Source organism: Pristiophorus japonicus, chromosome 13 (assembly GCF_044704955.1).
Source record: "Pristiophorus japonicus isolate sPriJap1 chromosome 13, sPriJap1.hap1, whole genome shotgun sequence".
In the NCBI taxonomy this organism is placed as follows: Eukaryota; Metazoa; Chordata; class Chondrichthyes; family Pristiophoridae; genus Pristiophorus; species Pristiophorus japonicus.
In genome coordinates, this window is record NC_091989.1 from 99,171,649 (window position 1) to 99,243,737 (window position 72,089).

The 72,089-nt window shown below is 46.4% G+C and overlaps 1 protein-coding gene across 1 annotated transcript; it reads left to right on the top strand.

The window, feature by feature from the left end:
- Positions 1 to 10,997: 10,997 nt before the first annotated feature.
- LOC139278052 (adhesion G-protein coupled receptor G2-like) lies at positions 10,998 to 24,205 on the top strand. The gene is made up of 7 exons (XM_070896717.1): positions 10,998 to 11,036; positions 11,122 to 11,228; positions 13,941 to 14,065; positions 14,361 to 14,629; positions 19,380 to 19,479; positions 23,224 to 23,480; positions 24,083 to 24,205. Exons 4-7 carry the CDS (start codon positions 14,533 to 14,535, stop codon positions 24,181 to 24,183), a joined length of 555 nt encoding a protein of 184 aa, XP_070752818.1. The 5' UTR covers positions 10,998 to 11,036; positions 11,122 to 11,228; positions 13,941 to 14,065; positions 14,361 to 14,532; the 3' UTR covers positions 24,184 to 24,205.
- Positions 24,206 to 72,089: the final 47,884 nt, after the last annotated feature.

Below are 72,089 nucleotides of genomic sequence, written 5' to 3' on the forward strand. Positions count from 1 at the left end.
ATAGTGGGGTTACATTTTCCACCCTCCAATCTGCAGGAACTGTTCCATAATCTATAGAATTTTGGAAGACGCCAAACAATGCTTCCACTATTTCCATGGCTACCTCTTTAGTCCTCTGGGATGCAGTTTATCAGGCCCTGGGGATTTATGGGCTTTCAGTCCCATTAGTTTCTCCAGCACTATTTTACTTACTAGTAATCATTTCCTTTAATTCCTCTTGCTCACTAGACCCTTGGTTCCCTAGCATTTCTGGAACATTATTTGTGTCCTCTTCTGTGAAGTCAGAACTGAATAATTTATTTAATTGTTCTGCCATTTCCTTGTTCCCATTATAAATTCTCCCATTTCTGATTGTAAAGGACCTACGTTTGTCTTCACTAATCTTTTTCTTTTTACATACTTGTAGAATCTTTTGCAGTCGGTTTTTATGTTCCTTCCAAGTTTACTCTCGTGCTCTATTTTTCCTATTTTAATCAATCAGTTGGTCCTTTTTTGATGAATTCTATACTGCTCCCAATCCTCAGACTTACTACTTTTTCTGGCAATTTTGTATCTTTGGATCTAATACTATCCTTAATTTCTTTTGTGAGCCATGTTTGGGCTACTTGCATCAGAAAGGAATGTATAACTGGTGCAATTCATACAGTCGTTCCTTAAATGTTAGCCATTGCCTATCAACCTTCATACTTTTTAATTAATCTTGCCAATCTATCATAGCCAGTTCATTCCTCATACCTTCCTAATTTCCTTTGTTTAGATTTAGGACCCCAGTTTCGGCTTGGACTACTTCACTTTTCATCTTAATAAAGAATTCAATCATGTTTTGGTCATTCTTCCCTAAAGGACCCCGCAGAACAAGACTGTTAAATTAACCCCTTCTCATTGCACAGTACCCAATCGAGGATAGCCTGTTCCCTAGCAGGCTCCTCAATGTACTAGTCTAAAAAAAACATCTCATACACACTCCACAAATTCATCTTCCACAGTATTATTACTAATTCGGTTTGGCCAGTATTTATACAGAATAAAGTCACCTATGATTACTGCAGTATCCTTGTTACATGCATCTCAAATTTCCTGTTTGATGCCATCCCCTACATTATCACGACTGTTTGGAGGCCTATAGACAAGTTCCACCAATATTTTCTGCCCCTTGGTGCTCCTTAGCTCCACCCAGACTGATTCTACATCTTGATTTTCTGAGCGAATATCCTTTCACACTATTGCTCAGATTTAATCCTTTACTAACAACGCTGTTAATTTGTCAATCTTATTACGGATGCTTTGTGCATTCAGAAACAGTGCTTTTAGATTTGACTTTTTAACATTATTTTGTACTATAGCCAGCCCTATTTGCCTTATCACTATTTTTTCTTACATCGACGCTATTTGTTAGTGCACTCTTTTATGTTTGTAAGCTCTGTCCCTTCCTGACATAATCTGGTTATCCTTACCACAATCACTTTCCTGCATTGCTTCCTTTTCTTTTCTCTTTAGCATTCTAGATTTCTCTCGACTGGGACTCTTCTCCCACCATTCCCCTCCCCCCCCACCGCGCCCCCCCCCCCCCCGCTTATTTATTTTAAAACCCTGTCTACCAACCCTGTCTGCCTCCCTAGTTATTCAATTCGCTCGAACTCTGGTCCCACCATAATTCAGGTGTAGTCCGTCCCCACGGAACTGCTCTCTCTTTCCCAAGTATTGGTGCCAGTGCCCCATGAATCGAAACCCACTTCTCCCACACCAACCTCTGAGCCATGCATTCATCTCCCTGATTCTATTGACCCTATGCCAATTTGCTCGTGGCTCAGGTAATAATGCAGAGATTATTACCTTTGTGGTTCTGCCTTTCAGTTTCATCCCTAGCTGCTCAAACTCTCTCAGCAGAATCGCTTTCTTAGTCCTACCTATGTTATTGGTACCTATGTGTACCACGACAACTGGATCCTCCCCCTCCCATTCCAAGTTCTTCTCCAGCCCGGAGATGTCCTTTACCCTGGCACCGGGTAGGCAACACAGCCTTCGGGACCCACGCTCTCGGCTGCAGAGCACCCTATCTATCCCCCTAAATATACTGTCCCCTACTACAACCACCTTCCTCTTTACTCCCCCCACTTGAATAGTTTAATGTACCATGGTGTCTTGGTCAGTCTGCAACACTTGTCCACAAGGGTTGCAAGAACCTCAAATCTATTGGACAAGTGCAGGGACTGAGGCTCCTGCAATACTACCTCCTGGATCCCCGTACCTGCCTCACTCGCAGTGACACCCTCCTGTCCCTAACCATGTGTCAATTCGAAAGTATTTAATCCAGAGGGTATGGGTGCTTCCTGGAGCAAAAGGTCCAGGTAACTTTCTCCCTCCCTGATGTCTCGCAATGTCTGTAGCTCAGACTCCAGCTCCTTAACTTGGAGCCAAAGTTCATCGAGCCAAAGACACTTACCGCAGATGTAGTCGTCCTGGACCAAAATGTCCAGAAGCTCCCACATCTTGCAGCAGCAACACATCTCCTATTTTCCCATTTTTTTATTTAATTCATTAGTTTAGTGTTAATCAAAGTATTTACCTTATATAGTTCATTAAATTATTCAAACAAATAAAGGTTAGTTTTTAGAATTTAGTTTTATGCTTTATGTTAATTTAAAAGAAAAACTTAGCCCACAGTCACCACCAATCACTTATCTGCCTTTCCTGTCATGTCACACTGCAGAGTTCTCCCCACCCGAAGCCATGCAATTTCCTGGGAGAGGCAAAAAAACAGATAAAAACCCAGGCCAATTGTGGAAAAATCTGGGAAAATTCTGCTCCGACCCAACCAGGCGCTGGAAGCTAGTCCAGGGGACCACACTGGCCGTGTTAGATTTCTCTCCGACCCAACCAGGCGATAGAAACTTGTCCGGGGACCACACTGGCCGTGTTAGATTTCTCTCCGACCCAACCAGGCGATAGAAACTTGTCCGGGGACCACACTGGCCGTGTTAGAAACATAGAAACATAGAAACATAGAAAATAGGTGCAGGAGTAGGCCATTCGGCCCTTCTAGCCTGCACCGCCATTCAATGAGTTCATGGCTGAACATTCAACTTCAGTACCCCATTCCTGCTTTCTCGCCATACCCCTTGATCCCCCTAGCAGTAAGGACCTCATCTAACTCCTTTTTGAATATATTTAGTGAATTGGCCTCAACAACTTTCTGTGGTAGAGAATTCCACAGGTTCACCACTCTCTGGGTGAAGAAGTTCCTCCGCATCTCGGTCCTAAATGGCTTACCCCTTATCCTTAGACTGTGACCCCTGGTTCTGGACTTCCCCAACATTGGGAACATTCTTCCTGCATCTAACCTGTCTAACCCCGTCAGAATTTTATATGTTTCTATGAGGTCCCCTCTCATTCTTCTGAACTCCAGTGAATACAAGCCCAGTTGATCCAGTCTTTCTTGATAGGTCAGTCCCGCCATCCCGGGAATCAGTCTGGTGAACCTTCGCTGCACTCCCTCAATAGCAAGAATGTCCTTCCTCAGGTTAGGAGACCAAAACTGTACACAATACTCCAGGTGTGGCCTCACCAATGCCCTGTACAACTGTAGCAACACCTCCCTGCCCCTGTACTCAAATCCCCTTGCTATGAAGGCCAACATGCCATTTGCTTTCTTAACCGCCTGCTGCACCTGCATGCCAACCTTCAATGACTGATGTACCATGACACCCAGGTCTCTTTGCACCTCCCCTTTTCCTAATCTGTCACCATTCAGATAATAGTCTGTCTCTCTGTTTTTACCACCAAAGTGGATAACCTCACATTTATCCACATTATACTTCATCTGCCATGCATTTGCCCACTCACCTAACCTATCCAAGTCGCTCTGCAGCCTCACAGCATCCTCCTCGCAGCTCACACTGCCACCCAACTTAGTGTCATCCGCAAATTTGGAGATACTACATTTAATCCCCTCATCTAAATCATTAATGTACAGTGTAAACAGCTGGGGCCCCAGCACAGAACCTTGCGGTACCCCACTAGTCACTGCCTGCCATTCTGAAAAGTACCCATTTACTCCTACTCTTTGCTTCCTGTCTGACAACCAGTTCTCAATCCATGTCAGTACACTACCCCCAATCCCATGTGCTCTAACTTTGCACATCAATCTCTTGTGTGGGACCTTGTCGAACGCCTTCTGAAAGTCCAAATATACCACATCAACTGGTTCTCCCTTATCCACTCTACTGGAAACATCCTCAAAAAATTCCAGAAGATTTGTCAAGCATGATTTCCCTTTCACAAATCCATGCTGACTTGGACCTATCATGTCACCTCTTTCCAAATGCACTGCTATGAAATCCTTAATAATTGATTCCATCATTTTACCCACTACCGATGTCAGGCTAACCGGTCTATAATTCCCTGTTTTCTCTCTCCCTCCTTTTTTAAAAAGTGGGGTTACATTGGCTACCCTCCACTCCATAGGAACTGATCCAGAGTCAATGGAATGTTGGAAAATGACTGTCAACGCATCCACTATTTCCAAGGCCACCTCCTTAAGTACTCTGGGATGCAGTCCATCAGGCCCTGGGGATTTATCGGCCTTCAATCCCATCAATTTCCCCAACACAATTTCCCGGCTAATAAGGATTTCCCTCAGTTCCTCCTCCTTACTAGACCCCCCGACCCCTTTTATAACCGGAAGGTTGTTCGTGTCCTCCTTCGTGAATACCGAACCAAAGTACTTGTTCAATTGGTCCGCCATTTCTTTGTTCCCCGTTATGACTTCCCCTGATTCTGACTGCAGGGGACCTACATTTGTCTTTACTAACCTTTTTCTCTTTACATATCTATAGAAACTTTTGCAATCCGTCTTAATGTTCCCTGCAAGCTTCTTCTGCCCTAATCAAACCCTTTGTCCTCCTCTGCTGAGTTCTAAATTTCTCCCAGTCCCCAGGTTCGCTGCTATTTCTGGCCAATTTGTATGCCACTTCCTTGGCTTTAATACTATCCCTGATTTCCCTTGATAGCCACGGTTGAGCCACCTTCCCTTTTTTATTTCTATGCCAGACAGGAATGTACAATTGTTGTAGTTCATCCATGCGGTCTCTAAATGTCTGCCATTGCCCATCCACAGTCAACCCCTTAAGTATCATTCGCCAATCCATCTCAGCCAATTCACGCCTCATACCTTCAAAGTTAGCCTTCTTTAAGTTCTGGACCATGGTCTCTGAATTAACTGTTTCATTCTCCATCCTAATGCAGAATTCCACCATATTATGGTCACTCTTCCCCAAGGGGCCTCGCACAACGAGATTGCTAATTAATCCTTTCTCATTACATAACACCCAGTCTAAGATGGCCTCCCCCCTAGTTGGTTCCTCGACATATTGGTCTAAAAAACCATCCCTTATGCACTCCAGAAAATCCTCCTCCACCGTATTGCTTCCAGTTTGGTTAACCCAATCTATGTGCATATTAAAGTCACCCATTATAACTGCTGCACCTTTATTGCACGCACCCCTAATTTCCTGTTTGATGCCCTCCCCAACATCACTACTACTGTTTGGAGGTCTGTACACAACTCCCACTAACGTTTTTTGCCCTTTGGTGTTCTGCAGCTCTACCCATATAGATTCCACATCATCCAAGCTAATGTCCTTCCTGACTATTGCCTTAATCTCCTCCTTAACCAGCAATGCTACCCCACCTCCTTTTCCTTTTATTCTATCCTTCCTGATGTTGCAGGTCTGCTGCAGCTTTCATCCCCACTTCGGGCCTTGGTCTGCTCCACCACCGCTCTGCGGGAAAAGTTAGGAAAAACAAGACAAAGCAACACCTCCCACCCCACTTCACCAAACTCTCCCACTTACCAAACTCTCAGGTTTCCCACTCTGAGCTGCTGCACTCCATTTACATGCCGGGAGAAGATATTTGGGTTCCCGTTTACGTTACTGCTATTCTATTCTCATATTCTCTCTTTGCCAGTCTTATTTTCCTCTTCACTTCCCCTCTCAACTTATTGTATTTGGCCTTTCTCTCGCTCAAAGAATTCACCTGACATGCATCACACACCCGCTTTATCTTGTTTCCTCATTTTTCCGAACTACCTCATCATCCAACAATAGCAAATTGCATTTATACAGCACCTTTAATGCAGAAAAATATCCCACAGCAGCCAAAAATTCTCCCGGATATCATTGAAGACATCCATTCGTTCTTCATGCTCCTGCAGACAGGTGTGCTCCGTATGCGAACCACAAGAGCATTTCATCAATATTTATCCTGTATGTGATGATCAGTGCTGGCCATTGCCAGAGTGCACTGGAATGAGTCTTGGTGTGAGGACCCCAAAAATGTTTTGCATTATACCTGCAGAGAAAAAGGGGGTTAAATTGGATATCCACCAAAAACAGGCATTGGGATCGCGATTAACCAGTGCCCTTTGATTGCAATAAAGGCAGGACGCCAACTTTGTGCTGCCCGCTCATTTTCATGATTTCTGCGTGCAGCCAGCACTCCCCGCTCTGTTCATTGGCTGCACGTATCAGCATTGGGTCCAATAACATTAGTGCCCAGCACTTAAAGCTAGTCTGCACCTCTGAAATGGGAGGTGCATTGTGGCTAGTGGTGGTGCTGAGATCATTCTGACTATTGTGCAATAGAAGAATCAACAATGGCTGAACATGGGAGAGATCATGCACCAAGGTTATCAGACGCTGCACTGGAAATCTTGGTGGAAGAGGTGGAAAGAAGGAAAGATGTCCTGTATCCTCAGAGGGGCCAGAGGCCCTCCAGAATGCTTAGAAGACAGTGAAAAGAGATTGCGGCCAAAGATTGTAGGCCAAGAATTTGGATGCAGTGCAGTAATAAGTTTAAAGATCTCACACGAGTTGTCAAGGTCGGTGAGTGCATCTTCAAATGCCATATCCTACAAACTGCAGCCTTAGCCTCATCCACTGCTCAATTCACCACACCCCCATCACTCACCTACCAACAGTCTCTATCAATCAGAATTCATACCTAACATTCATATGCTCTATCTCACCCTCACACACTCAGCACTTTACCTCACACCCACTTCTTACAGCTCGCACACACTGGCAGCTATTCAACCATGACAGGCACATCACCCAAACATATTGCGTGACACTCACTGACACACTTCACTCTTTTTTGCAGGAGAAGGTGATGCACAACAGGAGGCAACAGGAATTAATGGGAGGGGGAGAGATGCGCTAAATGTTTTAACCCCCTGGAGGAGATGGTGCTCGGCGGTATGGAAGCACCATTGCTGTGCCTGTGACCTCCGGCTGGGCTGAAGCAATTGAAGATGAGGCTATCCACATATCTGAACCTCCTTCTCTCCTCCCACTTCTCTCTCATCCCTCAATTGCTTCTCAACAACAAACTGCAGATGGTGTAAATATGTTTTTCACTTTCTCCTCTCCCCTTACCACAACCCAACCATTGCCCCTTTTTCATTTCAGACACTCAAGAACTGGAACCTGCCCAGACAGTGAGAAAGAGCAAGAAGAAAGTGAAGATGAAGGGACTTCGTCATTTGATTTCACAGTTGCAGCCACCAGCTCAGATACTGACACTGCGTGTAATTTAAAGGATAGGATAGAGGGGGGATCAGCACATAAGTGAGTTAATGGGTACAAGTGCACTGGATACAGAGCTGGGGGAAAGGATAGTGCAGGTGCCAGCTCTCCAGAGGGCGAGTTTGCACACGCATTCTGCTGCAGAGGACTCAGATGAAGGGATTGGGAAGATGCTGGATTCAGATGAAGGGATTGAGACTACCCGCACAAGCTATTCAAAATTCCGTGCATGCGTGGTTTCTCTATTTAAAAGCTGGGTTACCGGCTGCACGGGACCTCGAGCTTTGCTGGCCATCTCCATCGACACACTGGTGGACCCAACTATGATGCAGCGTCTGATGGTGGATGTCTCACCTTCCATTGCAGCACAAGTAGCATCCACCCAACATCTGAGCGCTGCAGTGGAAGCTTAGACTGCTGTCATGCAATCTCAGCTTCCTGCCATGGAAGCTCAGACTGCTGCCATTATGCCTCTGGATACGTGTACAAAGGGGCTTCCAGGGCATCACACCATTCCAGCAATCTATTTCTGAACAAAAAACTAGGATTGCTGAGACACTGCCACGGGGGAGTGACAGTGGCTCCATGGAGCATGAACCTACTGTCCTCTTTCAGGATGACATAATTCATACTCCCACCCCTGCCACTCCGCCAGTCCCCTTGCTTTTGTCTGTCAGCCAGCCAGCCAGACTGGTGCCGCCCATGCCGAGATGATGCTGTCTGCTGCCAGGCCTTCTAGGCCCAGAGCTGCTCGAGGTCGCCCTCCAAGGCCAGCCAAAGCCTCCCCACTGAAAGTCAGCAGCCTCCCACCAGCCATGCTGCAACCACTGGGGAAGAACATCGTAGGAGCACTTGGCCAGGCAAAGGCACACGGGTGATTAGCTTTCCATGCACTATGGCATGATTTAATTTATAAATTTGGATTGGAATATGTATTTTGTGTTGGCTTTTACTTTTGCATTGTGGCCAACACAATGATGTGAGGGTCAGTGGCAGAGGAAAGGTAAGGAGTGTGGGACTGTTGGTGAATGTAGAATTGAGTTGCGGTTACTGGTATCGCTCATAAATTATTTGTTCACATAGAGCCCGGGCAGAAAGGGACAGTCTAGGTTGCAGCCTCCTTTCCTCTTCCATCTTCTGCTCCTCCACCTCCCCATCCTCCTCCTGCTCCTGCCCCTCAGCTTCTCGCCTGATAAGCTGTTCCCCCACGATGTCAAGTTTGAGCACCATGCAGTATACCACGACAAATCTTGAGACCCGCTCATCTGAGTACTGCAGGGCTCCTCCAGAACAGTCCAAGCAGCGGAAGCATTGTGTGAGGATGCCAATGGTCAGCTCTTTAAGATTCCTTGTGGCAGCATGACTCTCATTGTAGGCCTGCTGTACACATGTGTGTGGGTTCCAGGCCGGAATCGTGAGCCATGTCATGAGGGAATAACGCTTGTTGCCCAATGGTCAAGCTTTGATTTGCAGTTGTGGTTGAAGTCGAGCTGGCAAAGAGCACTGCTGCAGAATGAATGAATCATGACTGCTGCCAGGATAACGGGCATTCACCTGCACAACGCGCTGCCAGTGGTCGCACACCAGCTGCACGTTGAGGGAGTGAAATCCCTTTTTGTTCAGGTAAATGTCTGAGTTCACATGAGGCAGACAAAGCAATGTGCATGCAGTAAATGGCACCGTTCGCCATGGGGAAGCCTGCAATCCGTGCAGACCCTTGTGTTCACTCCACCTGTTTGTCTCTGGTAAGAGGGATTGAGATGAAGTTGTCTCTCTTTGCACAGAGCGTCTCAGTGATTTCCCTGAAAATTGCAAGATGTGCTTACATCTCCAGCACTAGCCTGGAAGGAGCCAGGCGCATAAAAGTTCAGAGCCACAACCATCTTCACAGCCACTGACAATACGGTCCTTGCCCTGCTCTGAGGTTGGAGTTGGGGCTGCAGCAGTTGGCAGATTTGAGCTGTAACCTCTTTAGTGACACACAGAGGTCTCAAACATTGATTGTCGCTGAAGTTCATGTCAGAGACTTGCTCCCGAAACACCCTCTGTGGATATGGCCTCCTACTGAGTGTCCTTCTCCCTCTCCTCGTCCTCCCTCTTCCAGCAGCTTGTCCTGCTCTCTGTGGCCTTTGCTCTTTCTCCCAGGCATGCTCAATTCCAAGAGGAGGTCTACCAGTGCACCTAGGTCTGAAAGCAAGTGGTTTGTGCATAAGCCTTTAAGTCACCCAAAAAGTAATTTAGCACTAGCCAGAGCACTTCCTGTAGACTATTGAAAATTTTAACAAGCATGGAAAAGCATCCAAATGTGGAGAATTGCAGCAACAGCCAGAAGAAATAATCCAGCAACTAATCTGTAAATAATTTATGATCCTTTTAAGTAGCACTGGTGGGGGTTCTTCATGCCCTTTAACATGTTCAGCTGTACAAAGTTAAAAGACAGGGTAGGCTGGAGTGTAGAGTTCCAAAATGGCAGCGCTGGTGTCAAGTCAGCATTACCGCTGATTGAAGTCATGATCTGCCTGCTCTGCATGCTGCCGGCAGTCGTTAGATGTGTGCACTCAAACCCTTTTATGAAGACAGCGTCTGCCGCACTTCCCATTGGAATTATTCATGCGCGTTGCGAATACCGTTTTCATAATTTAAGGTGCCTCGTAGTGCCCAAAAATACAGGGGCGACAGAGGTTAATTTCACCCCCAAAAAGAGGAAATGTGTATGGCAGATATCATCAGGACAACTCATTGAACAGAGCCTTTGCCAAATAGTTATCATGAACCTGCTGTATGCAATGTTGTGAGTCGGTACTTGTATCAGTAAATAATATGGAGTGTAAAGGAAGGCGTAGTGTTGTACCCACACTGAGCTGTGCCTATGCCTCCTGTTTATTCATCTCCTGCCTCCTCCTCTCAGTCCAAGCCTTAAATTTTTAGGCATGCTCCTCAAACGGGATCAGAGGATTCAACATTACTGCCCTGCCTCCCCTCCATTTTCAGACATCTGCTTCCCAATCTGTGCTGCTTTGTCCAACAAAAGCCCACGTATACTTTGAATACATGACAATAGCTGCCTGGAGTCTGCCTACTCCCATGCTTGAGGGTGTGGTCTGTAGGTTGGGCTTTCTTGGCTGCTCCCCATTCCGTTTCTTGTTTTCTTCTTCAAAATAAATTCTGTTACCATCTATATTGATTCATTTGCAGGATAAAAATCAGAGCAATATTTTAAATAATGTAATTGGGATTCGAGCGAGGAATAGAAGCATTGATAATCTGACAGACCCTGTGACAATTGTGTTTAACAAAACATCATCGGTAAGAACCTGTTTTTTACTGTCCGTTATTCAATCTGTTAAAATAAACTATTTATGTTAAGGGCAGTAAAGAATTATTGTTACTCTTCTTCATTATAGGAAAAGTTCATTCCAAAATGTGTCTTCTGGGAATTCGAACAAAATGGTAATATAGGGAGTCATTTTTATCAAATGTTTCTATCATGTTGAAACCAAGGAGCAGCTTCTCAGTGAGTAACTTTCCATTGCAGAGAACACAAGTATCGGGCACTGGAATGATTCTGGGTGTACAACAGAAAATACCGAAAATGAAACCATCTGCAGATGCAACCACCTGACCTTCTTTGCTGTCTTGCTGGTCGGTACAATGCAGTGCAATGTTATGTGTCTTTCATCCCATTCCAGCTGGGCTATGAGCAGCAAAAGTACCAGTAATAATCCTTCATTATACGTAAACAAACAGAAAGGGATAGGAAAGACAGTTGGTACATTAAGCCGGTGCCATCCCAATAAAGAACAAGCTGCTCACCGCATTAAACCCATTCTCCCTCCCTCTTCCCCAGAGCCACGCAATCTCCTTGGGAGGCAAAAATAAAGAGAAAAGCTCCAAGCGGGAATTTAGGAAAAAGAACTTCGGGAAATTTCTCTGTGACCCCCACAGGCAAAAAGCAAGTTCCAGGAGAACATGATAACTGGTGACACAACCCCTGTTAATCCGCTCACCTTGCACAACTGGAGATGTCTTCCACTCACATAAATTCACCCAGCTCCCTTTGGAATGCTGGCAACGAATCTCACACTCACGCTGCCGACTTATTCCAGAGGGTGATACTCTCTGAAAAGAATAACTTCCAAGTATCTAACCTAACTCTCTGCTTTGTAACTTCAAGCGATGTCCATCTCTTCCCCCCACACCCCCACTCCCATCTTCCCCACCTATCCACATCAACAGGATCTAAACCCTTCATTATTGTAAACATATTGGCCGTGAATTTCCTTGGATCTGCTCCTGCTCCTCCATCATAACTTTTCCAGAAATGGCGTTTACGTTGCACCTCTTCAAATTTACAGCACTGGAGTGGGAGCAACTCTGAGGAAATTCCCAGCCCTCAATCATATCCTCTCAAAGTCTACACTTTTCCAAAGTAAAAAGTCCCAGCTTGCTAATCTGGTCCTGATATCTAAGGGTCGACAAGCTCAGTAGCAAAATAGTAGCTGTCCTCTGGACCTTTTCCCGGACTTGGTATCCTCCACTATTTGAGGCTACCAAACCTAACACCAAATGTGGCAAGATCAAGGCCTTGTCTAATGTATGGACATTGCAATGTATGCACCTGTGAGTATGCTCACAGGTTTGCAGAGCTGTTGCATTGTGAGTGACTTAGCCAGTCACGTGATGTTCACAATACTCAATAATACCCAGTCAGTTGGCTCTGGGTCAACAACGATGAGGTATGAAGTTGTGAGCCTGGTGGATGAACTGGTAATGTTTAGCATGATTGTTAAACATTTGTTTATAAACCAAGTACTTCTTCATCGCAATGTGTTGCAATGTGAAAGCAAAGAACCCATGAAGCAAATACATTGCAGACAGTACTTCTGGTTTTATATTTAGCTGTTCTAACCATAAGTTCTGAAAACCTATTTGCTTTTGCAACAGGCTTGCCATATTATTCATGGACCTTCATTCCCATTTATCCTTGTATCTGGTTCACTAATGTTCTTTAGGAAGGAAATTTTCTTTTGTTATTCAAAATAAATTCTGGTACACTCTGTGTTGGGGCCGAAATTCAGCCTCCCAAAAATGGAAGGCTTACTGTCGGAAACGGCGGCCACGCAGCGGAGTCGAATGGCCGCCGCTTTGGGGTCGAATGGCCGCCGCTCGTGAAATTCTCCGAGGTGGTTTTTCTGGCGGTCCCCACTTCTGCCCCACTGCTGCCGACCCCTCCTAAGTGCATCATCAAAGCGCGCCCCGCCGATCTTCCGCACCTCCATTGAAATTCAGGGCAAAAACCTCCTGCCCGCCGAGCGTTGCCCCGACAGCTTTTTCTGTCAGTGCACTGTGTTGGAAGTATGTGCGACATGGCTGAGCGGCGGTTATTCAAGGGGAGGGCGCACTGCCCCGGTCACTGTTTTATTTTTTTTTCGGCCGACTGCTAGGTCAGCCCGACAATTATGTCCCCAGGTTCGACTGGGCTGCCAGCAGGCTGGAAGGCATACGCTCTTGGATGTCAGGCTGCTGGCCCAGCCGAAACCCTCCCTGGTGGCCCAGTGGACCTAACTAAAATAATCGCAGAGCTTGCAGCGGCTCTCCCCTTTAAGTGAAGGGGAGGGACGTGCTGACACACACACGCGTCATGACATCATCAGCCCCAGGCTGATGACTGACAACGGCGGAGACTCCGCCCCTCCTCCACTTCCGCCCCTCTAGAGTGCTCACCGCCGCACTACCGCCCCCAGTATGTCCGACTTCCGGTCCATTCCAAAAAAATGACAAAGAGAAGAATTTCGGGCAGGAGGCCACCTCATCCACCGCGGCGATGAAAACACATCAGAAGCGGTAAGTGCGCCCCGTTTCGGGCGGACCTGAATTTCTCTCTCATTGTCTCTTCTCTGCCGTCTGAAGTGCCTCAGTGAGGCTCTCAGTTGTGCAGGACAATGAAGGGTGAGCAATAAATGCTGGCCTTGCAAGGACGGTCACATCCCCAGAATGATGTTTTTAAAAAGAGCTGTACAACAGAATAGCAGACCGTTTTTCCCACAATTCTCCAGGTGATCAGTGTCTGATCTTAGCCCTGCTGCCCTGGGGATTGTGTGGAAGTCAAACAGCTCCTCACAGGAGGGAGAGTCGCCCAGAGTGTGCACCTCATTATGGCCAGCTTTAGATAAGCTTTGGATGAGGCCTTGGACAAGGTATCCATGTGCCCTCTTGAAAGGGGGGATGTGGATATCACAAGGGCTCCCAAGGAAAAGGTTACTGTAAAAATATATTGAAAGCAGAGCATTTCATTTATTTAAAAGATAAAAATACCCAGTCCTCATAATAATGCTTAGCCTTTTCTTTATAAAGCAAATCGATGGGAGCCAACCCTTGGATGAGAAGATATTGAAATCACTAACATATATTACACAGATTGGTTGCGGTATTTCTGCCATTTTCACAGCAATTACTGTCATCCTCCACTTTATTCTCAGGTATGTATCCAGCATCAATGCTATAATCTCCAGTAAAAGCCACTTTAAATGAAGTAGCTCTGCAATCTAAATACACAATGAATTACCTCTTGAGGATAGAGCCCATATGCACTTCACAGCAGCAGGTTTATTAAACTAAGTTTACTTCCATTTGTAGATATATTAATTGCGAGAGTGCTGTAGCCAGGAACTAAATTGATTCCCTTTTGATGTTGGAAATCAGTTTGTTATGCTATCAGTTTCCTTCTTTGCTCCTAAATGCTGTTTCATTATTGAGACCTTTTTTTTAACCCAGAAAAAGACAAAAGGAATGTTCCATCCAGATCCACGTGAATCTCAGTGCTGCCTTGTTTCTTCTCAATGTGAACTTCTTCACCAACTCATGGCTCACTTCCCTTAACATTGACAGTCTCTGTAAAGCCATTGCTGTGTTTCTGCATTACTCGCTCCTTTGCAGCTTTACATGGATGGGAATTGAAGCATTCCACCTGTACATCATGCTGGTCAAAGTCTTCAACACTTACATAAGGTGCTACATGCTGAAGCTCTGTCTTGTTGGATGGGGTGAGTGTAACGTACTTTGTTGCTACATTAGTTGTATGTACATGGTCTGAATCCTTATTGTATAATACAGCCACATCTATTGTTTCATTACTACAAGAGAAAGAACATAGTTTAAAACAGTTGTTCTAAGGGTTCGGACTGTCTCCAGTCAAAGTTATGGCAGGCAAACCACTGCAGCATTTCAGGGCCAGCATGTTTAATAATCAAACTCGGTTACAAAGAGGGAATCACATTTGGTAAATGCATTCTCCATACCAATCCAGAGCAGGTGAATGAGAATGGAAGTTATTTTTGATGGTCCAAATTTAGTTCCAGGTGGTCAAAGTTCCCTGAAATTCAACCCTGAACTGGCAATCTAATCAGAGCGGCTATAAGGGTGATTGGTTTTCAGAACAGGAACATCACAGTGGCCCGCTTCTAAGGATAGAGTTTATAGCATAATTGATGAAATGTCTTTCCTGATAAATTAAATAAATCTGGAATAAAAAGCTAGTGTCAGTAATGGTGACCATGAAACTATCGGATTGACATAAAACACCCATCTGGTTCACGAATATCCTTCATGGAAGGAAATCTGCCGTCCTTACCTGGTCTGGCCGATATTTGACTCCAGACCCACAGCAATGTGGTTGACACTTAACTACCCTCTGAAATGGCCTTGCAAACCACTCAGTTGTAAAAAACTGCAACAAGAAACAATAATAAGAATAGGAAATAAGGGAATAGTAGCATAGTGGTAATGTTGCTGGACTAGAAATCCAGAGGCCTGGACTAATAATCCCAAGACAAGAGTTCAAATCCCACCACAGCAGCTGTGGGAATTTAAATTCTGTTAATTAAATACATCTGCAATTTTAAAAAAACGAGTATCAGTAACAATTGTCGTAAAAACTCATCTGGTTCACTAATGTCCTGCAGGGCAGGAAATCTGCCGCCCTTACCCGGTCTGGCCTATATGTGACTCCAGACCCACAGCAATGAACTTGCCTCTTAACTACCCTGGAGGCCCACCACCACCTTCTCAAGAGCAATTAGGAATGGGCAATAAATTCCACCCTTGCTGATGATGGACAGAATAAATAAAAAAATAAAACCGGACGGACCATCCGGCATTGAACTCGGCACCGGCTTCACACGACAATGGCCCACCCAGCCCCGTCGGCCCTGCAAAGTCCTCCTCACTTACATCTGGGGACGTGTGCCAAAATTGGGAGAGCTGTCCCACAGACTAGTCAAGCAACAGTTGACAGTCATACTCACAAAATCATACCTTTCAACCAACATCTCAGACTCCTCCATCACCATCCCTGGGGATGTCCTATCCTACGGGCAGGACAGACCCACCAGAGGTATCGGCATCATGGTAAACAGTCAGGAGGGAGTGGCCCTGGGAGCCCTCAACATTGACTTCAGACCCGATAAAGTCTCATGGCTTCAGGTCAAGCATGGGCAAGATTACCACCTACCGCCCTCCCTCAGCTAATGAATCAGTACTCCTCCATGTTGAACACCACTTGGAAGAAGCACTGAGGGGAGCAAGGGCACAGAATGTACTCTAGGTGGGGGACTTCAATGTCCAGCACTAAGAGTGGTTCCATAGCACCATTACTGACCGAGCTGGCCAAGTCCTGAAGGATATAGCTACCAGACTGGGCCAGCAGCAGGTGGTGAGGGAACCAACACAAGGGAAAAACCTACTTGACCTCGTCCTTACAAATGTACCTGTCACAGATGAATCTGTCCATGACAGCATTGGTAACAGTGATCATTGCTCAGTCTTTGTGGAGACGAAGTCCCTGCTTCACACTAAAGACACCCTCCATCGTGTTGTGTGGCACTACCACCGTGCTGAATGGGATAGATTCAGAACAGATCTAGCAGTTCAAAACTGGGCACCTACGAGGCACTGTGGGCCATCAGCAGCAGCAGAATTTTATTCCACCACAATCTGTAACCTCATGGCCCAGCATATCCCTCACTCTATCATTACCATCAAGCCAGGGGACCAATGAGGAGAGTAGAGGAGCCAGGAGCATCAGGCTTACCTAAAAAAAATGAGGCCCGACATGCATGTTAAGCATTGAAAGCTGCATGCTATAAACAGAGCTAAGCAGTCCCACAATCAACGAATCAGATCAAAACTCTGCAGTCCTGCCATATTCAGTCGTGAATGGCGGTGGGTAATTAAACAACTAACAGGAGGACACGGCTCCATGAATATCCCCATCCTCAATGATTGTGGAGCGCGGCAGGCAAGTGCAAAAGACAAGGTTGAACTGTTTACAACTATCTTTAATCAGAAGCGCAAAGTGAATGATCCATATTGGCCTCCTCCTGAGGTCTCCACCATTACAGAAGCCAGTCTTCAGCCAATTCGATTCACTCCACCTGACATCAGGAAGTGGCTGAGTGCATTGGATACAGCAAAGGCTATGGGTCCCGACAACATCCCGGCTGTCACGCTGAAGACTTGTGCTCCAGAACTAGCCGCGCATCTAGCCAAGCTGTTTCAGTACAGCTACAACACTGGCATTTATCCGACAATGTGGAAAACTGCCTAGATATATCCTGTCCACAGAAAGCAGGGCAAATCCAATCTGGCCAATTACCACCCATCAGTCTACTCTCAATCATCAGCAAAGTGATGGAAGGTGTCGTCACCAGTGCTATCAAGCAACACTAACTCACCAATAACCAGCTCATCGATGCCCAGTTTGGGTTCCGCCAGGACCACTCGGATATTCATGGAGCCGTGTCCTCCTGTTAGTTGTTTAATTACCCACCGCCATTCACGACTGAATGTGGCAGGACTGCTGAGTTTTGAGCTGATTCGTTGATTGTGGGACTGCTTAGCTCTGTTTATAGCATGCAGCTTTCAATGCTTAGCATGCATGTCGGGCCTCATTTTTTTTAGGTAAGCCTGATGCTCCTGGCTCCTCTACTCTCCTCATTGGTCCCCTGGCTTGATGGTAATGATAGAGTGAGGGATATGCTGGGCCATGAGGTTACAGATTGTGGTGGAATAAAATTCTGCTGCTGCTGATGGCCCACTACAGCCTTGGTCCAAGCATGGACAAAAGAGCTGAATTCTAGAAGTGAGGTGAGAGTGACTGCCCTTGACATCAAGGCAGTATTGATCGAGTGTGGCACCAAGGAGTCCTAATACAATTGTAGTCAGTGGGATTCAGGGGGAAAACTAGCCACTGGCTGGAGTCAAACCTAGCACAAAGGAAGATAGTTGTGGTTGTTGGAGGTCAATCATCCCAGCCCCAGGACATCGCTGCAGGAATTCCTCAGGCCAGTGACCTTGGCCCAACCATCTTCAGCTGCTTCAGCAATGACCTTCTCTCCATCATAAGGTCAGAAGTGTGGATGTTCGCTGATGATTGCACAGTGTTCAATTTCATTCTGAACTCCTCAGAAAATGAAGCAGTCCATGCCCGCATGCAGCAAGACCTGGATGACATTCAGGCTTGGGCTGCTCAGTGACAAATAGCATTCATGCCACACAAGTACCAGGCAATGACCATCTCCAACAAGCGAGAGACTAACCACCTCCCCTTGATATTCAACGGCATTACCATCGCCGAATCCCCCACCATCAACATCCTGTGGGTTAGAAAATGAACTGGACCAGCCATATAAATACTGTGGCTGCAAGATCAGGTCAGAGGCTGGGTATTCTGCGCTGAGTGTCTCACCTCCTGACACCCCAAAACCTTTCCACCATCTACAAGACACAAATCAGGAGTTACTCTCCACTTGCCGACATGAGTGCGATTGCAACAACTCTCAAGAAGCTCAACACCTTCCAGGACAAAGCTGCCCACTTGATTGGCAGCCCATCCACCACCTTCATCATTCACTCCCTCCACCACTGGCGCACAGTGGCTGCAGTGTGTACCATCTACAAGATGTACTACAGCAACTCGCCATGGCTTCTTCGATATTACCTCCCAAACCCATGTCCACTATCACCTAGAAGGACAAGGGCAGCAGGTGCATGGGAGCACCATCACCTGCAAGTTCCCCTCCAAGTCACACACCATCCTGACTTTGAAATATATCACCATTCATTTATCATCACTGGGTCAAAGTCCTGGAATCCCCTCCCTAACAGCACTGTGGGAGTACCTTCACCACAAGGGTTGCAGCGGTTCAAAAAGGGGGCTCACCATCACCTTCTCAAGGACAATTAGTGATGGGCAATAAACGCTGGCCTTGTCAGCGATGTCCACATCCCAGGAATGAATAAATAAAATAAACAAATTGATTGAAAGCTGGTTGTTCGGCCTCGACATTTTTGAACAAAAGAAAACATTTTCTTTGTTTCTTTCTTCACAGATGCTGCCTGACCTGCTGACTATATCCAGCACTTTTTATTTTCATTTCAGAGTTCCAGCATCCGCAGTATTTTGCTTTTGAATGTTTCCTTCAGGCAGCTGCCTTCTGTTGTGGCAAGGCCCCGAGGCCTGCGCCAGCGAGTTTCTGTCCGCCAGTCTATCGCAACTCCCCAGTGAAGGCCGGGCAGCCCACCTCTGCATGTGTTCCTAGTACCCAGAAGGCAGAAAGAAAGGTCAGGGGTCATGGGTCAGCTCTATGGCAGATGGAAGTCCTGCCCGTCAGAATGTGGCCCCCAATCAGAAAATTGATGCCTTTGTCTTATAATCAGTTACCTCTCTGCTTAACTGACAGTCTAGCATATTTAAATATAATAACTCTTTGCAACCATGATTCTATGTATTCCCAGCTACTCCAGCTGCTGTACTTATAATAATCATTGGAGTAAGCACAGACAATTATGGCCGGTATTCGATTCTTGTCAACAACAATTACAGCTCTACTGCCATGTAAGTTTAATATTTTGGTTGTGATGGTAATTATTTGATTCTATATTATCAAAGCTAATCTAAAATATAACCGGGGTAAATTTCCGTGAGGCATCCCCCACTGTTGCTGTAACTTCAGCAGAAACACCAACTATGCGCGTGGATGAGAACGATATTACTGGACCTCTCCTCTGTTGTCCAGCTCCATGGAACCGCCCTTGTTTGACCATAGCCAGAGCATCTCTAGCGACGACTTCTCTGACCATCCCAGTATTGCCTCTGGATCCACTCTTGGACCATTCTTCCTGAGCTACATGCTGCCTGATGCTTGGTGACATTATCCTCAGGCATGAAGTCAGCTGATGATACCGAGCTCGACCTTTCCACCACCTCTCTCAAACCTCCCCTCTTTCTTTGCTATCAGACTGCTTTCCAGCATCCATTTCTGGAAGTGCTTTAACTTCTTCCTGCTAAACATTGGGAAGAGTGAAGTGTCATTCCCCCTGCCTCCCCCCCACCCCCACAAACTCTACCCTCACCACCGATTCTATCCCCCTCCCTGGCCATTGTCTCAGGCTGAACCAAACTGTTTGAAATTTTGACATCCTGTATGACCCCGAGTTCAGCTTCTGACCACATATCCTCTCCATCACAAATACTGCCTACTTGCACCTCCGTAATATTAATCCTCTTCATTCCTATCCCAGCCTATCTGCTGCTGAAACTCTCACACATCTTTGTTAACTCCAGCCTTGATTATTCCAATACTCTTCTCGGCAGCCTCCAATTCTCCACCCTCTGTGTACTTCAGCTTATCCAAAACTCGACAACCCAGAGCTTCTCCTGCACCGTTCTAATCACCCATTGTCCTTCTCCACATTGACCTGCATTGGCTCCTGTTCTTCCTAATCCTCAGATTTAAAATTCTCATTCTTGAATCTAAACCCCCCCATGGCCTTTCCCCTCCCTATATTGCTGTAACCTCCTCCATTCCTACTCCCCTGAACTGTCTGTTCCTCTCAGTCTGACCTCCTGTGCATTCCTCGCTTCCTTTCTTTGCGACAGCATTGGTGGCTTTCCACTCTCTGGAATTTCCTCCTTAAGCCCCTCCCTCTCTCCAACTCACTTTCCTTCCTCAATAGTCTGTTTAAAATCCACCTCTATGACCAAACTTACTAGAACTATGTGAGAGTTAGTGATCCGACTTAAATATTTAAATCATCATCATAGGTGGTCCCTCAAATGAGTGTGACTTGCTACCATGAGAGTTCACAGATGTTTCAATGAAGGACCCGATGTTCCAGTCCTGAACTCCAGTTGAGGGGGTGGAAGATGCCTGTGCGTGAATTTTTTAACGTGTGGTGACCGTTGCCCATCAACCACCACACGGGCTTGACAGAGCTAAGTAATTATCCAATGGCAAGGATTAACCAGGACGACTGGAGACCTGCTCTGCTGCACGGACCTAGTGCACACACACATCGCAGTGTGGACGGTCCATGCTGCCCCTGGGCCCTCGGCTCTTCTGGGCCCCGTACCCTCATTCGCCGCACCACCGCCACACTGTTACAGGGCCCGGCACTCCAGCTCTATTTATGGCCCCAACCTGCGGTGGTGTTCTCACACAGGTCGGGGCGGCCCATGATGTAAATACGACATTTAAAACAGCTTACTTTCAATTTAAGAGTTTTACAATGCCTTCCTCAGAAACATCTCCTTCATCTGCACTTCCCAATTATGTCGTTACAGAAATTGAATTTATTTCAAAAACTGAATTTAAAAAAAAACATTTCCTATTTAGTATATGTAAACAACTAACCTTAATATGTTTCCTGTTACAGATATCTCTTTGCTTACAATTTATTTTATTTAATCCCTCCACCCTGAGTTTTAACAGTATTTTATTTTGGAACAATTAGTATTAAAAAGGCATTTATGCTTGTAGTTCCTCTTCAAATATTGCAATCCATTAAGAACTCCCAGGACTATTTAACAGAAAGAACCAAGAAAAAGTTGCATTCATATGGCAGCTTTCACCACCTCAGGACATCCCGAAGTGCTTTACAACCAATTGTCCTTTTTAAACAAATATATATATTCACTGTTGTAATGTTAGAAATACGGCAGCCAGTTTGCGCACAGCAAGCTATCACAGACAGCAATGTAACATTGATCAGATAATTTGTTATAGTGATGTTGGTTGAGGGATAAATATTGGCCAGAACACCAGGGAAAACGCTCCTGCTCTTCTTTGAATGGTACCATGGAATCTTTTACGTCCATCTGAGAGGGCAGTTGGGGCAGCAGTTTAACATCTCATCCAAAAAACGGCACCTCTCTCAGTGCAGCACTCCTTCAGTACTGTAATGAAGTGCCAGTCTAGATTTTGTGTTCAAGTCTCTGGAGTAGGACTTGAACCCATAATCTTCTGACTCAGAGGCGAGAGTGCATTTAAGTTAAGAGTATCCAGCCAGATTTATTGTGAAAATGTAGCACCCAAAAAAAATAACTTACCCAACAGTAGTAGTTTTGTTCCTTGAACCACTTGTCACCATGCTCCTGGAGATTTGTATCAATCACAAGCCGGATGTTCTATCACATCTTTCTTCTTCTTCATCCGTGCCCATACAACTTAGCAGAGACCATTTGTAACAAGCCCTGGTCTCATTGGGACTCACTGATGGAGGATTTAAGAAGTCCAAGAAGGCTGCTGCCTCCTTTGGTCTCTTGACCTCAATCCGCACCTGTGATATTCCTTACTTTTACTGCTATTTGCTTCTCCATTGGTTCCGTTTAACCTTGCTCTTTCATATGCGTACACTAGATGATCCTGTCCTAATTTCTGTTTCTCTGCTCTAAAAGTCCAAGGAGTAGATTTTGACTTTGTCGATAATGTAAAACGGGTGATTGCAAGTCGGCAGCCTATTTTACATTTCTCCTGATTTTTATTTCCTTTGAATTCAGTGAAAGTAACTGTCAGTAGTGTTAACTGTTTGAACTTCCCAAATTGTATAGCATTAATTTTGTGGGCTTTTCCAAAGATCAGCATGGTTTAAAACATTATTTGGAAGGTCCCTTTTTATACCAACAGCTCGGCACTCCAGCAAAGTGCCAGGCTGACCAATCTCAGCACCGACCCCACGTACAAAGCACAAACATTCAAAGCATCACGTTCATAGCTCGGCAAAATCGGCTGAATTTTTAAAAATGGGCCACACCTCGCCTTTAACTATCGCCCCACGAGCGGCCTGCCGCGCTGTACACGCCTCCTGAAGCTGTCGCTGTCATCACCCGGCGCAGCTTCATGGGACAATACTCAATTTAGGGTCTGGGGCGATAATGGGGTGCTGCCCACGCTGATGACGTTGTCAATGCCAGCACAGCGGAGCGGGGCACGATGGAATATCGCGGAATTTAGCGGAAGTCGTTAGTGCTGCCGCGCCCAGATGAAAAGTCAGTTGCGCCCTATTAGCGCCCCGGGGGCCGCTAACGAGAGGTGCAAATCAATCGAATTTCTAGGCCGATGACTTTGTTAAAAGAATGCACATAGAAATTTTACATGCGCACTTTTCCTACCTCCGTTAAAATAGCAGACAAAGGAATATGATTAGTGCTCAAAAGTAATTTACCCCATAGAGAGGATTGATCAATTTAAATGGCGCTTCTCACTTTTGATAAAAATCACACTTTTGCATCTTTCTGCATAAATTCTTCTGGTGGTATTTTCATGGATATTAGTTAAGCCTTTTTCATGTTCTTTCACAGGTGCTGGATAACGAACAAGACTGTGCATTATGTTACAAATGTTGGATATTTCCTACTTACATTCCTGGGTAACACAATCATGCTGATAATTCTGAGTGTAAAGGTGATCAGATTGAAAGGAGATAATAAAAAGAGTATATTCACCATCCTGGGCCTGACCTGTCTGCTGGGCACAACATACGGCATAGCTTTGTTTTCACATGGACCTATGACTATACCTGCAATGTACACATTCTGCATCCTCAACCCTCTGCAAGGTTAGTCAGAATAGAATTATACGTATTGACCAGACATAAAAACTTACACTTTCAGTAGTCAATTGATTTTGATAAACTCTTACTTGCAGGCAAATTAATAGCCTCTGTTATAATTTGAGCAGAACACAATTAATTGAGTTGTTGGTGGAATAACATGCTAGTACTGTTCCACACAGTAAAAATTTTTGTCGATGATTCCTTGCATGGCAAGTTCCCCAACTCTGTCCTGCTAGGCATTGAGTTGAAGTCTTGTGATTCTCCACACGGAGTGAGGAAAATTGGCAAAACCTGGGTCACTCTGACATATCTCGTGTTGGGCAATTAGAGAGTGACACTGGTAAACACGAGAGAGCAAATCATCCGGACAGCCTTCATGGTATGGAGAATAATAAATCCTAAAAGTTTGGAAACACTAAGATTACTATTAACAAAAATCCATCAATGGAACAATTTTCCTTGCTGTAAAGCACAAAATTAATCTTGACCATCTCTATTATTTATAAAGCTTTGCAATTATTAATGACTAGACATATTTACAAAAACTAATATAGTTTATATAAACACTGAAACAAGCTACTTGAATCGTTTCTTTTTGTTTGCAGGGTTTTTTATATTCGTGTGGTACTATATGTTAACACGACCATCCTTGGCCAGCGAGACATCAAAAACAAGCAAAAGTACAACTACTAATGAATATAACTGAAATGTTTGCCCATTTAATTCTGAAGCCCAATGGTAAACTTTAATCTTCAGTTCACTTGTGCAGAGCTTCGCACACCAGAAGCACATACAGGGAATTCAGGGAGTGCCCCACACCACTTTTTATCATGGACAGAAAATGATGTGGGGTGTGTGGGGTGAATTCCTGATGTGTGCACCTAGCACGTGAAGCTCTGCACTGGGAGTGCTAAAGACAGAAAGTCGCCCATTCCAAATACACAAATTTGCCAGCAAATGATTCCATACTATGTTAAATATATTTAAGCTGTGACTGTTGCAGCAGCTGTCAGGCACTGTGCAAGATTGCGAGAACATTATACTGATAGGGTTATATGAAAATGCGGGGGAAGACTTGTGTGGAGCATAAACACTGACTGGCCTGTTTCTGTGCTGCAGACTCGATGCAAGATTGCAGCCTGTACTATATTTCTGGTAAATCCAGAACCAACCTGGTAGAGTTTTTTTTAGATTTTTATAAATACTTAGAATGCAAAATAGCATACATACATAAATAGAATATGCTTTAATCTCCTTTAATATACAAAATATACTTGACTTCCAACTCTGGGCTTCATATGTGATTGAATCACTCATTGAGATAATTTTGTATACATACATCTTGCTTTAATTGAAGTTGTATTTAATGTCCAATCCTGTTTCTGTCTCTCCTCTCTGTAACTGGGGACAATGCTCAGACACAGCAACAGCTGTTGCCATTACACAGCAAATCATGCTATAACCATGGTGATATTTTTACCCTGAAGTTTTAATGGGGTTTATATAATTGATGAAATGAGATGTCATTGCTAGATCTGTAGTCACTGACTAACTGATTTTATGTGATAGAATCACTGTGGTAAAATGATAGTTATATTATTTGACAATGTTTAGGAATTCTGTTGATTAATACTTTTCTTGTGTTGTAATTTTATTTTATTTTTATCTCCATATTTTTATTTGTGTTAAGGAAAGCTATGAAGCATAGTTAGTTTAATGAAAGATGAGAGACCAGATGTGTATGTCGTTGAACATGGTCACCCTTCAATCACCAATCTAACGTCTATTGACATATCAAAACAGATTCCATCTGAGACATTTGGGATTTCAAATTCTGTAAAGCAGTGCTACATTTTTGCTCCGAGCAGTTTATTTTTTGCTGCCATGTTTGATGAGACCAGAAGCAGTCTCTTCTGCAGATCCAGCCAGAAATTCAACCTGAACTAGTTGCATGCAATATCTGCAATTTGCTCTTGAAGGTGTGGAGCATTTTTAATTGATTCTCAGCAAGAATTCAGCACCAGTGAAGAGCTACAACCTTGCCATTAGCTGTAGGAAAGTTAAGGCCATGAATCAGCCACCACTAGGAAACCTTGTACTCCACCCATAGACCTCATCAACAGTATAAAGCTGACTGCCATGGTTCAGTTACCTTCATAATGTGCTCTGTAATGATGACCCCATTGATCAGAAAGTGCAAGTGCATATCAAAAAAGGTGAGCTCATCTACATAAACATACATGGAGTTAGCATGGCCCCACCCTGAAAATCTGGCTGATAGTCTAAAGTTCAGTCATGCTCCCAATTGTCTTGTATTTCCATGAGTCATGGATGTGCTACAGGCATCACATGAGAAACTCACCATATTTGACATCCATCATCTGTGATCAGTACTATGCATCAAATGGCTGAACAAGATCTTCCAATCAGAGTGGTTTACTGGAGAAAAAGACAGTTAATGTGTTAGAATATACTTCATGTGAGTGAAACTATAGAAAGTAAGCTCAGATTAACCCAAGGCTTCAGTTGCTGTTCGCTCAAAATCCACTTATTTCAGAAGTTCTTGAGTTCTTTAATAGTTTCTTGTGTGCTTTGCACAAAAATACCCCTCTATATTCATGTAGTAAATAGTTATTTTATTATTGCATTATTTGGTGTGAAACATTGACGATATTTATTCAAGTTGTTGTAGAACCTTTCATGTGGTGTTATATTGGTGAATTGCATTTTAATTACTATGAAGTAATTTATAAGATTGAAATGCTTTATTATTTGGATTACATTTTTAGATGCTTATTAAACTTATAAATTGGAATCATTGCTTTCATCATTTTCAATAGTTGAGTAGATTTCTCATTATAATTTCACCTTGGAAAGTTACCCTTAAGCATGGGCCACTATCCTATTGGCCCCGATATTTGCGGGTAGGCGGGAGGGTGAGGGTTAGGCCGAACATGGCCAAAGAACCCGGCAAAGCCGGGGACACGGAGGTCCTGCTAATATTAACACCAGGGCTTCATTTGTATCTTGTATTTCTAACTCCCGCCCAGCAGCCGGCCAAAAGGACAGCCTGGCAGAAGGTCCGCAGGGAACACCAGCGGCGGGAGGCTGCAGCCCGAGACCCTTGGGGACGGTTCCCGCCAATCCGGAGGGGGGATAATCAGCAATTAGGAATGGGGGGGGGTGGGGAGCGAAAGCTCCAGTTGGCAATTAGAGGGGAGGGGGTGGGGAGGCCTGCAGGCAGGAGGATGGAGATCTGGGCTGGAGGAGCCTGAAAGCTTCCTTGAGGGGTCCAGGAAGCACTCCTGTTCCTCCTGGCCCATGAGGAATGTTGTAAGAACCACTTACCTGGCAGTTCTCATCTCTGTTTCACTGCAGAGTTTACCGACCCTTGGGAAACCCGTGTGGCACCAGTTAATTTCAAATGGGTCTCTCAATTGCATTGCAGGAGCCCATTTTAAATATGTTAATAGATGTCCAGCCTTTCCATGGCAGATACCCGGATGCCCCGATATCAACTGATGTATAAATGACGGCGGACACAGCATGTTGGGATTGGGTTGGACTTTTTAGCCTGCTCTGACTCTAACCCACCCATCGTAAGGAGGTTAATATCGAGGCCATTGTGTGTGTTGAGAGGAGTGGTGGGGCCTAAAATTCAGTACCGCTGGAAAGCTGATGCTGCCCCCACCTTTTTGGGGCCATGAGCGCTCAAATTTTTTCATGGCTGGGCCACACCATATTCAGCTCCAAAAGTGACAAAATGGGTTCCAGCATTAATGAACACTTGCAAAGTGGATTTTTCAGTGGTGTAGCTCTCTTAGTTTGAGCATTATGACCACTGAGAAATTCAGCATGCAGGTAAGGGTTTCTAATGAGCCAGCTACTCGCTGACCTTTTTAAAGGTCTGGGTTTGCAGCAAGGCCATGAGAGTGGAAGGAGGTTGCAAGGATTTTGGAAGGAGTTTGGAAGGATGGCTAATGTAAAAGGTGCAAGGAGAGCCAACTAGTTCGCTAATATGGAGCTGGAAACACTGATGGATGGTGTGGAGGACAGAAGAAGAGGTGGTGGATGCTGGGTCAATTGACATTTTCAAGACTGAGCACACTAGATATTTTAAATTTTTCCCTCCCAGGGCCTTCGCAATGTTATATGCCAGGGCCTCAGAGGCATCCCTTGTGTCCAGCATTGCTCGGGTGCAAATGGAGGGAAATAAGTCATGTGACATATTACCACCCTCCTTTGCATAGCATCATAAGATGCTTTCCCATTTGTGGGCAGGGGTATTATGTGCCTGGAATTTCTGAGAGGAACACAAACTTAGCCCAAAATTCCACGCCCAGAAACATTTCTTTCACAGCTCCAGCTCGGCAGAATTGCATCCTCATACTTTCATTTCAATGGATCTGCAATCCTTAGAGATACATGGCTTTCTCAGTGGTCTGATCTTGCTGATGCTATACTCAAATTTCACCCCAAAACACCCCAGCAGCAAAGAACAAGAATGATCTACACACTAGAGCATAAAATGCAACCCTTAGCAATATGTGAGCAGCGTGAGTTCTTCAATAGAAAATGTCTACCCATTGTTTGGCTGATCATTTGTGAGGGGTTTTCTGCAGTCATATATCATCACAAATACTGCTATTTATGTAGCAGAGCAGCTTTAACAGTCAATATGATAGCATTCTGTACTGTCACAATAACCCTGTACTGCAACATTTTGTGATATAACTGTATTGTTTGCAGCTCACTCATTCATAAAGAGAACTTTGTAACTTTCCCCCTCACTATTGCACATCACACTTGACCCTCAAGGGCAGTCTCTCATGGAGTAGAAATCTGGGACTCACTCCTTCAAGTAAATGTTGGTCCCTTAGAGGATGAGACTGGGGAATTTGTGATAGGGAACATGGAGATGGCAAAAACTCTGTACAAATATTTTGTATAAGCCACACCTGGAATATTGCGTACAGTTTTGGTTTCCATATTTACGAAAGAATATATTTGCTTTGGTGACAGTTCAGAGAAGGTTCACCAGGTTGATTCCGCAGATGATGGGGTTGACTTATGAGGAAAGGTTGAGTAGGTTGGGCCTCTACTCATTGGAATTCAGAAGAATGTGAGGTGATCTTTTTGAAACGTGTAAGATTATAAACGGGCTTGACACGGTGGATGCAGAGAGGATGTTTGCACTGATAGGGGAGACTAGAACTAGGGGGCATAATCTTAGAAGAAGGGGCCGCCCATTTAAAACTGAGATGAGGAGAAATTTATTCTCTCAGAGGGTTGTAAAACTATGGAACTCGCTGCCTCAGAGAGCTGTGGAAGCTGGGTCATTGAATAAATTTAAGACAGAGATAGACAGTTTCGTAACCGATAAGGGAATAAGGCTTATGGGGAGTGGGCAGGGAAGTGGACCTGAGTCCATGATCGGATCAGCCATGAGCGTGTTAAATGGCGGAGCAGGCTCGAGGGGCCGTATGGCCTACTCCTGCTCCTACTTCTTATGCTCTTATGTAAAAGACAAACAGACCCGATCACAGCTAAACTCCAGTGATGTCGCGTTCGTGCACCGACTGGAAAATCTCGTTGGGGCACCGCTGGGAAAAACCCTCCCTCTTTGATACTCAATATCGCCAGCCTGGCCGCTTTTCAGCTGTCCGCACGCTGCTGAGGTCACCGCTGCACAACGACCTTTACCGCGGCTTCACCGCGCCGTTTGCGGCGGAAGTGCACACCGCACAAATCCCCCCAGAGCTGAATATGGCTCAGGGAGGGAAAAACACCCGACCGTGGCAGCCGATCGATTTTTTCGATTGGCCGCCCAAACCCCGCGGTAGCCGTGAATTTCAGCCCCGTGGTCTTTTTACATTCTGAAAGTTTGGAGCAGTCTGACAGTTGCTTTAATTTAAATTAACAAGCACTGTTATCCCAATCAGATTGACGAGGCACCATGGACTACATCAAGAGTTGTTTATTTAGCTTTATACTGTTGGATTCCTCCTAAACAATTCCCCGATGCCCTCAGTGGTCAGCAGAATCCGATTAGAGAAGCAAAGGATGTAATGGTTAATTCTTTGACCTGCCATTTGCCACAAAATTTCTGCAGCAGTCAATCTGCTTAACCATTCCCTTATGTCTATCTTTGATGCCTCTGTCTCCAGCAAAATTTTACTCTTTCCCATGTTGCTCGACTCCTTGGTGTAGTGCCCATCTTTGCTCCCTCAGTCCAAGAGGCGCAGACTCAATCATAACTGGTTTAGCCATCCATCACCAGTTCAGCTGGACGACATCAAGCACTGCCGGGCTTCACTCGCCCCTAAAACACCCACTACTCCAGGATCATCCTGGAGACCGAAAGTTATCCCTGGCTTCCTTCTCCACCACCAACCATTTCCTGAAATATACATTAAAAACAAACTTGTAATTGTGACTAACATATGCCACTTAGATTTATGTGGCTACATTCCTTGAACTTTACCCATCATTCTTTGTAAGTAGCCAGTTAAAGCTTCCCAACCCCTTCTGGCAACCTCCATAATATGGGTTAAAAACTGTCTCAAGCTAGGCAAATGAAACTGACTCAGTAAAATCAGCTGGGATCACCACACTAACATTTAGATGATGCAAATAATGTTGAGTCCTTACACACTACAATAAATTAAATTCACACGAGGCACATTCTGCAGACAAGGTCACTCTGTGACCCCTAACCTTTATTCACAGGACCAAGAAGTGATGACCCTGCGTGGGACCTCCCTTAATATACCTGGATGACCAGGTGAGGAGTGTCTCCCACAAGTTCACCCCCTGTGGTCAAGGTGTGCATTTCTTAGGTGTATACAGTATGCAGTGTTATATGATGGTTACAGTTACATGAAGGTTACACACATGACATCACCTTACCCCAACGTCTTATGGGGTCAAAAATTAAGTTTTTCGGGTGGTCGACGCTCCCTCGTGGAGCGCCGCAGTTGGGGCTCTGGTTGTTGAGCCTTGGCATGCATCTCTGTCACCTGTGGTGATTCCGGCTTGTCCGGGCTGGCCGTAGGGACTGTGCATGCTGCTGAAAGTTCTTGTTGCTCGTTCACTGGCGGTGGTGTGGGCAGCATCTCATGATCTTCCTCAGGTTCCTCAGTGTCCATGCTGAACCTTTTTTTTACTTGGTCCAGATGCCTGCGGCATATCTGTCCATTGTTAATTCTGATCACTATGACCCTATTCCACTCTTTGCCAATTATAGTACCCGCAAGCCAATTGGGCCCCAAAGCGTGATTAAGAACAAATACAGGGTCATCGATTTCTATACATCTCCCCTTTGAGTTATGGTCATGACGCTCATTTTGGAACTGGTGGTTGCCCTCAACAATGTCTGACAGGACTGAATGAATGAGGGACAGCCGAATTTTAAGTGTATGTTTCATGAGTAGTTCCGCAGATGGGACTCCCGTGAGCGAACGCGGGCGGGACCTATAGGCCAGCAAGAGGCACGATAGGTGGCATTGAAGGGAGGATCCTTGAATCTGGAGAATGCCTTGTTTTATCATTTGCACCGCACGTTCCGCCTGGCCATTGGAAGCCGGCTTGAACAATGCTGTCCTGACATGTTTGATACCATGACCCGACATAAACTCCCGGAATTCATAGCTAGTGAAACACGGGCCGTTGTCGCTAACCAGGATGTTCGGCAAGCCGTGGGTCGCAAAGACCGCACGCAGACTCTCCACAGTGGTGGAGGTCGTGCACGAATTCAATATAATGCACTCGATCCATTTTGCGTACGCATCAACAACAATGAGGAACATTTTTCCCATGAACGGCCCCGCGTAGTCTACGTGAATACGTGACCATGGCCTGGTGGACCAGGGCCACGGGCTGAGTGGGGCCTCAATTGGGGCATTGCCCAACTGGGCACACGTTGTGCACCTGCGAACACAGTCAATTCCCGGCCACCATACATGTGACTGGGCAATGGCCTTCATTAGCACGATGCCTGGGTGCTCGCTGTGGAGTTCCCGGATGAATGCTTCCCTTCCCTTCTGGGGCATGACTACCCGGGTGCCCCATAGTAGGCAGTCAGCTTGGATGGAGAGCTCATCCATCCGTCTGTGAAACGGTCTGACGTCCTCGGGGCATGCTTCGTGTGTGGGCGCCCCATCTCCAATCAGGACACATTTCTTCATCAAGGATCGGAGGGGGATCTCTGTTGGTCCAGATTTTGATCTGGCAGTCTGTGATGGGGGAGCCTGCGCTGTCAAAGCATCGACAGCCAAGACCATCTCAGCGCTTTGCTCCGCTGCCCCGTCAGTGGTGGCCAGTGGAAGCCGGCTGAGCGCGTCAGTGCAATTTTTGGTGCCTGGCCGGTGCCGTATGGCGTAGTCATATGCAGCCAGCGTGAGAGCCCATTGCTGTATGCGAGCTGACGCATTGGCATTGACAGCTTTGCTGTAGGACAACAGGGATGTTAACAGCTTGTGGTCCGTTTCTAACTCGAACATTCTGCCAAAAAGGTACTGGTGCATCTTTTTCACCCTGTAGACACAAACGAACGTTTTCTTTTCAACCATCCCATATCCCCTTTCTGCTTGGGAGAGCGACATGGAGGCATAAGCCACAGGTTGGAGTTGGCTCTCATCATTACTCTGCTGCAACACGCACCCAACCCCATAGATGAGCATCGCATGTCAAAAACAATTTCTTAGAGGGGTTGTACAGGGTCAACAGCTTATTGAAACAAAGCAGGTTCCGCGCCCGATTGAAAGCCCGTTCCTGACAGTCCCCCCAAAACCAATCGCAACCCTTACACAGGAGCACATGTCGCGGCTCCAACAATGTGCTTAAGTTCGACAGAAAGTTCCCGAAATAGTCCAAGAGTCCCAGAAATGAACGCAACTCTGATGGGCGCACGACGAATCGCCTCCGTTTTGGATACGGTAGGCCGGATCCCGTCTGTGGCAACCCTCCTGCCCAAAAACTCAACCTCTAGGGCTAAAAATACACACTTGGACTTCTTTAGTCGCAGGCCTACCCGGTCCGGTCGGCGTAGCAACTCCTCCAGGTTGTGGAGGTGTTCCTCGGTGTCTCGACCCGTGATAAGGATGTCGTCCTGAAATACGATTATTCCAGGGATGGATTTGAGCAGGCTTTCCATGTTCCTTTGAAAGATAGCAGCTGCTGAATGAATGCCAAACGGACACCTGTTGTAGACAAACAGCCCTTGTGCGTGGTGATGGTGGTCAGTAGCTTGGATTCTTCGGCCAGTTCCTGGGTCATGTAGGCTGAAGTGAGGTCCAGCTTGCCGCCTGCCAGCATGGCAAAAAGATCCTCCGCTCTCAGAAACGGGTATTGGTCTTGTAGTAACACTCAGTTGATAGTGGCCTTGTAGTCGCTACAGATCCTGACCGAGCCATCCGTTTTTAGGACAGGGACGATGGGGCTTACCCAGTCGCTGAATTCAACGGGCAAAATTATGCCCTCTCATAGCAACCTGTCCAACTTACGCTCAATTTTCTCCCGCATCACATATGGCACAGCTCTGGCTTTGTGGTAAACTGGTCTGGCGTCCGGGGTGATGCGTATCACTACTTTGGTACCTTTGAAAGTCTCGACGCCAAGTTGAAATAATGACTCAAATTTCTGTAGGACCAGTGAGCATGAACTTCACTCCACAGATGAAATGGCGTGCACATCCCCCCATTTCCAGTTCATCTCGGCTAGCCAGCTTCTCCCCAAAAGCGCAGGACCATTTCCCGGGACAATCCAGGGTGGCAGCTGGTTCTCTGATCCATTATGTGTGACCACCAACATTGCACTGCCTAGCACTGGGATGATCTCTTTGGTGTATATCCGTAATTGCGTGTCAAAGCGTTCTAGTTTGGGTCTGCTAGCTCTGAGTGGCCATAGTTTCTCGAATTGTTGGACACACATAAGTGACTGGCTGGCCTCTGTGTCCAGCTCCATGTGTACCGGGATGCCGTTTCATAGGACTTTCATCATCATAGGTGGCGTTTCTGTATATGAGCTTTGGATGTTTGCCACATGAACCCGCTGAACTTCAGCGTCCATTGCTTTGTCCCAAGCATCAACCTGCCTTGCAGACCCCTCTTGTGGTTCATCTGCCTGATAAATTAGCCTCACTACGGGCTTCCTGCACATTCTGGCTAAATGTCCACTGAAGTTACAATTTCTACAGATAAATTGTTGAAACCTACAGGTTTTTGCAACATGTCTGTCCCCGCACCTCCAACATGAGCTGAGATTGTTGTGAACAAAAGAGCTGTTACCAGGCATTCCTCTCTGATTGTCTCTTTGATTACTCTTGAGCACTTTGTTAGTGGGTGTCAATGGCCCCATCACGGGACGTATTGTCCACTGTGATGGTGTAAATGTCAGTTCAACCTGCCATTGTTTCTGTTGAGGACCACTCTAGAGTCGGTTACTGCTTGGGTGATGTTGAATTGTCTTTGCCTGCCTGTGGGGTTCTGAGTTGCATTTTCAATGTTAACTCCCTGATCCATCGCCATGTTGGAAGCAGAGTTGCGCGCGTATATTATCTTGGTTTCCTCCTCCCCCGCCATGAAGGTCTGAGCCATCAACGCCGCCGCTTCCAAGGTCAAATCCTTGGTCTCAATTAGCTTTCTGAAAATCCCGGCATTACCAATGCCCTCAATGAAGAAATCCCTTAACATCTCCCCCCTGCAGGCATCTGTGAACTTACAGAGGTTGGCCAAGCGCCTAAGTCTGCAATGAAGTCCGGTATGCTCTGTCCTTCCCGATGTCGGTGTGTATAGAATCGGTGTCGGGCCATGTGTATACTGTTCGCCGGTTTGAGGTGCTCACCGATCAGTTTGCTGAGTTCTTCAAAGGTTTTTTCCGCCGGCTTCTCGGGTGCGAGCACATCTTTCATCAGCGCGTATGTCTTAGGTCCACAGCTGGTCAGTAGATGCGCCCTTCGCTTGTCAGCTGCTGCGACTCCCAGCCAGTCCTTCATGACAAAGCTCTGCTGGAGCCTCTCAACGAAATCGTCCCAGTCCTCACCAACACCGTTCCTCTGTGCTACTGGTGGCCATTCTCGTGAATCATTGATTCCCATTTCTCGTCGCCAAATGTTGAGTCTTTACACACTATTATAAATTCACACAAGGCACATTCTGCAGACAAGGTCACTCTGTGACCTTAACCTTTATTCACAGAACCAAGAAGTGATGACCCTGCGTGCGACCTCCCTTTATATACCTGGATGACCAGGTGAGGCGTGTCTCCCACAAGTTCACCCCCTGTGGTCAAGGTGTGCATTTTTAGGTGTATACAGTATGCAGTGTTGTTACATGAAGGTTATAGTTACATGAAGGTTACATACATGACAAATAATACATTACTTTATTTTAAATTACACACACGTGAAGCATTGTATTGTTTACTTCCAGCCAACTGTTTGTTGTGAGATGCCGGCAGATGCTGGGGTTGCATTTTCACCTGTTCTTGCAGCAAAGACACCTCCCCCAAGCTGATGGGTTATTTTTTAACATCTGCATGTGGAGTCCTTGTCATTGTCACCCAACTGCAATTTTATATCAGCGGCTTGAGCGGGAAGTGGGAGTGATTTTACAGCCAGGCGAACCCAGTGGAGAAGAGGATCGGGGCTAAAAAGAGACCCCAAATTTACTCTCTAAACTTTCCTTGTGGGACCGGGTCAGCAGGAGTTCCCCGATCGCGGGATCCCTGCAGAATGTTCCGGCAGAACGGTCGCGCCACTAACCTCCTGTCGGCTGTGTGATTGTTCGCCGCTTCACACCCAAAGGTTGCCCGGATTGAAATGAGGCCAAGGAGTTAAAATGTCCTGGGCCTCATTTGTGGAGCAGCGGCTGAGTTTCTACCTCACAACGTTGCTCATCCGCCGAAAACCAGCCCAGAGTTAAAAGTGGGCCCGAGCCATTTCTTTCATGCAGTTTTCAGAGGTGGAGGGGAAGAAACGTTGAGAGTGGGAGGAGGGAGAAGGGGCACCAGTGGAAAGAACAATCAGGGTTATGTTTTGGTCATAAGCCCTTCTTCAAAACTGAAAAATAAAAGATAAGCTGCTGACTCCCAGCTCTGAGTTTTTGGGGTCACTCATTTCCATGAGAGCAGGTGGCTACAAGCACCACAACTTAAACATAATTGGCACCCTGAAACTTGGTGCTGTACTGAGTGCGAAATAGAGGCTGCTTTTTAAAATTCATCTGGCAAGCCGGCATCTATTGTCCAAACGCAGTTACCCCCAAGGAAGTGGTAGTGGGCCTTCTTCTTTGCAGAAGTTTGTGACTTGCCACCGTTAAAGCTCATCATTCACTGCAACTCAAAAAGCCACTTCCAAAGATGCACAGAGATTTGTCGAAGAACACAAAGCATTGAAAACAAAGATTTCAATGTTTGACACCACATTAACAGAAATTTCACATGAACATTGGCTAAAATATGCAAGTGCCTACCCTTGTGTGTTGTTAGTTGGTATGATTGGACAAGGATAACAGTGAGTGTGAGGGGTGGCTAGTGAGATGGGGAAGTGATAATGTAGATAGAGATGGATGGGTGGAGGTGCAAGGTAAGTTGGTGTGAGTAAGGATGTGCAGGAGTAGGGTAGGGAAGGCAAGGTGATGGGAATGTGATGAGAGTCACAGCAGGATGAGGTTGAGTGTGGCTTTGCAGTAACATTTCCTGATCTACTGAGATCTTTTTCTTTTGTATGGTATTAGTAATGCAAATCAAATGTCAATATGTAAGTTGGATATCCAGGCCAAAGCTTCCGGTGTAACAGCATGGATATCTTGTACACTGCCTGCAAATTTCCTCTGCAGTCAGTGCTCAATGATGTGCTCCAGGGTCTTATTAGGAGCTGATGGGGATGCTTTAATCTTCCACATATGGAGAAGGTGGCAGCATCTACCATGACAGGTTCTTAGGCGATTGATGGTTGTCCACTGTTTGTGAGGGAGGTTTGAACCTTCAGGTTCTACTGTGGGGTCCTCTATAAAGAATCCATTGCATATGTCACAGTTCTTCGAAGCATTTCGCCATCGGCCATCAACGCAAAGGGAAGATCACTGAACAGCTTCAGCGATGATCAGTGAGGATGTCGCACTTTATCAGGGAAGCTTTGAGGGTGTCCTTGTAATGTTTCCTCTGCCCGCCTTTGGCTCGTTTGCCATGGACGAGTTCCGAGTAGAGCGCTTGCTTTGGGAGTCTTGTGTCTGGCATGCGAACTATGTGGCCTGCCCAGCGGAGCTGATCAAGTATGGTCAGTGCTTCAGTGCTGGGGATGTTGGCCTGAACGAGGACGCTGATGTTTTTGAGTCTGTCCTCCCAGGGGATTTGCAGGATCTTGCGGAGACATCGCTGTAGGTATTTCTCCAGCGACTTGAGGTGTTTGCTGTACATGGTCTACGTCTCTGAGCCATACAGGAGGGCAGGTATTACTACGGCCCTGTATACCATGAGCTTGGTGACAGTTTTGATGGAGTCATCTTCAAACACTCTTTTCCTCAGGCGGCCGAAGGCTGTACTTGCGCACTGGAGGCGGTGTTGGATCTCATCTTCATGCCTGCTCTTGTTGATAGGAGGCTGCCGAGATAGGGGAAGTGGTCCACGTTGTCCAGGGCCACGCCGTGAATTTTGATGTTTGGGGGGGCAGTGCTGTATGTGAGGACAGGCTAGTATAGGACCTTTTTTCTTACTAATGTTTAGCGTAAGGCCCATGCTTAAATACGTCGACTATATCCTGGAGTTCAGCCTCTGTGTGTGCACAGATGCAGGCATCATCCGCATACTGTAGCCCGACGACAGAAGTTGGAGTGGTCTTGGACCTGGCCTGGAGATGCCGAAGGTTGAACAGCTTCCCACTGGTTCTGTAGTTTAGCTCCACTCCAGCGGGGAGCTTATTATCTGTGAGGTGAAGCATGGCAGCAAGGAAGATTGAGAAGAGGGTTGGAGCGATGACGCAGCCCTGCTTGACCCCGGTTCGGATATGTGATGGATCCATTAGTAAGGATCACAGCTTGCATGTCGTTGTGGAGCAGGCGGAGTATGGTGACATACTTTTGGGGCATCCAAAATGGATGAAATCCGCACTGCGACTCTGTGAGGAGCTCCTCGGCCACTGGGAGAAGATGATTGAGGAGGACTCTAACGACGACTTTCCCAGTGGTTGATAGCAGGGAGATTCCTCTGTAGTTGCCACAGTCGGACTTGTCTCTTTTTTTAAAGATGGTCACGATCACTGCATCTCTGAGATCTCCCGGCATGCTCTCCTTCCTCTACTTGAGAGAGATGAGCTCGTGTATTCGCGCCAGTAGTGCCTCTCCGCCATACTTCAGTGTCTGAGCAGGGATTCCATCCGCCCCCATAGCCTTGTTGTTTTTTAGCTGTCTTATGGCCTTTTCTACCTCATGCAGTGTTGGGGTCTCACTGAGGTGGTGGCGGATAACATGCTGCGGAATGGAGTCAAGAACACTCGAGTCAAAGGCAGAGTCTCAGTTGAGGAGACCTTCGAAGTTTTCCTTCCAACGGGCCCTGACTGCCTCGGTGTCCTTGGTGAGTATTTCCCAGCTCTTGGCCAGGAGTCGGGTGGGGCCTTGGGAGTTTGGTCCGTATGTGGCCTTGACTGCGGTGAAGAATCCTCGCATATCATGGCTGTCGGCCAGCTGCTGTATCTCCTGTGCTTTCTCCATCCACCACCTGTTCTTTAGGTCCCAGGTTTTTTGTTGGATTTTAGCTTTTCGCCATCTGTAATGCTGCTTTGCTGCTCCCGAGTTGAGTTGCTGTTTAAGGCTCAGAAATGCCCAGCGCTTGCAGTCTACTAGTTCCTGAATCTCCTGATCATTCTCATCAAACCAGTCCTGGTGTTTCCTGTATGAGTGACCGAGCGTCTCCTTGCAGTCACTGGTTATGGAGGCCTGGAGGGCAGACCAATTACTGTGGCCATTCTGCGACTCGGGGTCATCAAGGCACGCCAGATTAACTGTGAGGCGCTGACTGTAAAGAGCTCTCTTAGCTGGGTCCTTAAGTGTCCCGGCATTGACATTTTTGGAACACTGCTTCTGCTGTCCCCTTCGCTTTGAGGCTATGTTGATGTCAATGATGGATCTGATTAGGCAGTGGTCCGTCCAGCAGTCATCAACTCCTGTCATGGCACAGGTGATGCGTACATCCTTGCGATCCCTGGCTCGGGCGATGACATAGTCGAGCAGATGCCAGTGCTTGGAGTGAGGGTGTTGCCACAATGCCTTCTATTTGTCCCTCTGTTGGAACAAGGTGTTGGTGATGACAAGTTCATGCTCTAGACATTTTGTCCGGAGTAGGGTACTGCTGGAGTTGGCTTTCCCTACCTCCTCTCTATCAATCACGCCTTCCCAGAGGTCTGTGTCCCTGCCGACCCGGGAGTTGAAGTCGCCGAGGAGGATCAATTTGTCGCCCAAGGGGACGCAGGTCAGGGATTTTTTGAGGTTGGAGTATAAACCCTCTTTTGCCTCATCTGTTGCATCGAGTGTTGAGGTGTAAGCACTGATGACTGTGGCGCACTAGTTCCGGGATAGGGTGAGTCGAAGTGACATGAGGTGTTTGTTAGTCCCGCAGGGGGAGTCTTTGAGGCGGTCGACCAGCTCGTTTTTGATGGCGAAACCGACTCTGTGGAGGCGGCATTCTGCCTCTGGTTTCCCTTTCCAAAAGAAGGTGTAACCTCCACCTTGTTTCTTGAGCTGGCCTTCCCCAGCCCGCCGGTTCTCACTTAGGGCTGCGATATTGATATCAAAGCGTCTAAGTTCCCGGGCAATTATGGTGGTGCGGCATTCCGGTCTGTCGCTGTTGGGGTTGTCCATGAGGGTCCTGATGTTCCAGGTCCCGAACTTCATGTTAGAGGAGTGGAAGATGCCTGTGCGTGATTTCTTTTGACGTGGGGTGACTGTTGCACGCCGGCTACCACACGGGCTTAGCTGAGTGAGGTCTTGGTCCAGTGGCAAGGGGGTCCAGGACCACTGGAGACCAAGCACTGCAATGTGGGCCTAATTGCCGACAGCAAGGTGTTGGCCGCAGGCTCGGCACTGGGTAGCGCTCTTGGTGGTAGGTGGTCCAAGGTTTGTTTGGGGGAAGGCATTGAGAGGGCCAGCGGTGCACTGGGGTTCAGAATGGGAGGGCAGGGGGGGTCACAGCCATTGTACTCACCATGTGCTGGAGGAGGAGAGGAGGCCAGGCTATCAGTGGGGAAGGCAAGGTCCAGCTGGGGGTGGGGTGGGGGGGAGGAGGTGGAGGCCCGATAGCAGGTCCAGCTGCCCAGTCACCACAGGAGGTCCAGCCGTGAGGTCCAGGTTGCGTCGAGTCGTCCAGCCGCTGCAGGAGGTCCAGCCAGGAGGCCCAAGTCACGTAGAGTTGCCGCAGGAGGTCCAGCTGGGAGTCGTCGATGTGCAGTGCGGCGGAAGGCCTGAGGTAGACCCGAACTTTTGGGATTCTCGGGGTTGGGGTTAGGGTGGGGATTTGTCTATAAGACCCCCTATTGAGGTCTATTAGGACTTATTAGGGGCTTGGGGAAGTTTAGAAAGTGGGAGGGGGGAGGTTGAGGGCCGATGTCTTTCTAAACCCCTGAGGTATACGCGTTTTGATGCAGCTTTAATAATTCCTATAAATCTGTTGAAGGCTTTGGTGGTTGGTATAATCCACCTGATATTGGTGTCCACTGACCTTTGGAAGGTTTCTAAGTCTGCTTTTTTGAAGTTGCATCATGATTCCAGTGTTGATGTAATGACAGGAATTTCGATGCAAACGTTGATGACTGAGGACCTGTGTTGACTGTTGGGAACAATCGAGAATGATTCTGGAGGCAATGGTTGAGTAGGACCTCAAAAGTTGTAATCTCAGGATTGCTACCAGTGTCACGTGCTAGTCAGAGTAGGAATTGTAGGATAGCTCAGATGAATACGTGGCTTAAGGAATGGTGCAAGGGGGAGGGATTCAAATTCCTGGGACATTGGAGCCGGTTCTGGAGAAGGTGGGACCAGTACAAACCGGAGGTCCAGCTGGGAGGTACAGGTCATGTTGGATCATCTAGAACCAGAACTAATGTCCAAGGCGGAGTGTTTGCTAGTGCTGTTGAAGAGGGTTTAAACTAAAATGGGAGGGGGTTGGGAATCTATGCAGGGAGGCAGAGGGAAGTAAAAAGAGGGCAGAAGCAAAAGGTAGGAAGAAGAAAAGCAAAAATGGAGGGCTGAGAAATCAAGGGCAAAATTCAAAAAACGGTCACATTACAACATAATTCTAAAAGGACAAAGAGTGTTAAAAAAACAAGCCTGAAGGCTCTGCGTCTCAATGCAAGGAGCATTCGTAATAAGGTGGATGAATTGACTGCGCAGATAGCTGTTAACGGATATGATGTAATTGGGATTACGGAGACATGTAACCAAGGCTGGGAACTGAACATCCAGGGGTATTCAATATTCAGGAAGGATAGACAGGAAGGATAAGGAGGTCAGGTTGCATTACTGGTTAAAGAGGAGATTCACGCAATAGTAAAGAAGGACATTAACGTGGATGATGTGGAATCTATATGGATGGAGCTACGAAACACCAAAGGGCAGAAAACGTTACTGGGAGCTGTGTACAGACCACCAAACAGTAGTAGGGAGATTGGGGATGGCATCAAGCAGGAAATTAGGGGCATGTGCAATAAGAGTACAGCAGTTATCATGGGTGACTTTAATCTACATATTGATTGGGCTAACCAAACTGGTAGCAATACCATGGAGGAGGATGTCCTGGAGTGTATAAGGGATGGTTTTCTTGACCAATATGTCAAGGAATCAACTGGAGAGCAGGTCATCCTAGACAGGGTCTTGTGTAATGAGAGAGGATTAAATAGCAATCTGGTCGTGCGGGGTCCCTTGGGGAAGAGTAACCAAAATATGGTAGAATTCTTCATTAAGATGGAGAGTGACACAGTTAATTTAGAGACTAGGATCCTGAACTTAAAGAAAGGAAACTTTAACAGTTTGAGACGTGAATTGGCTAGGATAGACTGGAGAGTGATACTTAAAGGGTTGACAGTGGATAGGCTTTGGCAGACATTTAAAAATCACATGGATGAACTACAACAATTGTACATCCCTGTGTGGCGTAAGAATACAAGAGGGGTATTGGTTCAACCGTGGCTAACAAGGGAAATTAAGGAACGTGTTAAATCAAAGGAAGAGGCATATAAATTGGCCAGAAAAAGCAGCAAACCTGAGGACTGGCAGAAATTTAGAATTCAGCAGAGGAGGACTAGGGTTTAATTAGGAGGGGAAAAATAGAGTATGAGAGTAAGCTTGCAGGGAACATAAAAACTGACTGCAAAAGCTTCTATAGATACATGAAGAGAAAAAGATTAGTGAAGACTAATGTTGGTCACTTGCAGTCAGAATCAGGTGAATTCATAATGGGGAACAAGGAAAGGTTGACCAATTGAAAAAATACTTTGGTTCTGTCCTCAATAAGGAAGACACGAATAACCTCCCGAAAATATTAGGGGCCAAGGGTCGAGCGAAAAGGGGGAACTGAGGAAAATCCTTATTAGTCAGGAAATGGTGTTAGGGAAATTCAAGGGACTGAAGGCCGATAAATCCCCGGGGGCTGATAGTCTGCATCCCAGAGTATTTAAGAAAGTGGCCCTAGAAATAGTAAACATAGAAACATAGAAACATAGAAAATAGGTGCAGGAGTAGGCCATCCGGCCCTTCGAGCCTGCACCACCATTCAATAAGATCATGGCTGATCATTCCTTTAGTACCCCATTCTCTCCATACCTCTTGATCCCTTTAGCTGCAAGGGCCATATCTAACTCCCTCTTGAATATATCCAATGAACTGGCATCAACAACTCTCTGCGGTAGGGAATTCCATAGGTTAACAACTCTCTGAGTGAAGAAGATCCTCCTCATCTCAGTCCTAAATGGCTTACCCCTTATCCTAAGACTATGTCCCCTGGTTCTGGACTTCCCCAACATCGGGAACATTCTTCTTGCATTTAACCTGTTCAGCCCCGTCAGAATTTTATATGTTTCTATGAGATCCTCTCTCATCCTTCTAAACTTCAGGAATACAGGCCCAGTCAATCCAGTCTCTCCTCATATATCAGTCCTGCCATCCCAGGAATCAGTCTGGTGAACCTTCGCTGCACTCCCTCAATAGCAAGAACGTCCTCCCTCAGATTAGGAGATCAAAACTGAACACAATATTCCAGGTGGGGCCTCACCAAGGCCCTGTACAACTGCAGTAAGACCTCCCTGCTCCTATACTCAAATCCTCTTGCTATGAAGGCCAACATACCATTTGCCTTCTTCACCGCCTGCTGTGCCTGCAAGCCAACCTTCAATGACTGATGAATCATGACACCCAGGTCTCGCTGCACCTCCCTTTTTCCTAATCTGCCGCCATTCAGATAATATTCTACCTTTGTGTTTTTGTCCCCAAAATGGACAACCTCACATTTATCCACATTATACTGCACCTGCCATGTATTTGCCCACTTGCCTAACCTGTTCAAATCACCCTGCAGCCTCTTAGCATCCTCCTCACAGCTCACACCGCCACCCAGTTTAGTGACATCTGCAAACTTGGAGATATTACACTCAATTCCATCATCCAAATCATTAATATATATTTTAAAGAGCTGGGGTCCCAGCACTGAGCCCTGCGGCACTCCACTAGTCACTTCCTGCCATTTTGAAAAGGACCCGTTAATCCCGACTCTCTGCTTCCTGTCTGCCAACCAGTTCTCTATCCACGTCAGTACATTACCCCCAATACCATGTGCTTTGATTTTGCACACCAATCTCTTGTTTGGGACCTTGTCAAAAGCCTTTTGAAAGTCCAAATACACCACATCCATTGGTTCTCCCCTGTCCACTCTACTAATATTCCAGAAGATTTGTCAAGCATGATTTCCCCTTCATAAATCCATGCGGACTTGGACCAATCCTATCACTGCTTTCCACATGTGCTGCTATTTTATCCTTAATGATTGATTCCAACATTTTCCCCACTACTGATGTCAGACTAACTGGTCTATAATTATCCGTTTTCTCTCTCCCTCCTTTTTAAAAAAGTGGTATTACATTAGCAACCCTCCAGTCCATAGGAATTGATCCAGAGTCGATAGACTGTTGGAAAATTATCACCAATGCATCCAATATTTCTAGGGCCACTTCCTTAAGTCCTCTGGGATGTAGACTATCAGGCCCTGGGGATTTATCGGCCTTCAATCCTGTCAATTTCCCTAACACAATTTCCCGACCAGTAAGGATATCCTTCAGTTCCTCCTTCTCACTAGACCTTCAGAGCCGTAGTACATCGGGAAGGTTATTTGTGTCTTCCTTTGTGAAGACAGAACCAAAGTACTTGTTCAATTGGTCTACCATTTCTGTGTTCTCCATTATAAAGATAGTAGATGCATTGGTGGTCATTTTCCAACATTCCATAGACTCTGATTCATTTCCTATGGATTGGAGGGTAGCTAATGTAACCCCACTTTTTAAAAAAGGAGGGAGAGAGAAAATGGAATTATAGACCAGTTAGCCTGGCATCGGTGGTGGGGAAAATGTTGGAATCAATTATTAAAGGTGTAATAGCAGCGCATTTGGAAAGCAGTGACAGGATTCGTCCAACTCAGCATGGATTTATGAAAGGGAAATCATGCCTGACAAATCTTCTTGAATTTTTTGAGGATATAACTATTAGAGTGGATAAGGGAGAACCAGTGGATGTGGTGTATTTGGACTTTCAAAATGCTTTTGACAAGGTCCCACACAGGAGATTAGTTTTCAAAATTGAGGCACATGGTATTGGGGGTAATGTATTAACGTGGGATAGAGAACTGGTTGGCAGACAGGAAGGAAGGAGTGGGAATACACGGGTCCTTTTCAGAATGTGAGGCAGTGACTCGTGGGGTACCGCAAGGTTCAGTGCTGGGACCCCAGCTATTTACAAGATACATTAATAATTTAGACGAAGGAATTGAATGTAATATCTCCAAGTTTGCAGATGACGCTAAGCTGGGTGGAAGTGCGAGCTGCGAGGAGGATGCTAGGAGGCTGCAGAGGGGCATGGACAGGTTAGGTGAATGCGCAAATGCATGGCAGATGCAGTATAATGCGGATAAGAGGGAGGTTATCCAGTTTGGTTTCAAAAACAGGATGGCAGGTTATTATCTGAATGGTGACAGATTAGTAAAAGGGGAGGTGCAATGAGACCTGGGTGTCACGGTACATCAGTCATTGAAGGTAGGCATGCAGGTATAGCAGGCAGTAAAGAAAGCAAATGATATGCTGGCCTTCATAGCGAGTATAGGAGCAGGAGGGTCTTACTGCAGTTGTACAGAACCTTAGTGAGACCACACCTTGAGTGTATTGTGTGCAGTTTTGGTATCCTAATCTGAGGAAGGACATTCTTGCTATTGCGGGAGTGCAGCGAAGGTTCACCAGATTGATTCCCGGGATGGCAGGACTGACATATGAAGAGTGACTGGATCGACTAGGCTTATATTCACTGGAATTTAGAATGAGAGGGGATCTCATAAAAACATATAAAATTCTGATGGAATTGGACAGGTTAGATGCAGGAAGAATGTTCCCGATGTTGGGGAAATCCAGAACCAGGGGTCACAGTCCAATGATAAGGGGTAAGCCATTTCGGACCGAGATGAGGAGAAACTTCTTCACTCAGGGAATTGTGAACCTGTGGAATTGTCTACCACAGAAAGTTGTTAAGGCCAGTTCGTTAGATATATTCAAAAGGGAGTTAGATGTGGCTCTTAAGGCTAAAGGGATCAAGGGGTATGGAGAGAAAGCAGGAATGGGGTACTGAAGTTGCATGATCAGCCATGATCATATTGAATGGTGGTGCAGGCTCGAACGGCCGAATGGCCTACTCCTGCACCTTTTTTCTATGTTTCTATGTTTTTCCTTTGCTGTCTTTAGAGAGGAAATATAGGTCTGGGTTATATTCTCTCTGCCATCTTAACGAACGTTCACTAGGTTGATTCCTGAGAAGAACGGGTTGACTTGTGAAGAAAGATGCTCAAGTTGGGCCGATACTCATTGGAGTTTAGAAGAATGAGAGGTTTCTTATTGAAACATATAAGATACTGAGGGGGCTCGACAAGGTGGATGCAGAGAGGATTTTTCCATTCATGGGAGAATCTAGAACTAGGGATCATATTCTAACAATAAGGGGTCGCCCATTTAGAACTGAGTTGAGGAGGAATTTCTTCTCTCAGAGAGTCGTAAATCTGTAGAATTCTCTGCCCCAGAGAGCTGTGGAGGCGCAGTTATTGAATATATTTAAGGTGGAGATAGACAGATTTTTGCCTGATAAGGGTTTGAAGGGTATGGGGAGCGGGCAGGGAAGTGGAGCTGAGTCAAAGATCAGATCAGCCATGATCTTATTAAATAGCAGAACAGGCTCGAGGGGCCAAATGGCCTACTCCTGCTCCTTTTTCTTATGTTCATATGTTCTTATGAAACGTACCTCGTCTTTGGTATCAAAAAGTACAATTGCTTCTCCATTATAGTTGGCATCTGCATTAGCCCCACATTGTTTGGTGGCTATTAAGTTCTCCAAGATGGATGGATGTTGATCAGGAGGGTGCGGTGAGTCAGGCCACTGTACCAGTGGTGGTTTGTAGCCATTGGAGATTGTTAGCTCTCCTACGCCTCTTTGCTGTAGTGAAAACTCCAGCAATACTGGTATGCTCAAGTTCAGTGCAGCCTTCAATGCCTTGTTTAACATAGCACGCCAGGCCATATTTGGATGGTTGTTGAATGTGATTAGTTCAAAGCCTGTGATACGGCCTCTTGTGTGGAACTGATGGATGTGTTCGATGTGTGTTTCTTGAAGCACCAGAACATCGATGTTTTGTTTCTTCAGTAACTTTTTGAAGTATTTCCATTTTGAATGCGAGATGCCTTCGATGTTAAGTTGGCATGTTCGGATGGTTGGGTCTTTATAAGGATTTCTTTGGAGTGGACCGTTCGATTTGCCTGGTTTACTACTGTCACCGGGAGGTTGATTTAATGACACGTTAGGTGTCCTGAGAAACGACATTAGTTGTGATCTAAGAGCTAAGATCATTGAAAGGTTTGGGTCACTGCAGCCAGGTTCTCCTTACGACATCCCTGCTTGTGTCCTCATGTGCAATGTACAACCAATCTGTCTTGGTCTCTTGGGGAGGACTCATGCGCCTATTGAAAGGTAAGAGAACCTCCCTGGCGTGCTGTGACTCCCCCCATAAGCATATGAAGGGAGTCATGGGAGAGCCTCTGTGCAGCCATGCACCTCTGTGCAGTCCTTGTCGGTGTTTGCAGCACCACAGTGTTATAGAACACTGACAGCACAACTGTCAAAATTAATTTGCGCATGGTCGCTTTAAGGAAACTGGCTGGTGACACACATCATATGATATTATCAGATCCACTCTCTTCAATTGGTCGGGAAAGGCGGAGTGTGGGCTTAACAAGCCCAATCGGGGAAAATCATTTTGGACATCAGGCTGAAGTGAGCATCTAGGCCGGGACCCACCACTGACGTCGCACATCACGGACTCGCTGACGGTGTTAAAATCCAGCCCATTTTCTCAATGAGTGGAAGAGAGGTTCAATTTCATGGGTCACTGGCACCAGTACGGGAACAAGAAGGAGCTATACTGCTGGGATGGGCTGCACCTGAACTGGGCTGAGACCAAGGACCCAGTGCAAAGGATAAATTGGCTGTAGAAAGGACTTTAAACCAATAATGTGGAGGGTGGGGTGGTGGTAGGAGGGAGAGTTCGGCTAGCAATAGTAAAACTGATAACTTAAAGCTGAGAAAAAAAAGGGATAAAAGAAAAGATCAGAGTGCAAAAAGATATAAATAATCCAAGTTTAGCCAATAATGCCGGAATTGCTAGGACTGCAAGTTGCTAAATCCTTGGACATGATGGCCTACATCCTAGGGCTTTCAAATAAGTGGCCATAGAGAGAGTGGTGGTAGGAGGGAGGGTTCGGCTAGAAATAGTAAAACTATTTGGTTGTCAGGGCATGGTCCTGGATAACGTGGATCACTTCTCATATCTCACAAGCCTCCTATCAACAAAAGCAGGCATTAATGACGAGATCCAACACTGCCTCCAGTGAGCCAGTGCAGCCTTCGGCAGCCTTCGGAAAAGAATGTTTGAAAACCAGGCCCTCAAAACTGCCACCAAGCTCATGGTCTACAGGGCTGTAGTAATACCCACTCTCCTGTATTGCTCAGAAACATGGACCATGTAGAGTAGACACCTCAAGTCACTGGAGAAATAACACCAACGATGTCTCCGCAAGATCCTACAAATCCCCTGGGAGGACAGACGCACCAACGATAGCGTCCTCGACAAGGCCAAAATCCCCAGCATCTAAGCACTGACTGCACATTATCAGCTTCGCTGGGCAGGCCACATCGTTCACATGCCAGACACGAAATTCCCAAAACAAGCGCTCTACTTGGAACTTCTTCACGGCAAACAAGCCAAAGGTGGGTAGCAGAAGCATTACAAGGACACTCTCAAAGCCTCCCTGATAAAATACAACATCCCCACTGACACCTGGGAAACCCTGGCCAAAGACCGCCTTAAGTGGAGGAAGCACATCCGGGAGGGCACTGAGCACCTCGGGTCTCTTCGCCGAGAATGTGCAGAAATCAAGTGCAGGCAGCAGAAGGAGCGTGCAGCAAACCAATCCCACCCACCCCTTCCCTCAATGACTATCTGCCCCACCTGTGACAGAGACTATGGTTCTCGTATTGGACTGTACAGCCATCTAAGAACTCATGTCAAGAGTGGAAGCAAGTCTTCCTCTATTCCGAGGGCTGCCTATGATGATGATGATGGACGCATTGGTTGTCAACTTGCAAAATTCCATAGATTCTAGAACAGTTTCCGTAGATTGGAAGGTAGGTAATATAACCCCACTATTTAAGAAAGCAGGGAAAGAGAAAACAGGGAACTGCAGACCAGTTAGCCTGTCATTAGTCATGAGGAAAATGCTAGATTTTATTATTAAGGACGTGGTAACAGGGCACTTAGAAAATAATAATAGGATTGGGTAAAGACTATACGGATTTATGAAAGGGAATTCATTTTTACCAAACCTGTTAGAGTTTTTAAGGTTGTAACTATTGGAATAGATAAGGGAGAACCAGTGGATGTGGTGTATTTCGATTTTCAGAAGGCATTCGATAAGCTGCCACACAAGAGGTTATTAAACAAAATTAAGGCTCATGGGGTTGGGGATAATATACTAGCATGGAATGAGGATTGGTTAACGGACAGAAAACAGAGAGTAGGAATAAACAGGTCAATTTCGAGTTGGCTAACTAACTAGTGGGGTATCACAATGATCGGTGCTTGGGCCCCAGCTATTCACAATCTATATCAATGATTTGGATGAGGGGACCAAATGTAATATATCCAAGTTTGCCGATGATACAAAGCTGGGTGGGAATGCAAGTTGGGAGGAGGATGCAAAGAGGCTTCATGGGGATATAGACAGGCTAAGTGAGTGGGCACGAACATGGTAAATGGAATATAATGTGGAGAAATGTGAAGTTATCCAGGTTAATAGGAAAAATAGAAAAGCAGAGTATTTTTTAAATAATGAGAGATTGGGAAATGTTGATGTTCAGAGGGACCTGGGTATACGTGGATCACTGAACGTTAGTGTAGTGTCTCTGCACCTTGTTACAAACTCACACGAGGCATGTATGTATCAGACACGGTCACTCTGTGACCTGCACTTTATTCCCAGGACCAAGGAGTGCTGACCCTGGGTGGGACCTCCACTTTTATACCTGGAAGCCCAGGTGAGGAGTGTCTCCCGCAAGCTCACCCCCTGTGGTCAGGGTGTGCATTTCAGGGATACAGGTACAGTGTGCATGAGTTACACTTACATAACTATTTTCATTGCAAGATGGTGAAATACATGATATCACCTCCCCCCTTAAGTCTTTTAGTTTCAGAGGTTAAGTCTATTGAGTGGTCGACGCTCTCTCGTGGAGCGCTGCAGTTGTGGCTCTGGTGGCTGAGCCTCAGCACGTGCCTCTGTCACTTGAGGTGATTCCGGCCTGTCCGGGCTGGCCGCCGGGACTGTGCATGCTGAGGGCTGTCTTTGTTGCTCGTACGCTGGCAGTGGTGTGGGTGCTATCTCATCATGCTCTTCTTCTGGTTCCTCCGTGTCTATGCTGAACCTTGTCTTTACTTGGTCCAAGTTTTTGCGGCATATCTGTCCATTGTTTAGCCTGACCACCATGAACCTGTTTCCTTCTTTGCCAATTAAAGTGCCCTCAAGCCATTTGGGTCCTAAAGCATGGTTAAGAACAAATACCGGTCATCTATTTCCATACACCTCCCCCTTAAGCCTTGATCATGGAGCTCGGTTTGGGACCGGCGCTTGCCCTCAACAATGTCTGCCAGGTGTGGGTGAATGAGGGACAGCCGTATCTTGAGCATGCGTTTCATGAGGAGTTCCGCTGGTGGGACTCCTGTGAGCGAGTGCGGCCGGGACCTGTAGGCCAGCAGGAGGCACGATAGGCAGTACTGAAGGGAGGGTCCTTGGTCTTTATGAGCTTCCTGAAAATGCCGGCATGATTAAAGCCCTCGATGAAAAAGTCCCTTAACATCTCCCCCCTGCAGTCATCGGAGAACTTACAGAGACTGGCCAAACGGCGCAGTACCGTCACGAAGTCCGAGACGTTTTGACGCTTCCGATGCCGAAGAAAGTAGAACCGGTGCCGGGTCATGTGTACGCTACTTGCCGGCTTGAGATGCTCACTGATCAGCTAGCTGAGCTCTTCGAAGGACTTGTCCGCTGGCTTTTGGGGTGCGAGCAGGTCTTTCATCAGCGCATACGTCTGTGGACCACAGCTGGTCAGTAGATGCGCCCTCGCTTGTCAGCCTCTGTCTCTTCCAGCCAGTCCTTTGTGACAAAGCTCTGCTGGAGTCTTTCCGCAAAGTCATCCCAGCCCTCACCCACACAGTAGCGTTCCTCTGTGCCACCGGTGGCCATCCTCGTGGTTCGGTGATTCCCTTTTCTTGTCGCCAGATGTAGTTTCTTCACCTTGTTACAAACTCACACGAGGCATGTATGTATCAGACATGGTCACTCTGTGACCTTCACTTTATTCCCAGGACCAAGGAGTGCTGACCCTGGGTGGGACCTCCCCTTTTATGCCTGGAAGCCCTGGTGAGGAGTGTCTCCCGCTAGCTCACCCCCTGTGGTCAGGGTGTGCATTTCAGGGGCACAGTTATAGTGTGCATGAGTTACAATTACATAACTATTGTCATTGCAAGATGGTGAAATACATGACAGTTAGCATGCAGGTACAGCAAGCAATTAAGAAAGCAAATAGTATGTTACAAGAGAATTTGAGTGGAAGAGTAAAGACATCTTATTGCATTTATATAGGGCCCGAGTGAGACCGCACCCGGTGTATTGTGTAGAGTTTTGGTCTCCTTACCTAAGGAAGGATACACTTGCCATAGAGGGAGTGCAATGGAAGTTCACGAGACTGATTCCTGGGATGGGGCGATTGTCCTGTGAGGACTGATTGAGTAGACTGGGCTTATATTCTCTCGAGCTTAGAAGAATCAGAAGTGATTTCATTGAAACATACAACACTCTTACAGGGCTTGACAGGCTGGATGCAGGATGTTTCCTCTGGCTGGGGTGTCTAGAACCAGGGGTCATAGTCTCAGAATAAGTGATGGGCCATTTAGGACTGAAATGAGGAGAAACTTCTTCACTCAGAGGCTGGTAAATCTTTGGAATTCTCTACCCCAGAGAGCTGTGGAGGCTCAATCTTTGAGTCTACTCAAGACAGAGATCGATAGATTTTTGAATGTTAAAAGAATCAAGGGGCCATGGGGATAGTGCAGGAAAGTGGAGTTGAAGTAGTTCAGCCATGATCTAATTGAATGGCGGAGCAGGCTTGAGCGGCAGAATGGCATACTCCTGATCCTAATTCTGATCTTCTTATTTTCTTAAGTTATTAATTAATAATATACCTGATATAATAGAAGTGTTGAAAAATAAGAAAAAGTGTGATCAGTTAAAAACTGAGGAAAGTTCCATGGGCTGGATTTTCGGCTGATTTTTGCCTCATTTAGCGCCTCGGTGGGGCGGAAAAGTTAACTCTTGGGTGTGAAATGAGCTGCCCCGGTGGAACTCTCGCCAATGGTTTTCCAGCGGCGCTGTAGTGTGATGTATTTGGACTTTCAAAAGGCTTTTGTCAAGGTCCCACAAAAGAGATTAGTGTGTAAAATTAAAGCACATGTTATTGGGAGTAATGTACTGACGTGAATAGAGAACTGGTTGGCAGACTGGAAGCAGAGAGTCGGAATAAACGGGTCCTTTTCAGAATGTCAGGCAGTGACTAGTGGGGTGCCGCAGGGTTCAGTGCTGGGACCCCAGCTATTTACAATATACATCAATGATTTAGACAAAGGAATTGAATGTATATCTCCAAGTTTGCAGATGACACTAAGGTGGATGGCGGTGTGAGCTGTGAGGAGGGTGCTAAGAGACTGCAGGATGACTTGGACAGGTTAGGTGAGTGGGCAAATGCATGGCAGATGCAGTATAATGTGGATAAATGTTAGCTTATCCACTTTGATGGCAAAAACAGGAATATTATCTGAATGGTGACAGATTAGGAAAAGGGGAGATGCAACGAGACCTGGGTGTCATGGTACATCAGTCATTGAAGTTTGGCATGCAGGTACAGCAGGCGGTGAGGAAGGCAAATGGCATGTTGGCCTTCATAGCTAGAGGATTTGAGTATAGGAGCAGGAAGGTATTACTGCAGTTGTACAGAGCCTTGGTGAGGCCATACCTGGGATATTGTGTTCAGTTTTGGTCCCCTAATCTGAGGATGGACGTCCTTGCTATTGAGGGAGTTCAGCGAAGGTTCACCAGACTGATTCCAGGGATGGCTGGTCAGACATATGAGGAGAGACTGGATCAACTGGGCTTGTATCCACTGGAGTTTAGAACAATGAGAGGGGATCTCATCGAAGCATATAAAATTCTGACGGGATTGGACAGATTAGCGACAGGAAGAATGTTCCCGTTGCTGGGGAGTTCCAGAACCAGGGTCACAGTCTAAGAATAAGGGGTAAGCCATTTAGGACCGAGATGAGAAGAAATTTCTTCACTTAGAGAGTGGTTAACCTGTGCAATTCTAGACCGCAGAAAGTTGTTGAGGCCAGTTCATTAGATATATTCAAAATAGAGTAAGATATGGCCCTTACGGCCAAAGGGATCAAGGGGTATGGAGAGAAAGTAGGAAAGGGGTACTGAGGTGAATGATCAGCCATGATCTTATTGAATGGTGGTGCAGGCTCGAAGGGCCGAATGGCCTGCTCCTGCATCTAATTTCGATGTTTCTATGTTTCCAACACTTACTGCCCCACTGCTGTCTTGACCGTTGGGATGATGTAAATTGCCGTGCATCACTGCGCTAACGCCCTGGACGGAACTTTAGAACATTTCACCCGATTTAGAGTCCGCCTAGAAAAACCAGACGGACCCAGGGCGCACCAGTTACTAATGGCACCATCTTGAAAGCGAAGGAGAAAGTTGCAGTTGTGAGTGATTAAAAGGATTGGCAGAAGAATACTGCGTTACTGCATACTTTTGATTGTAAAGGTTTATGTAAGTTTCTAGTTTGTTTTATAAAGGACACTTGAGGACATTTTAAAAGATGGGGGCTATCCTAGGTCGGGAGCCGTTCATCCTGGCTGCTATATTCATTCAGCTTCAAGCTGGAAGAAGGCTTATTGTTGATCATTTGCAACGTAATCGAAGAGGTTGCAGACGTCTGGGGAGGAGGCCTTACCCCCGACGAGTTTACAGGGAACATTGCTCATACCTCCAGCTCTCTGAGGCACAGTGCATTAGAAGGCAGCGCTTCCAAAAAGAAGTGCTGACAGAGATATGCCAGCTCGTACAGGCAGACCTATAGCTTACCAGCGGCAACAGGACTGCACCGCCACTCGAAGTGAAGGTGACTGTGGCACTTGTCTTCTATGCCTCCGATATCAGATTGACACCATGCAAGGTCTGACTGCTGCCATCGTGGCTGGGTTTACCACCGTCGAACGGGGCTTTCACGGTGTTGCAGCAGGCCAGCAATCTGTGCTCCAAGAGATTGCTAGGGATGATGAGCTGTTGCCCCGGGGGAGTGGCAGTGGGTCAGTGGAGCAGGAAACTGCTATCCTCTCTCGAGATGACAGCATTCCTGTTCACATCACTGCCATTCCTCCATTGCCCTTGTTGCTGACTGTCATCTGGTCAGGCCATACTGCTGCCGCTCATGCTGAGGTGGTGCAGTGTACAGCTCGGCCTTTAAGGCCTGGAGCTGGTTATGGGGATCCTATATGGCCATCTGGGGTCTCCCACAGAGACACACAGCATCCTTCCACCAGCCCTGCTGCAGCCACTGGGCCAACACTTCGTAGCAGCATGAGAGCAGGTAAAGGGACAGTAACCAGAGGCAATAAGGGACTGCACAAGGGTAATAATTCATGTTTTATTTGGAAATATGTGTTCACTGATTATTGATAAATTTATTCGTTCAGTTTGGATTATTTTGTGTTGTGTCTCATTTCAGCTTTGCGCTTTGATATGGTCTGCGACAGGGATGGAATGATGGGGATGTGGTGATCTGGACATTAATTCATTCGAAATGCAGTCTGATGAGGTTGTCATGGACTGTCCTTTCTGGAAGGCTGATTGAGTGGCTGCCTCATCCCTCGCTCTTGTTCCTCCTCCTCCTTGTTTGTCCTGATTCTCCTCCTGCTCCTCTTCCTCTTCATCCTCATCCTCCTTATCGTCCTCTTTGCCTTCCTCTTTGCACTCGTACTGCTTGTTCTGATCCTTCTATCCCTCTTCCTCCTCCTGACATGGTCCCACAATCACGGGTAACAAGGGCTGGGCCGATTGTGGAGCATGAGGCAGACCACCAGGAAATGGGCCACCCGCTCAGCTCAATGCTGGGGGGCTCCTCCCGAGTGGTCAAGTTGGCGGAACCGTTGCTTAAGCACCCCGATGGCCTGCTCGATGATGTTCCTGGTGGCAGCATGGATCTCATTAAATGAGTGCTGGGCAGGAATGTTGGGATTGTGGAGGGGAGCAATGAGCCAGGTGGATAGTGGGTAGCCCTTGTCTCTGAGCAACCAGCCATGAGTTGATGTGATTGCTGGAACAGGATGGAAGCATTGTGGTTGCTGCCTGGATAGCGGGCATTGATATCGAGGATTCGTTGTATCTGGTCGCGCACCAACTGCGCATTACGTGAGTGGTAGCCATTGCGTTTATGGAAGACCACAGGATTGTTATGAACTGCCCATAAAGCCACATGGGAGCAGAGAAGGTCGCTCTGCACCATCGGGAATCCTGCTATTCAGGCAAAGCCACAAACATGCTGGTCCAGCTTCTCTCTGTTGATGGCGAAATACATGTAGTCCCATCTCCTGCTGTAGCGAGACTACGTGAGCTCCCGGATGCAGCAATGAACGGCAAATTGAAATGTTAGCTATGTCTTCTGTTGCAGACTGGAAGGATTCACTGGCAAATAAATTGAGGGCGATGATGACCTTGATTGCCACTGAGGGAGCCATGGTCAACCTGATCTAAGGCTGGAGGTGAGGTTACAGGAGCTGGCAGAGACCTGTGACCACCTCCGTGGTGAAGCGTTGCCATCTAATACACTGCTCCTCGCTTAATTGGAGGTAGGAGAAGTGCCTCGGAATATCGTCGTAGGGTACGGTCCCCTATTGAAAGCCCTGCTGGCCCTCCTCCTCCCCCTGACCACATGGTCCAGTCTGTCTCATTGCCTCCTCTTCCTCCACCATGGATCCTGAAGGGTGAGTTCAACTGCCAGTACAACACCCAAGTCTAGCAGTTTGAGTTTTTAAACAATAAATGCAGATACTTTTTACGTGCTACAACACTCCTGTTACTGACTCGATGGGATGGTGTAAACGGGTCCAGCAGCCCGGCATCCAGAACTGAGTGTGGGACTGCATGATGGGGGCCTGCTTGATGCTCGGGCCACCATTATGGGGCTGACCCAAGAGTCAGCCGACAACTAAAGGTGGTGAACCTCCAGTGTGCTGCCTGCACAATCCCAGATGAAGTATCAAATCCAATGTGGCCTTGGTTCCTTTTAATGAACCACATGAAAACATGACATGGATGACGTCACCTGTCCCACAACATTTAATAGGGCTGGCGGGTATAATGGGCCCATTATCAGAAAGTCTTTGTCTGCAGCGGGATGGAAGCAGTAACAGGGTCGTGACCTGCCATGCTGACCACACTACCCGACACACCCAGGTACAGAAACTTGCGGCCCCACTGTCACATCCTTTGTCGTCCCATGCCCAGCGCTCACTCCCGTGGATGAACCACATCCATATATCTGTGGACCGAGAATACAAGAGCCAAGAAATTCAGAACCTCAGTGCTGGCAGTCAAGGATGGTTTAAGAAAAAAATGGCGGCCGCCCACTTCTGGCGCGGATCATGTGGGTCTTGATGAAGGTGATAGCGTGGGCGTAACATGTGTGTGGCGGCAGTATGTAAAGCAGGCAGATCGTGACATTAGTCAGCCTGCGACACTGATTTGACGCTGCCACTTGGGTGTCACCGTTTAAACCGAGGGCGTCGCCTAAACACACACGTGGAGTTGCCTTTCACTTCTATCATTGAAACCATGGGCTCCATGCATTGTGCAAAGCCCCAGGTAATGTTGGACATAGACCCCTCGGTGCAGCTTGACACTGACAAGCGTCTCTCTGGTAGGCATAGCACTGCACCAAGCATTTCTGTGTGCATGCACATCATCTTTTTTCTGAAGGTCACCCAATCAAAGTCCTCACCTGAGTCCTCTGCAGCAGAACGTGTGCGATCTCACCCTCTAGGGGGCTGACATCTGCATTAGTCTTTCCCCTTGGCCTAGCAGCAGCCCAATCATGCCCCGTGGCTCACCACATGCATGTCCCGCCTCGAAACTGCCCTCCAAAGTTCGTGCATTGCTATTTTCTAAGATGGTGCCTGGGAGAGTCAGATCGAGTAAAGGTGTCTCTTCTTCTCCATCACTCTCCTCCTGTACTTTGCTGAACAATGTGGGCAGCTGGCAGTTCCTAAGTATCCAAAAGGAGACAGGCACAAGGGTCGGGTTGTGTTGAGGGGTAGGGTGGAGGATCAAGATATACATGCTTACACCCTCAGGACCTTGTTAATAAGAAGAGATTGAGGGAAGAGGGGGAAGTTGGATATGAGAAGAAGGATTAAGCAATGTATCATCAATACTTTAAGCCTCGCAGCTCAACATGGTCTCAGTGACAGCCACTCCAGTAATCTCCGACACAGTTCTCCAACCGTTCTTGCCACTCAACCTGTTTGTTCCTGCTTGCACCGATGGTGTGCCATCTTGGCCTGCAAGAGAAAGGGAAGTATGTCAGTGAGTGTGGTGCAAGTGTTCGAATGATGTGATAATCATGGTTGAATAGCTGGCATTGTGTGCATGCTGTGGGAAGTTGGTATGATATTTAGTGATGGTAAGTTTTTGAAGGTGAGGTGAAGCTATGATTGTGAGGTATGAGTCGTCATTGCTAGAATGTTGGTGGGTGAGTGATGAGGTGTGCTACATTGAGCAGTGTGTGAGGCTAGTGCTGCAGTTGGTGGGATATGGCATTGCAATATGTATTCATTTACCTTGGCCACTTCAATCAGGTCATTTAACTGCTTTCGGCACTGCTAACTTGTCCAGGGGGCAACACTGTTGGCACTGATGGCTCTGCAATGTCCTCCCAGTGCCTTCACAGAGTCTGTTTGAATGGCATCCTGCCTCCTGCAGGTAGAGGGCCTGTCTCCTCCTGTAGAGCAAGGCATGCAGTACGCCAGCAGTAAACATGGTGCCCTTTCTCTCTCCTGTTGAGATATTGTTCCAGTTCCAGGCACGATGAGGTACTTTGGTAAACAAGTACCTCCTCTTTCAGAAGTGCAGTCAGCCTTTCACCCTGTAGGTAACCTTTAAAGAGATGGCAGATTCTACACGGTTTTCGGAATCCTGTTGAGCTCTGAGCCAACCAACATGTTTCTCCCTGAGCTCAGTGTTGCAATCATGGCAATAAGCAGGCAGCACAAGTTTTGCTGCACTAATTTCAACGGGTGCGGGCAGATTGTGTGTTGCGATCGCCACACTCATTTTCAGGCCTTATCTAAATAGACAAAAGAACATTGCTCCTGCGACAGAGTCAAGAAGAAGGAAATACTTTCATTTCTAGAGCACCTTTTCCAAACGCCAGACATCCCAAAGTGCTTTAGAGCAAATTAAAAAATGTTATTAAAAATTGTAGTCACTGTTGTAATGTATGAAATTCAGCAGCCAATTTGAGCACAGTCAGCTCCCACACAAAGTAATGTGATAATGAACGGATACTTTATTTTTGTGAGGAGGACAGGAGGACCTGGTTGCAGTGCCGCAGACATTTAATTTATCTCAAATGTCAAGAAACATTTGTACAAAGCCACACTCACCTTCATCCTGCTTTACCTCCCATCACATTCCCATCAATCTGCCTTCCCAATCCTACTCGAGCACACCAACATACCTTGCAAGTGCACCCATCCCTCTTTCTCTATCTACATTACCCCCATCCCACAACGCACCCCTCACACTACCCCTCATCCTGCAATCATATCAACTAACAATACACACGGAGGCCACTTGGCTTTGGCACCGAACTCCATCATAGTCACCCTCCAAACAACTAACTGATCCATTCCTTACATTCATTCCATCATCCTCACACAACCTTCTCCTCTTCCCCTCCTTGGAGGGAAAGAGAGTCTAACATAAGAGGGTGAGGGGGAGAACAGCCATGGCCCTCGAGCATTTCCAAACCTATAACGGCAGATGAGGCAGCTATAGAAATATCTGGAGTTGTTGAGCAGCTGGAGGAGGGATAAAATAGAGCGGGACATTTCAGCACACTGGTGCCATAATTACATATCATACAGATAAATGGTGTACATCAGTCACTCATATGGGGGCTGATGTCAGCAACCATTGAATGGTCATTATGTGCATAATGGTTTCTGTATCTAATCTACGTGTAACATATCAAACTCATCTCTTTCCTCTCCCAAAGGTCCATCAAGAGCTGCCACCCACTGTCCATGAGCAAGAGGAAGATGATGCCTCAGAGGAGCCTCCAGCCTCTGAGGGCGCACATCGTTACCTGACCCAAGTGATCCCGGCAGCATTGCAGGTAGGCAGACCTCGGTGTGTACTACGCAAGATAGAGTAGTGGTACCTGCTGTGTCACATGTCACAAGTGAGCAAGACGAGATGGTGGATACAGGGACAGCAATGGAGAGTCATCGCTGGTGGGCGCAGGATGCTCCCAGCTCTTCTCAGCTGCATGCTGCCACTGAACCTCAGGGGCCTCCTGTAAGAGGGTGACCCTGGAGATGAGGAAGAAGTGCAGCCGGATCTGACAGGTTTTGTGAGTGCTATGCCTGCAAATGTGCAGAGAATGGAGGAGTCCATCTCCAACCGGAGCATCACCGTGTCGCAGGCCATGGTAACTGTCGGCTCTTCCAGGGAAAGAATGGCCACCTGCATGGAGCAGCTAATGCGCCACTCACAGGAGAACATGGCGGGTGGGGTGGGGGGTTTGGATTTGTTACTTTAGTGCCTCCTGTTAGTGTCAACAGATGGTGCTAATGGAGTGCTGGAGCATTATTGCCGGGGCGAGGTGAATCCAGTGCTGCACACCAAATTCCACCTCCCGGCAGCACCACCGGTAACAGTTATCACCGAGAGCCTCAGCACCAGGTGGATCATAATGTGAGTGTGCAGCACTCAGTAACTGCTCCATCTGCTAAAATGATTGTCGCCATCTACCTTAATGCCTGGAGTAAACACTGACAGGAAGAGCTGGCATGCAGCAACAGGAAGCTGGCTCCAGGGATGGTATTTAAAGGGATCAGCCGTAATGAATTACAGCTGTAGGTCAGTGAAGTTACAGTGTTTTCCTGTCACGTTCACATCGTGCAAAAGTCTCATTCCATCATTTCAGGGTTACTTATTATCAGGAGTGTTGTGGCAAATAAAGAGTTTATTCTTTCAAAAATCAAACTGCTGCACTGGGTTACATTAATGGGCCCTGTGCTGGCAGTTGGTCTCAGCCTCCAGGATCTACAGTGGAGGGAGCGGAGGCAACGAGAAAGACTGGAACATGTGGCCATAGGGAGGAGGAGGGATATCAGAGCTCACAACAGGAGGTCTTACCCACCGACAGTAATCTGAGAGCACTGTTCCTACCTTCAATTAAGTGAAGAGCAGTGTATTAGAAGGCTGTGTTTCACTGAGGAGATGGTCAAAGAACTCTGCCACCTCCTGCTACCAGACATCCAGCCTCAAATCAGGGTGACCACGGCTATCTCAGTGGCAGTCAAGCTCATCACTGCACTCGACTTCTTCACTAGAAGATCCTTCCAGTCTGCAACAGGAGACATAGCTAAGATCACGCAGTTCACCATCCATCGCTGCAACCGGGTGGTCACAGAGGCTCTCTACAGCAGGAGCAGGTCTACAGTTCCTTCCCCCTTACCAGAGAGAAGCAGAATGAGCGTGCTTGTGGCTTGTCCAGGATAACGGGATTCCCGTGGTGCAGGGCGCCATCGACTGCACCCATGTGGCTTTACAGGCAACGCTTCACAGTCCTGAAATCTTCTGTAATCTTAATAATGTGCAGTTGGTGTGCGACCACAGACAGTGAATCCTCAATGTCAATGGATGATATCCTGGCAGCAGCCACGATGCCTTCATCCAGCAGCAGACCAGTGTGTCTGCACTCTTCCTGCCATCATGTAAAGCTCGGGGCTGGCTGGGCAGAGACAAGGGCTATCCGTTCTCACCTGGCTCATTATTCCCCTCAACAACCCCTCCACTCAGATCCAGCATTCATGTAATGGGAGGCATGCTGCCGCCAGGAACATCAGCGAGTAGACCGTCGAAGTGCTCCAGCAACGGTTCCACTGCATTGAGCACTCGGGAGGAGCCCTCAAGTACTCGGATCAGTGGGTGATCCATTTCACAGTGAACTGATGCATGCTCCACAACTTGGATCATGAGGGACCAGCCCTTGACACACTGGATTGCGGAACTATCTCAGGAGGAAGACGACGGGGAGGACAACAAGTAGGAAGAGGAACATGAGGAGTAGTTGGAGCAGGAGACCAATGAGGAGGAGGAACAGGAGCTAGGGAGGAGGCTGCCACTCAATCGGCATTCCAGATGGACGATCCATCACCGCCTGATCAGACAGCATTTTTAATGAATTAAACCGTAGGTCCCCGTTGCTCACCACATCCCCATCATTCCATCCCTGTCATAGGCCGTATCCCTGTTGTCCTAAAGGGTCAACATCGCCAGTGGACATGGCGCCCACCACCTAGCACCCAATAATCGGCCCTCTATTCTCCAACGCTGACAATGGTGGGGTGTCATTTTGTGCCGCGCCTGTGCGCTGCTGCTCCCTCGTGTTGTGAGCCACCTTGGCCTGCAAGACAAAAGAAAGTGTGTGAGTGACTGTGGAGCAAAGTGTTTGGGAGATGTTTCTGCCATCGTTGAATAGATGGAGTTTTCTGCCAGGTGTGAGATGTGGGTGTGAGTGTTGGTAGGTGAGGAGGAATTTGTTCTCTCAGAGTCACGTGAATCTTTAGAATTCTCTACCCCAGAGAGCTGTGGAGGCTGGGTCACTGAATATATTTATGGTGGAGATAGACTGATTTGTGAAGGTTAAGGGAGTCAATAATTATGGGGAGCGTGCAGGGATGTGGAGTTGAGGCTCAGATCAGTTCAGTCATGATTTTATTGAATGGTGGAGCAGGTTCGTGGGGCCAAATTGCCTATTCCTGCTCTTATTCCTTATGTTTCTTATCTTCTTACTGTTGGTGTGTTAGTGCTGGGTCCATTGGATAGTGTGTGAACACTGTGATTCAGGTGGTGGTATGAGTCATGTGTTGATGCATTGAGCCAGTGTGACCAACCGAGTGAGGTGGTTAAATTTCTTACTGCACTCAGTGTGGAGTAAGACTACAGCATGGTTTTGCTTTTAAGATGGCCGAATCTACAAATTGACTACATTCTTCTTACCCAGAAATGTAGACACGTGAAGTAACTGTCCCACTGATTGATAAGACTGTTACCCAAACTCTGCTTAAGTGACTGTCCCACGGATTGATGACAGAACCACACGAGCTCACAGAAGTTACAATGGACTGGAACATAAACCTTTTTGATAGCCTGGATAGTTTGGAACACACACGCAGTGGGCCAATAGCCAATTGTCTAAGTATAATTACAGTTCGAATTCTCTCGTCCACGGCGGCAGTCAAAAGAACTGGCAACCTGGTTAGTTGCCAAGAGAATCAGGGGATTAAGTCTCACAATTGGTGACCACGGTCTGGTGTGAGTGTCTTTGTTTCTTTTAATCACTTAGCGGAGAGGCAATTTTAACCATTATAAGGGATTTAATGGGATAGGTTAGTGCGAGCTAATAATTAAGAAATTATTGTGCATTTAATGCCATCGTAAATTGCTTGTATTTATTTTGGATAATCTAAATGAACATAACCCCTGGATTGCAGAGGTTGAAGAAACATCCTGTGTCTGCATTGTTTTGTCTCGCAAGTTCGAACTCTGAAAATGTAGAGTCAAGCAGTCAATAGGTCCTGACTCGACGAATGAAAGGAATGAGACAAAAATCTAAGAGGATAAAAACCTGTCCTCATTAAGATAAGTCTGAGAGTTGGTGCCCGAACAGGGACTTGTGAACAACAAACAAACAATGTCAAGGAATATGGATGAGTCAGTTACAATGTATGTGATGAAGAAGTTGCCCCTCAGGGAGGGGTTTGTGTGGGACATTATAGACAGTGATGATCCGGTGGTGGTGGCTGATTTATGGACACAAGATGCCATTTGTCGGCCGAGGTTGAGGGTCCAGAAAGCCGTCAGATTGTGGGCCGATAGAAGGAACTGTAAAATCTGTGAAGGTGTAAATAATGTTACAAACAGAAATTAGTGAAAAAGAAGTGCTGGTAAACCGACTTTTGAAAGAACTAGAGGAGAAAAGAGGGAACTCGATCAAGAATTCGAAATTAAAAAGGAGGTGATGGTGTAATAAAGAACAAAACCTTGAGAGTCATTGGCCTAGGTCCCGCTCAGGTCTTCCCGCGAGCGAACGACAGAAAAAGATTTAAAAAGATGCACAACTGCCTGTTCCTGCTGCACCCACCAGCAATCCTCGTCGTGAGGCCTCCTCTCCCTGTGCATCGGAGTGCGTACACGTCGGGACGTCCGTAAGCTGGAACTGGAGTCACATGGTTCTGGGCAGCCAATCCAGGTACAGTATTTTCTCATTCATTACACTGGGAACTCCGTAAGTTGGAGTTCTCAATATTATGATTGAGACACTCCCCCCAAACACTCAAAGACCAATAAAAAATTGAACAAATACACCACATATTTAAGAATAATTTAAATGAAAATTATTAATGTGTTGTAAAACATATATATTTTTCTGATTTTTAAAAATCAATTTTTAAATTATTTAAAAAAATAAACTTACCTTAGTGGGCAGGGTTTTTAAACATTAAATGTGTTTTTTAAATTTTATTTTATTACATTTTTGTATGTTTTAAAACTCTTGTACCTGTAAAAGCAGGCTATGCACATGATTTTATCAGACGCAAGATTTTTCAGGACATCCGCTGGGTGGGATTGGGTAAATATCGCAATCTTGTCCATGCGAATAACCTGGCTGCCGAGATATGGAGTATCTGTCAAGCAGAAAACTTGCTTTTGCGATGCCTTCGCGGGGCTGTACACACTCCGTACACACCCGGGGAGGTCGGGATTTCTGAGCCAATGTGTTAATAATCAAAGGCAGTGTGATGTGTGGGCAGAGACCGATGAATGTCAAAGACATCATGCTGAGCGAACAGAAAGATCTAATCTGGATTTAAAAGCAGCATCCAGGTTCATCCAGGAGCTGATTGTAGAGCAGCGATCGATAAAATGTGATCATACCGAATACAAAAGAAAGACTAAAGAGTTGGAAGATAAGCTACGGATGTGCAATGACCCCTTCACCAGAACAAGTTGAATGTAATTGTGTAGACTTTGAAGACAAAGTAGAAATAGAACAGAATGGCCCACCACAGGGAGCCAGACCACCACCTGTGGCCCCAATGGGACAAAGCAGGCACTGCCCACTAGCACAGGGGTAGAGGCGAGAGCTTTAGGTCCCTTAGATTACCAATTTGTAATTCCATAAAGTACAGAAGATTTGAGAAAGATGGTTACTAACATAAAGATGATAAGAAGTCGGGGAAGACCCTCAAGTTCCTTTCTTCGAGGTAGAACAAATAGCTGTTTTGAGTAACCTGAAGAATGAAGAAAAGAAACGTTTATTGCTTTACACCCTAAGCCCTGGTATTTTTGCAGGTCTTCCCCCACAATATAAAAAGGCAGGGAGTGAGTATGATGGTTTGCAAACTCGAGTTCCTCAAGTAATGGGATTAAAGCCATGGGGGAGGTACAGGAGGGCCCAACAAACCCTCAGTTGTTTTTGCTGACCGACTGTAGTCAACGTACAAGGATGTCATGGGTGGGATAGTAAAGGGAGAGGATCTGAAGGGGCAGACACGTAACCATTTGCTGCATGCCCTGATAGTCAGTAATCTGACATAATTACAAGTAGCTTTGTCCGATTTTGAACTGGAGGATGAGGGTGAAGATAACTCAGAGGCCATGGTTTTGAGGAAAATGACACTGCGTTTTGAGATGCATCAGTTGGTCAAGAAGAACACCGGGGTGATGGATATGTCTAAGGGCACGGTGTGTGAGATAAAAGGAGTTGTCACAATGAAGTGGCACCAGGAAGGGTCAAAATACGAGCAAGGGTAAGAAGGGCGGGCTTGTTTCAACTGGAGAGCGAGGGCACCTTATTAAGGTCTATAAGAAACCTAAGAAAGGGAAGACTGAGGTTCGACAACCAGGTGGTCCTCAGCCTAGTGCCCCGAGTTACATGGCATTGCTTCGATATGTGGCCCCGTGTATGAAAGCAGTTGAGGCATCTCCAGGAAAGGTCCATGTAGCCCATGGGGCGAACCGTAAAAAACCCAGGCATGGAGGGGCCGCGCTTTGCCTGAACCCCTGTTTAACCTTAATGGCTGTTGTTTAAAGCTGATCAGTTTGTATCAAAGTATGTGTTTGTGTGCAAGTTTAACCGAATGTGAATGCTTGGGGATTTAAAGAATTTCTCATTTGTCTGAATGTCTGTCTTTAAAAAAACAGTGTCTGTCCAATCGAACTGCACACATCTCGAAATGCTCGCTGAGAGCAAAACGGCGACATGCACACCCGAGAGAATCGCTGGGGCGTAAGTTTGGCCTCAATGGAACCCAGATCTCTGAGGAAACCGCCGTGTCAAAGCATCTTAAACAGGGCAATAGGTGAGCACTCTGTAAAAGAAGGTAAGTTATCGGTTCTGTATTTATTTATTTTAAATTGTAAAATGGCGATTAACTGTAAAACTGTCTTGGGAAAGTTATATAACTTTTTTATGTTCAATTTTTTTTTTAAGTTTCCCCCCCTCCCTCGGACCAACCGCAGCCTCGGAGTAAATTTTAAAACGCATTTTACGAACCACCGTTTCATCTAGTTCTGTCTTTAACCACCGAGAAACAGCAGAGAATCCTGATGCAAGATCCATTTACTCGCCGGGCAGTATTTCATTTATTTATTATGGAAATTTTTTGCCAGCGCTAGTTATAGAACTTTAGCGGTGTTTCTAAGCGGCAATCCGGCGGTGAGAGGCTTCAGAGAAAGTCTAGCCCTGTGTATGTTTCAGCTTCACTCTCATTATTCGGACAGAGAGCTGAAAGATTTTTTTAACCATTTGTAGTGTTGTCCTGGATGTGGGAAATTTTAAGGAAGTGTCAATAAGTTGCATTGTGCACCGATAATTGAATTACATTTTAAGTTAGAAATGCAGGTGCAAATTTATGATTTAGATTATGATATAGGGAGTTATGAAATGCACAGAAGACCCTTTCTTCTGAATTTCATTGCGATTAATTCATTTTGAAAATTCAAATCGTAACAAAGCAGTGTCTTTTCAATTTGTTTGCAGAAAGAAGAAATGAAAAGTTTGTGTCTTTGCGTGGTGTCCCTTGAAAATTAAGTTGGAGTTATTGAGGTTAATTAACCTATGAAAACCAGACTTTAATTGCCGCCATGGTGACATTCTGGTTATTTGAAAGTATGAATGTTTCTACTTCTGGACATGAGATCTTCACATTGAGGAAAAAAAGGAAGACACCATATTTTGATAATGAATTTGGCAAGGAAAAAATAAAAGATAGCATTTGGTTGTCTAGAAAAGTTTTTCTTAAATTTCTGTGCAATGATGTAATGACATCAAACAATTTTTTGCTTCACCTTCTGATAAACTTAGGAGGAAATCAACCCTTTCCGCTGACAGATGTTTTCTTAATTCAGCAAGGAGCAAGTTTTGAATTGCCGCATGAAATTTTAACTATATTGGACATTATTAAATGATAGTTTCTTAATTTTAAGTGAGTATTTATCCTTTGGGGCAGGAGCAATTTGATGCGTTGGCAGAGTAACCCCTTGGCCTCTTAAGCAGAGTCACAGTGGATTTCTCCACTTCTTTTGTTTTAAGTAGGTGACCATCAGGAAGAAGGGGTGGAGTTGGAAACGGGGGCAGGACATCCCGGAACCAGAAACAAATTGAGAGTGAGTAGAGGACATATGATGGTGGCCCCATTTGAGGGAAAGTTTAGGGAATTACTGTAAAAACTCTTCGGTGTGTACAGCTAACAATCCTGACCCACACAAATGATATGGGAGCTCATGGCCCCACTGATATGCAGCAGAAACACTCCACTTCCACGGCAGCAGGGAAGTGAGCAAGCTGCCTCTACCTCTGCTGAAGTCACACGGCAAGCACCTCATAGAAGCACGTGGATGACAAAGATGACACACAAAGGTCGCCACTTGGGTGTTTTATCCAATGTTTATGTAAGATTTTCGTTGGCATCCGAGGGTCTTAATAGAAGTAGCGGCAGATAAAATGGATGCATTGGTTGTAATTTACCAAAATTCCCTGGATTCTGGGGCGGTCCCAGCAGATTGGAAAACTGTTAATGTAATGCCCCTATTTAAAAAAGGAGGCAGACAAAAATCAGGAGACTATATACCAGTTAGCCGAACATCTGTGGTTGGGAAAATGTTGCAGTCCATTATTAAAGAAGCAATAACAGGACCTTTGGAAAAGCATAATTCAATCAAGCAGAGTCAGCATGGATTTATGAACGAGAAGTCATGTTTGACAAATTTTCTAGAATTCGTTGAGGATGTAACGAACAGGGGAACCAGTGGATGTGGTGTATTTGGATTTCCAGAAGGCATTTGACAAGGTGACACATAAAAGGTTACTGCACGAGATAAAATTCACGGGGTTGGGAGTAATATATTAGTATGGATAGTGGATTGGCTAACTAACAGAAAGCAGAGAGTCGGGCTGAATGGTTCATTCTCGGTTTGAATATCAGTAACTAGTGGGGTGCCGCAGGGATCAGTGCTGGGACCTCAGCTATTAACAATCTACATTAACGACTTGGATGAATGGACAGTGTGTAATATAGCCAAGTTTGCTAATGGCATAAAGATCGGACGAAAACCAATGTGTTATGAGGACACAAAAAACCTGCAAAAAAGCCATAGATAGGCTAAGTGAGTGGGCAAAAATTTGGCAGATGGAGTATAAAGTTGGAAAGTGTGAGGTCATGCACTTTGGCAGAAAAAAATCCATGAGAAAGTTATTTAAATAGAGAAAAATTGCAAAGTGCTGCAGTACAGTGGGACCTGGGGGACCTGGTGCATGAAACACAAAAGTTCAGTATGCAGGTACAGCAAGTGATCAGGAAGGCCAATGGAATATTGGTCTTTATTGCAAAGGGGATGGTGTATAAAAGCAGGGAAGCCTTGCTACAGTTATACAAGGTATTGGTGAGGCCACACCTGGAATACTGCGTACAGTTTTGGTTTCCATATTTACTTGGAAGGATATACTTGATTTGGAGTCAGTTCAGAGAAGATTCACCAGGTTGATTCCGGAGATGAGAGGTTTGAATTAAGAGGAAAGGTTGAGTAGATTTGGCCTCTACTCATTTGAATTCAGGAGAATGAGAGGTGATCTTATTAAAACGTTATGAGGATTATGAGGGCGCTTGACAAGGTGCATGCAGAGAGGATGCTTCCACTGATAGGGGAGACTAGAACTAGGAAGGATAATCTTAGAATAAGGGGCCGCCCATTTAAAACTGAGATGAAGAGGAATTTTCCTCTCAAAGGGTTGTAAATCCGTGGATTATCTGCCTCCGAGAGGTGTGGAAGCTGGGTCATTGAATAAATTTGAGACAGAGATAGACAGTTTCAGTAACCGATAAGGGAATAAGGCATTATGGGGATCGGGCAGAGAAATGGACCTGAGTCCATGATCAGATCAGCCATGATCTTATTAAATGATGGAGCAGGCTCGAGGGGCTGTGTGGCCTCCTCCTGCTCCTATTTCTCATGTTCTTATGTTAATGAGCTGTCAACCATAAACAAATTATTGGCCTTGAAATTCTGCAACGCCCCATTTGGGGTAATAACTTTTCCAGGAGCGGCAAATAATTTAAATTGGATCACCCGCCGCTGCCGGTCGGTCGGTGCTGACAGACACACCTGGGGCAAAGGTATCTGGGACTGGGATGACAGCGGGTTCCCAAACTGCTCTCAAACATAACATCTGTCGCACCTGACTTGCCGCTGATTGCGCAGCAACCACCCGGGAAAATGTCGGCCTTAGTCTTTGTTTTATTTCATTTTCATTTCATTGATAATGAAGATTGAAGCTGAGAATCCTGCTCACCTATTCTTCACAACTGTGTCAGGCAGCGTTAAGTGAGCTCCAGGCCAGTTATTAATGGATTAGCTTTAATATGGCACATGATTATAATTGTTTCTGTTATGTCATTAATACTCTTATGAATAACTCCACGAGATCTAGTATCACTTCCCCTCAAGTCTTTAATGCAAGTTGACTCGTACATTGATGGCGACCTGTGCTTTGATCTTCCTGGTTAACCATTGGAGGGTCCCTTCTAGCTTGGGTGGGTTGGTAGTGAGATTTGTTGCCAGTGGAGGTCCAGTGCTTTCTGGTTGTGAGTCCATGACTACTCCATTCTCCCCCGCCCCACCCCACAGACACAGAGATCATGCTAATGGCCCATTACATGCAAGTTGCATTCGAGTTCATCACGTGTTTTACATTTACATCTTGGTACATTTGTTGGGTGGATTACAGTTGCGTTTCTTTTTGTGTGGTACTTTTACATGATCAGTACAGGTATATCAGTACAGGTACACAAGGACAGCCTAGTTCCAGCACGGCCGGATGAGATCTGGGTCGTCTGGTGGCGGCACAGTGCTCCATGCTAGTGGGTCTGTTGTCGAGGTGAGCTCATTTTGCTCGAGTTGCCGGAGCTCAGGGCTCTTGGCGTTACTCCTAATGTCGGGCAGGCCCAAAGACAGCTGATGGATCTGTAACATCCCTGTCCTTTTCATTTGCACAGTGTCGCTGCTCATGCCTGGAAAGCGGTCTGAGCGAGTGAGCGTTTCGTCTAAGCGACGGTGGGGCTGCCTCGTCTTGTCTGGCAGTTCGCAGGGGACTGGTAACTTGCTTTGCTTGAGGGCATCATTGTAAGCACTCTCTCGGTTGACATCCTAACTGGTCCAGGTCCCGTTCTGAGGAGCTGTTGCGGGTGACCCTTCGCTCTTGGGCATTCTGTGGTGGCAAGTGGGTTTATGGGCTGCGCTTTTTCCACCTGGATGGTGGCCGATGGTAGCCAACTGCGAGCGTAGGTGCAGTTTACTGTTATGGTCCGTGGCGGTTCATGTCATCGGGTGGCTGTAATGTTAAACCGATCTGAGGCAGGGTATTGCTACCGGTGCCTCTGCTCTCCGGGTGTCCTTTACTCTGGGGCTTGTCTAATTCAGTCAGCTGTGGGGATACTTTATGATACATCGTTCTGATCCCGGGGTAGCCCGCTGGACCTGTATACGACCGTTAGGTGTTCGTTCGCTACATTGGCTGATTGCAATTTGCAACCAACAATGCTCAACAACATTTTGCTCATTACAGCTGGACTTTTACATTGGTTACCAATTTCAAGCAGTTAATTCACAAATGGCGAGTTGTTGGCCTCCTTTAAAATGGACCTACTACTTTTACCCCAATCATCTTCCTTGCGAGGAACCACGTGTCGTTGCTCCATTATCGCTGTACCTCGTGGTTTGAACGCCATCTTTTCCCTGTCCATGGTGTCGATTGCCATTATCTTCTTTCCAAGGGAATCTGCCACTGAAGCTTGGAAGACGCCCTCTGATCCAATCTTCCTCCCCAGGAGTCCTGCCACTGAAACCGGGAAGGTGCATTCGGGTTGTCTCGGCCGGATCATCACCACGCAGTCATGATGAGCAGTCTGTGCCTCGGGGGCTGTGCGGATCTGCTCTCTGGTGCTTGTTCCAACCGGATGTAAAGGCTTGCTTTGCCCCTGAGCACGGGGGACATCGATCACTGGAGGGATGATGTTTTCCCTGTTCCAATGAATCTTCCCCATGCATCTTCTTCCAAGTCGCGTTGGTCCACCACCTGAAACAATCCGTAATGGTAAATTATCACAGCGCCATCATGGGATACACTTACATCCACACTACCAACAACTGATATCAGTTGCTTGTTGTAGGTGCGCAGCTTTGCCTGAACCGGGACCAGCTTGGGTCGTTCAGCTTGATCGTTCCATCGCCTCTCAAAGGCATCCTGGCTCATTACTGACTGACTCACCCCCGTGTCCAATTCCATGAAGACTGGAATGCCATTTATCTCAACTTCCATTATCACTGGAGGACAATTTGTGGTGCAGGTCTATAGTCCATACATTTCGTCCTGGGACTGAGCTGCCTCTCTAGCCATCTCCTCTTAATCTGCGCTGGATTCACAGCCATCTGCTGACGCCTCTTTCACGTGGTGAGTCACAGCTCTTTTGCACATTCGCTGGAGGTGGCCCTTTATTCTGTAGCCTTTACAGACATAGTATCTGAAAAAACACTGATGAGCCCTGTGATTACCTCTGCAATGCCAGCATGGTGCTACTCGACTTACGTTTGCACCCCTCGGTGGACTCTAATTTAAAGAACTCAGGAGCCTGTACTTTCTGCCCTGGGCAGATTCATGTTCAACAGTTCTGCCTGTGAAAGGCTCCATTCTATTTACAGTACTTGCCGCGTTTGAGTCCTGAGAGTGAGTCATCATCTGCTTGGAGCTGCAGATTGAGGTCATGAACGCCTGGCTGATGCTGATTGCATTCTGCAGAGTGACGGTGGTTTCGGCAGACAGTAGCCTGTGAATAATGGCCTCATGACCGATGCCAATTATGAAGACGTCCCGCAATGCATCGGCGAGGGATGCACCGAATTTACATGGCCCTGCCAGCCTCCAGAGTTCGGCAGTGTACTTCGCGATTTCCTGGCTCTCGGGGCGGCGGTGTGTATAAAATCGATGCCTGGCCGTGAGGATGCTCTCCTTCGGTTTGAGTCGGTCCCGAATTAGCACCTGCGGCTCCTCGTATGAATTGGTCATTGTTTTCTCTGGTGCAAGCAATTCCCTGATGAGGCCGTGGACTGTGGGCTCACATCTGGTCAACAGGATAGCTCTGCGTTTTTCTGCCAGCGTGGCCGGATCATCGTCTACCAGGTCGTTTGCTACGAAATATTGGTTGAGCCAATCCGTAAAGGCTTCCCAATCTTCATCCTCTAGACCTTTTCTAATGAACCAAAGTATGTCATTCTGTTGTGAAAGTTCATAATCTCATCGCCAATTGTTATTTCTTTAATATGCTTATGAATGACTCCACGAGGTCCAGTGTTGTACTTGAGCTGTTGTGAACTTCGTCCCATTTATTGTAACTCCAGAGTGAGGCACAAGCATGGCGGGCAGCCTTTTATACTGGGCCCTACATACATATGCAGGTCACCCTCAGGTCTCCCACTGCAGTGCCCTCTGGTGGCACATCTTATATGACTATACAGTTGGTACACATGGTCTACATACATGACAGTTTCAATGATGAATTGTGATCTCCGTAACGAGCCAGGATGGGATGAATGGGATATAATGTGAAACAAATTCAATTTGCGTTCTGGAAAGTGGTCAGCTCTCACTGTTAGGTAACTAACTGGACAATCAGAACAAAGGGGTAAGTGACCACATTCTTCAACTCCTCTCTGACTTTGCTCTGGGTCACAACATAAATGCAAGTGTTGCTGCAGGAACTGAGGAGTTGTAGCATTGACGCGATGTATCCAATGATGTACGGAAGACGCTCTTTGTGAAA

Excerpts from the sequence above, each read along its gene's own strand:
- LOC139278052 (XM_070896717.1), top strand. The coding sequence starts at position 14,533 with ATGGGAATTGAAGCATTCCACCTGTACATCATGCTGGTCAAAGTCTTC. Across the intron at positions 14,630-19,379 it reads GCTCTGTCTTGTTGGATGGG|CTACTCCAGCTGCTGTACTT; the intron begins GTGAGTGTAACG and ends ATGTATTCCCAG. Across the intron at positions 19,480-23,223 it reads AATTACAGCTCTACTGCCAT|GTGCTGGATAACGAACAAGA; the intron begins GTAAGTTTAATA and ends GTTCTTTCACAG.